Consider the following 72,089-nt stretch of genomic DNA (forward strand, 5'->3'; position numbering starts at 1 on the left):
ACGCCATCCAGACATCTCGCCAAGTGATTTGTAATGGATGTGCAAGCCATGCTTGGGCTTTCACGTAGGTATCTATCAAGCTCAACCATTTGACGATATGTCACAGTTTCACTGATTTATTGAAATTTAGTGTTTAGTCTTTTGGATTATGTATGCAGTTGAAGTCTGTTGCTGGAATTATTTACTGATACTGCAATGCTATCCCATATTTTAAAAAATACTGCTCTTTTGTGTTCTTGACTGATCCTTGATTGTGTGTCGTCACTGATCATTCTGCTGTTATGAACTACTTTCAGTCTGTTGCGTGTTTTGAAATTATCTTATGGATCAATTCACCTTCATGAAAGAAAGTTTGTTTCTGCAGAAAACTGAAGTATGTGCAGAGATGCTCCTGCCACAATCTCTTCACTTATCACCAGTTCCCTATATGTTTATCCGATTATGAATTTTATGATTCAGAGTCCTGTGTATTATAAAACCAATGAAATGTGCCATGGGTACAATACAAGAGGGAATGCCAACCTCCCTTGTGACATCAGAAAAAGTGGAAAGTATTTCAATGTTAATGTACTTAATTCACTGTCAAATAACATGAAAGATCTGTGCAGTAACGGTACATCATTTGAAAATAAAATAAGGATGTACTCAATTGACACAACAGTTTGTTCATTAGACGACTTACTTAATGGACACAATAAACTGTTTTTGCATACCGTAAAATGGGATAATTTGAAACGATTTCTGATCTCAGTCTTTCGTAGTTCCTATATTGCTTTTATTAGAAGGAAATTTCTTGCACTTCACTTTCATGTGACAATTGTACTGTACTGAACAGGGGACCTAGAAACGATGGAGAGGGTTCATCCCAGCGTGGCCCTTGGTGGTTCACAAACCCACAACAGGCCACAGCAGTCCACCCACCCCACCACTGCCTCACACTGAACTCAGGGTTATTGTGCAGTTCGGCCCACAGTGGACCCCGGGAACTTCTCATACGAGATGAGTGTAGCCCCATATGTTTGCAGGTAGAGTAATTATGGTGTACACATATGTGGAGACTGTTTGCACTGCAATCGCTGACATAGTGTAACTGAGGCGGAATAAGAGGAACCAGCCCACATCATAGAAGGCAGGTGGAAAACAGTAGTAAAAAACATCCACAGGCTCGCTAGCACATCAGATCGTGAAACTAACCCACCTGACAGATTCGTGCCAGGAACCGGCACACCTTCCAGCTCAGGGATCAACGCAATAGATCTCGCGGCTAGACAGGTGGGCCAGGTGACATTTAGCTGATAGGGTTGAAATTCTTCCAAAAAATTTTTGGAACCACTTTACACCAAAAAAGTTCATTTTTGTGCCTGTTTCAAGTATCATCATGATAGGGTGTCACTTGAAACAGAAAGTATTTTGCTGTCAAATGTCATGGTAACAGTATTCTGGGATACATACAACACAGGGGTTGTTTTTAAAATGTCAGTGAAATAGCATTGTAGGTTTTGCTATCTCGTAATACTAAAATAATAATAAACAATATGTAGCGGAAATATTTTATGTGAATTAAAATGAAATCACATTGAGTACTTATACAATAAGTTTATTTCAAATGACAAAATAATAACATGTGTGATGTACCTCTAAAAGTATTAACAAACTAAAGTAGTTCCATTACTTAAAATGTTAAAATTAACTGAGATGACAGAGATAAATGAAAATTTATAGTACAGAGAAATGAAATCATATTTTTCAGTACATAGGTATTGTCATCTTGAAAACTAAATTATTTAGTTACATTAAGAAGACCACTTTTTCCTAAAAGTTCACTGTAGTTCAACTGGGAAGCAGTGTCGTCCCCTTCTTACAAACAATATCGTCAACATTCGCACACTTATATCATATTCAGATCGATTAAAACTATGTTATATGCATTTGTAGACTTCCTCATAAATTTAAGTGTTATGCATTCCCATGAATGTTTAAAACTTATGCAATGAAGTTTGTAATTCCTTGTTTCTTTGTTCCTTCACCATTTTTTCAAATTGCCCCACATTGGACATGTTCTTAAAAATATATTGTATAAAATGAAGATGCATTGATAATAAAATATTATTGCAATTATCTATTCCATCATGAATGGAAGCATATTTTACCTTTGTTTCACTCACTTGCATATCAAACTATAGCCATATGAATTAGCCTTTTGAAAGAAGTTCCCACAGCGTTATTTTTCATAGATGCACATTCATTGTACTTCATAATTTTTTAAACCAACTTACCTATGACAAATTAACGATCTACCACGCACCATCTCCCTATAAACAAAATACCAGTCTTGCCGATCTCGAAAAAACTAAAATCCTGACCAACCGTTTCAACTTCCCCCACTATTTTGAATTACCCCATTTTACAGCATATTTTAACTGCTTATTACTGTAAATATTGTTGAATAACATCTGATTATCCTTTTACTATGACTATTTTGACGTATTTATTGTATCTGTTTTGTTTTAGTTTCATGTTTTTACTTTCTCTGCAGTTGTTTTTTTATGAATTAGCTGTACTTTCTGTGACAGTCATTGTTACGAGTATGCAATGTATATTTATGTATTTTTTGATTCACTCTATATCCTATCGTCTCATACGTATGTAATTATTAATAGAATATGAGTATAAAGGAAAATGTAAACGTCACCATTCGATGGTGACGGTGCCTTCAGGCCCCGTTGCTATCATCTGTGGCTCGATGCTTTTCATTAGCCCATATATGACATCTAGAAGTAGCATTCACCCTTTGGGGGCATCAGATTTCTCATCGTTACCATTTGAGTATGCTCGTAAGCTAAAATCTGCACCATTACAGTAACGCCCTCACCATTTACGTTAGTTGGTGCTACCTTTAAAACTATGCGAGTAAAATTCCGATGATGAGTGTGTATACACTATCTAGCGGTAATGAGGTCATGAATGTGAGGTTCTCAATGTCTGTGAAACTTCTACTTTAATCATCAACATGTTTCCTTTTTTGCAATGTCTGCTGTGGTTGTTTGCAATCGAAAGACTCTGTAGTTGAAGTTTTGTAGACATCGAATGTGACACAATCTCAAGACTACAGAATCGATATTTCTCGATTCGTCGAGTCAACATGTTTACTTGTTTAGTGTTTGTTGCTGTCCCCACGTGTGATGGTTGGTCTGTTCACTGTTTACAGTTCGGTGTAGGTTAGCCGAGTGTTGTCATGGATGCGGAGGACTTGTTCCGTAAACTTTCAAATGGAGCGAAGTTTGATCTAAAGAAATTTCAATACGATGCACAGAAACTTCAGGTGAGGAACTACCCAGTTGTCAATTTTGTAATATGAAGCATGCCACTGATTTTTAATTTAGTTGTATTTTTCCAAAGACTGGTTTTTGGAATAGTCCCATTAGATCTATGATGTGGTCTAAATCCAAAGTAGTGATCAAATTTTTCGTTGTAGTGTTCGTCAAGTAATGCATTTCCATTGGTAAGATGTATAGGGGCAATTATGGTTGTATATATTTTCTTTTTCGAAATAATTATTCAATTTCCAACAGTCAAAATCTCATTAGTAAAAAAATCATTACACTATGAACAAAATACCAACCTGATTGTGGTCGATATTAAAAATCATTACACGAACCCACCTGTGGAAACAACCTTCGGTACGTTATTTGTTTCTAATATTAACAGTAGTCGTCAACAGAATTTCTTTCCGTATTTTTTGCAAACGAACCTGCCTTGATCAAATAGTGTCGCCCTGTTTAACATACCATCATTCAAAAAAAAAAAAAAAAAAAAAAAAAAAAAAATAAATAAATAAATAAAATAAAGCCTCTTTTTCATTCTACCACCTACGGATATGTATTCCTTTACTTGATGAAAATCTCTACTCTGAGATTAATTATATTAAGAATGTCGGCCATTAATAGGTACAAACCAACCATTTTCGAAAATAGAACCAATAATAGACTCGTCGCTCTTGGCTCTTCTGGTAGTAACGAACGTAAGAAGGGAAAAGCAAAACATATTCAATTTTAGGGCCTCTATCTTGGAGGTGTCCTCCGGAAGAAGTACGATTGCAAAATACATGTTCTACTAATAACAAGTTGAAAAATAATCTTATTTGTAATTTGAGACCAGTACATTCACCCTTAAAAAACTCAAATGTCTGTAAAATCAGCTGTGACGCATTTCCAGCCTGTTACATAGCATACACAGGACACATGCAATATTGTTACATTTGAAGAACATCTTGTAGCAAAAGAAGGTAAAAATATATATAACTCATTCTTTGCTGACCACTTATTAATTACAGTTCATAAGCCTAAAGAAGTTCCCAATATCCTACACACACACACACACACACACACACACACACACACACACACACACACAAAGGCAGGCTTCAGACTTGATGCCCTTGAAGAATTAGAAATTTTCAAACACCTTTCTCTTAATGATGGTTTCATTCTGAATGAAGAGTTGCAGCAATGTAATAAAAAATTCTTTAATAGTATAAAGCCTTTACTTATGATTGTGTATATCTGCCTCCTCATTTTCTTCAGAGTACATCCTAAACTAACATCTTCCTCTCTGCTTGTCTATACAGTGAGATACGATTTTCGAGATGATCACTTATATGCTACTTAAGTTATTTTTGTCAATGTAAGCAGCTGATTTCTTAGATTGTTAGTAGATGGAATGATTTGTTTCATGTCCATGTTGGGGTAACTTTGGCTTGTGTGCAGCACAGTCTGATGCCACCTCCAGTGACTCTTTGGTCTTACAGCCCCTAGCGGCATACAGTGTGCCACATTATGTAGCTATAATTTTTGCTGATAAGTATTGTTCTTACATCAATTCCAATACCTTTAATTTTTGTATGGTTTTAAATATGAGTTGAAGAATTATTTTATATGACAGGAGCATTTTGCTCATAAATCATATTCTGCTTTGCCTACATGTGAATACAGTCACCTCATAAATATGTTCAATATAATAACAATATATTCTTTGTTTTCCCTCTATATTAACGGGTTTGAAATCTTTTATAGGTATTTCTTTTTTTTTTTTTTTTTTTTCCCCCTGATGAAGGCACCCACAGTTGGTGTCAAATCTCGTCAAATCAAATCTTCTGAGATTATTACACAAATCACAGCTATAAACAGTAAACTAATTTGAGGATAATAAAAGAAAATGTTGTGGGTAGTCCTTGCAACAATCAGCTGATATGTTCCAGTTAATGTCATTGATTTACATTAATTAATTTGAACGTTTATGTTGACATATGACAGGAAACTAATGTCTGATATTTGTGCCTTGTGCAGTGCGAGGTCTGACACTAATTTTTGCACTTGACATTCTCATATTGTTGAACCCTTCTATTTTCAAGTGTTACCGGTAGCTGTTTGTATTGCTTGTTCTAACTATGCCACATCATATTGCTCATGTGGTTATTGGAACCATCAAAATGTACTGATATTAGTTATGAAGTGATTGAACTTTTCATTAGAGCTGCTTTGTGTAGTGTTATAAAAGAGCAAAAACAAAAAAAGAATTAGATTGAGCAAGCAATGTGGGGAAATTGTTACAAAGAATGGGTGTTACAAGATGTTAGAAAGTCAAACTGTTCAGCCTCCTGTGAAGAAGAAACTGGCACCTGGTTTCAACCTCCCTCCCAGACAATTGTCCACATTAAACAGAATCTGAACCAACCATGGGAATTGTGCAGCCTCCCACTTCAAGTGGAACATAACTTCAATGCGTGACTGTGATGCTACACAACAGACGATCCAGCACATCATCACTGAATGTAGAACAAGAAAGTATAATGACAGTGCTAGTGACTTTGCTCTTTCAACTCCTCAAACCATAGACCAAATTTGTAATCTAGATATACAAGTGTACATTTCAATCATGATAGATGTTGTATCTCTAGCCATATGCTTAATAAATAAATAAATGATTAGTGTTCTTGTGTGTTACATATCAGTTGTAGTATGTTATGTGTATATGTGTGAAAAATGTAACATTCTTTATCTTTAAGAAATAATGAATTTTTTGTATGGAAAAAGCTAAATCCGTTTTTGTATTGATGGTCTGACAGCCAAGGTTGGGTGTTCTGGATTTGGTGAAAATTTCAGTCAGATAGATGTTACTGTTATCTATGCAAGATATGTAGTACAAATATAGAGGGGCGGGTTACTCTGTTTTAGGATGCCAGGTGGGGTAACTAGAACATAAGGTTGCTAATGTAAAGTGTTTTTTTTGTGTAAATGATTGACCCATTTTAACTGCAATAGGCTGTCAATTTTGTTCTTTTAATGCACCATGCATATAAATTACATCACTGGTCAGTTTCGGCCTTAGGCCATTAGCAAATGTTTGATAATGATGATGTGCGTGTCACATGTTTGTTTTGTGTAGGCAGGCATCATCCCACCCATACACACATTTAGTGTCACAGATATGGTCTTACAACAATATCATAATTTGATAATGGTCTAAGGCTGAAACTGGCCAGTAATGTAATATAGGTGCAGCCGGCAGGGGTGGCTGAGCGGTTCTAGTCACTACAGTCTGGAACTACATGACTGCTATGGTCGCAGGTTCGAATCCTGCTTTGGGCATGGATGTTGTGATGTCCCTAGGTTAGTTAGGTTTAAGTAGTTCTAAGTTCTAGGGGACTGATGACCACAGCAGAGCCATTTGAATATATGTGCATGATGCATTCAAGGAATAAAATTGACAGCATATGGTGGTTAAAATGGTCCCATCACTTTGATGTTACATTGAGGCCTTGGACATGTACATGAAGAAAAATTTCTTTTTAACTGTTTGTGGTTTGCTTATCAGATATGGTAAGAACATTACTGAATTGGAACAGCCTAAGTATTAACAATATGTTTTATTGAAATGTCTAGGTTGCTTTGTTTATAAGTTTTACAAGAATCCAAAATATGTTACATTTCTGTTATAATTATTCTGGTTTTCTCACAGGTTAAACTTGTGCGCTACTTACTGAAGTAGTGACTAGCCAATTTTTAACTATATATGACGGATTACTTACATTGAATTTTCAGGTTATAAAACCAAAGCGTGTTGTTGGCCCCTTCCCTATACAGATTAACTCACAAAATGACGTTCAGCACAAGAAACTAGACTATGAAGAGCTCACGCAACCACAAGAGAGTTTATCAACTGAGCTGAAATTGATTGGTTCTATAACAGCTGATAGCAACAAGAAAAAGCATCTGAGTAACAAGGACATAAGAAATAAAGAAGCCGCTCTTAATCAGGAGAAGGTATGTATGGTTTTCATTATTTAAAAAAAAAGTCAGATTTTAGAATAAGTAGTGAATAGACAGAGCACTAAGGTCTTATTGTAAGAGATAATCTAAGGCATCCTAAATCTAGGTGCTGCGGAGTTACTGTAAGATTTTCATCTTTATTTCTTGTCCAAATGGCTATTTGTTTAACAGTGTACTTGTTACACATAGAACAAATGTAAATAATCATTAACTAAACAATAAATAAATCAACACATACTAAAATTATACTGCAACAAACCATTCTAAGTCAAACATTAAAGTACTAATTTCGGCTCAAATGTAGATTAGGGCAGTCATAGCAGTCTTCTCTAATATTCATAGGTTGCCACCACATCAGTTTCACGTAACCAGTTGGATTACACTTTGACGTAAACAGCGAGAGACAAGAAAAGAATCTTACGTATTTCTTTTGCCATAATTGAAACCATTCTCTTCTTTGCAGTTTTTTGCTGTTTGTGGTTTTGATCATGTATTTTTTCTGATTATGGCTAAAAATTTTATGAAATGGTGACATGTTGCAGTGCTGCACCTCTGTGATGAGAAACTGTTGTGCTGGAAATTATGAAAGAGAAAATTTTACCATGCACAGCAATGATATCAGGTTGTTTTCATATATAGAAGTGCCTGAAAGACAGGGGCTTTAGCCATCTCACTGTAGGCCACAAATTAATAAAATGTACTAGTGATGTCAGATTGCTCTTTAGGTTAGCATGATGTCTAGGTTAGGTTCATATGTGACGTTTTGACATACAGTAAATTCATCGTATTCATTCTCACAAATATTTTGTTTGCTATTTTCTGAAATATATTATGAATTGTGAGTTTGTGGTGACATTGGGTCCTAGTAATACAGCTTACATTGCTGCAAGAAAAATGAGCAGCAGATACATTAATAATATTTGTAGCCACAAATACACTACTGGCCATTAAAATTGCTACACCATGAAAATGACATGCTACAGACATGAAATTTAACCTCCAAGAAGAAGATGCTGTGATGTGAAAATGATTAGCTTTTCAGAGCATTCCCACAAGGTTGGCGCCAGTGGCAACACATACAATGTGCTGACTTGAGGAAAGTTTCCAACCGATTTCTCATGCACAAACAGCAGTTCACTGGCGTTGCCTGGTGAAACATTGTTGTGATCCCTCCTGCAAGGAGGAGAAATCCGTACCATCACGTTTCCGACTTTCATAAAGGTCAGATTGTAGCCTATCACGGTTGCGGTTTATCGTATCGCAACATTGCTGCTCGTGTTGGTAGAGATCCAATGACGGTTAGCAGAATATGTAATCGGTGGGCACAGGAGGGTAATATGGAATGCCGTGCTGGATCCAAATGGCCTTGTATCACTAACAGTCGAGATGACAGACATCTTATCCGCATGGTTGTAACGGATCGTGCAGGCACGTCTCGATCCCTGAGTCAGCAGATGGGGACATTTGCAAGACGACAACCATCTGCATGAACAGTTCGACGATGTTTGCAGCAGCATGGACTATCAGCTCGGAGACCATGGCTGCAGTTACCCTTGACGCTGCATCACAGACAGGGGCGCCTGCCATGGTGTACACAATGACAAACCTGGGTGCACAAATGGCAAAACAACATTTTTTCTGGATGAATCCAGGTTCTGTTTACGGCATCATGATGGTCGCATCCGTGTTTGGCGACATCGTGGTGAACGCACATTGGAAGTGTGTATTCGTCATCGCCATACTGGCGTATCACCTGGCGTGATGGTATGGTGTGCCATTGGTTATACGACTCTGTCACCTCTTGTTTGCAGTGATGGCACAACAGTGGATGTTACATTTCAGATGTGTTACGACCCGTGGCTCTACTCTACCTGCGAAACCCACATTTCAGCAGGATAATGCACGACTGCATGTTGCAAGTCCTGTATGGGCCTTTCTGGGTACAGAAAATGTTTGACTGCTGCCCTGGCCAGCACATTCTCCAGATCTCTCACCAATTGAAAATGCCTGGTCAATGGTGGCCAAGCAACTGGCTCATCACAATATGCCAGTCACTACTCTTGATGAAATATGGAATCGTGTTGAAGCTGCATGGGCAGCAGTACCTGTACACGCCATCCAAGCGCTGTTTGACTGAACGCCCAGGCGTATCAAGGTCGTTATTACGGCCAGAGGTTGTTGTTCTGGGTACGGATTTCTCAGGATCTATGCACCCAAATTGCGTGAAAATGTAATCACATGTCAGTTCTAGTGTAATATATTTGTCCAATGAATACCCGTTTATCATCTGCATTTGTTTTTGGTGCAGCAATTTTAATGGCCAGTAGTGTATTTCACCCTTTTTTTCCCTAAATATGTCATGAATTACAAGGTTGTCATTAGCTTGGAAACGAGCAACAATTAAATTTATTAATTTGGTTAACACAAATATATTTGATTCTTTCTACCAAATGTAATATGATTTCCAAGGTTGTGGTATTTTTACATAAAAATACAATATTTGTTCATCTCTTGCTTCCAAACGTGTCATCTGTCTGCTGCTTCCTCATTAGCTGTGTAGGATGAGTAGCTGACACACCCGTTTTTATTCCAGTGATAAAGCTGTCAGCATTGCTATATGAAATGTGTTAAGTATGACTCCAGCCTTAATCTCGACTTTACCATAATTTCATTTATTTTAACTGAGTTTGCAAAATTGGCCTAGGTTTTGGATATCATACTGTGTAAATCACAATTATTTTTGAAACTTCCTGGCAGATTAAATCTATGTGCCAGACCGAGACTCGAACTTTGGACCTTTGCCTTTCACGGGCAAGTGCTCTACCAACTGAGCTAACTGCGAAAATAGTGGAACATATACCTTAATAACACATGCTCAATAAAGATTACAAATAATTTACTTAATTGTTGTACTTTTAGTTTGTAAATGCATTAGCATTAATTAATATTATTAATTATACATTGATGCAGCGGTTACTATTTAACTGTTTTATTTGAGTGTCTGGTAATAAGAAACTTTCTGCTCATCTCCAGCAAGAAAAATATTGTGGTGATCCAGTTACAGTCTTCTTCTTCTCCTTCTCCCCTTTATGACTTAGGCAGTCTTGCCCATTCCACTAATGACAATCTTATTAGAGTCTAAGATTACATGTTGCAATCTTCTATAAATTTACATAAATTCATCATCTCAAGAATTGGCAGATTATTGATGTAACAGCACATTGTTTTCCAATGTAATCAGTGAGGCCTTTCGAATCTCTTCATCTGACAGTTCATATGTTCTTCCAGTTACAGCTGTGGAATGTGATTTACAGAGCATTAAGTTTTTTGGAACTGTTAGTGTATCTGATCTTTGGTACAATAAAGAACTCATCCACAAGGATTCATAAATAGTGGGTTTTCATTTCCTCGTAGCACATAAGCCAAATACCATCCGTTGTGATAACCGCAAGTGATAAATTCAGTAAGTCACACCACCTGCACCTGAGCCCACTTCAATTTCATAAATTTTCCTTGGAGGAATAAATGCATGATGACACTCTGTGACTCCTGTGGTGTCATAAAATCATTCTGCCAAGCTAATTTCTTATGTTGCATGTTCATCATGTGTCACATAGAAGAAAAGTGATTGATGCGACATTTGTTTTACCCCATTCATACATTTAGTAAATAGTTAATAGTTGATTATTCACAGGATTTTGCAGTTTAGCTTTGACTGTGAACACTGTGACACACTCCCTTCTCATGTGAAGTATCATAAAAATCCCATTATGTCTCATTTTCAAAATCATCAATATGATGACCGTAAGGTGGAGAAGTTTTTCACATTATTATATTATGCTGTTGAGCCATCACTGAAGTACACACAAACATAATAATGCAGTTCAGTGAGATTTAGTGCCAGACTCCTCACACTGCAGAGAAACTTGTTGCATTCTGTATAAAACACATAACATTTGCTCCATACGTGGATGACTCATGAGCACATAGTTTTGTGAGTTATACATGCATGCAGCAATATGCTTCTCTTTTCCACTCCAGTATTTCACTCATTTTATCTCAACAGTTCATCTCGACTGGAGTGACTTGATGTGTCAATAGAAATGAATACTTGCATTTTATTATTATATATTTATTATTGTATATTGGTAATACACTCCTGGAAATTGAAATAAGAACACCATGAATTCATTGTCCCAGGAAGGGGAAACTTTATTGACACATTCCTGGGGTCAGATACATCACATGATCACACTGACAGAACCACAGGCACATAGACACAGGCAACAGAGCATGCACAATGTCGGCACTAGTACAGTGTATATCCACCTTTCGCAGCAATGCAGGCTGCTATTCTCCCATGGAGACGATCGTAGAGATGCCGGATGTAGTCCTGTGGAACGGCTTGCCATGCCATTTCCACCTGGCGCCTCAGTTGGATCAGCGGTCGTGCTGGACGTGCAGACCGCGTGAGACGACGCTTCATCCAGTCCCAAACATGCTCAATGGGGGACAGATCCGGAGAGCTTGCTGGCCAGGGTAGTTGACTTACACCTTCTAGAGCACGTTGGGTGGCACGGGATACATGTGGGCGTGCATTGTCCTGTTGGAACAGCAAGTTCCCTTGCCGGTCTAGGAATGGTAGAACGATGGGTTCGATGACTGTTTGGATGTACCGTGCACTATTCAGTGTCCCCTCGACGAACACCAGAGGTGTACGGCCAGTGTAGGAGATCGCTCCCCACACCATGATGCCGGGTGTTGCCCCTGTGTGCCTAGGTCGTATGCAATCCTGATTGTGGTGCTCACCTGCACGGCGCCAAACACGCATACGACCATCATTGGCACCAAGGCAGAAGCGACTCCCATCGCTGAAGACGACACGTCTCCATTCGTCCCTCCAGTCACGCCTGTCGCGACACCATTGGAGGCGGGCTGCACGATGTTGGGGCGTGAGCGGAAGACGGCCTAACGGTGTGCGGGACCGTAGCCCAGCTTCATGGAGACGGTTGCGAATGGTCCTCGCCGACACCCCAGAAGCAACAGTGTCCCTAATTTGCTGGGAAGTGGCGGTGCGGTCCCCTACGGCACTGTGTAGGATCCTATGGTCTTGGCGTGCATCCGTGCGTCGCTGCGGTCCGGTCCCAGGTCGACGGGCACATGCACCTTCCGCCGACCACTAGCGACAACATCGATGTACTGTGGAGACCTCACGCCCCACGTGTTGAGCAATTCGGCGGTACGTCCACCCGGCCTCCTGCATGCCCACTATACGCCCTCGCTCAAAGTCCGTCAACTGCACATACGGTTCACGTCCACGCTGTCGCGGCATGCTACCAGTGTTAAAGATTGCGATGGAGCTCCGTATGCCATGGCAAACTGGCTGACACTGACGGCGGCGGTGCACAAATGCTGCGCAGCTAGCACCATTCGACGGCCAACACCGCGGTTCCTGGTGTGTCCGCTGTGCCGTGCGTGTGATCATTGCTTGTACAGCCCTCTCGCAGTGTCCGGAGCAAGTATGGTGGGTCTGACACACCGGTGTCAATGTGTTCTTTTTTCCATTTCCAGGAGTGTATGTTTTTCTACTGTGCTACAAACACACTACTGCATTAAAAGTTAAAAAAAGTAGCATCCATTACACGGGTGTGTTTAAGTAGTACATAGTAATTTCGGTTTAATTTTATTTTTATGAACCATTCTGCAAACCATGTGCAGTTGTTGCACATTTGGCAGTACATATTGCGGTATGATATTCTCTATGTCCACTTTGGAGTACCATCAAGAAAACTGAGACACATCTTAACAAATGGTATATGACTGTCATGTATTTTCCCCAAAGAAAAAACATTCTGTTATGAAATTGTAAGACTTTAAAAAAAATTTGGTTTGGGAGACTTTAGTATTTTCACAAATATAGTCATGTAACATGTATTTTTAAAGCTTATAAGAAACTGAATAAAACAACACATATATTAGGGCTGTAAGTCAAATAGTTTTGGAAATATTGCCACTTCAAGGTTTCATAATGCGACAAAAATTGCACAGTTTTTGAAACTTTAAAAATAGCTCAAAAAATTTAATTTTGGGCCTTACCTGTTTTGATAGGTGGAATAAAAGGATAACAAATTAATAAATCTAAATTATCAAGATTCAAATTTATTTTTTATTGGTTGATGTCGTACTCAATGATCCATTAATGAAAGGAGTCTGCTTAGTCATTTTAACTGTAGAAACCTTGTAAAATGTATACATATTACCAATGTAAGTTCCCCACTGTGCCTTGGGGTCTGAATGTGATAGAAAACCTCAGAAACTACTGCAGGCATTTTGGTATGATTTTTACTACTAGGTGGACTTACGCATGAGGCACATTTGTATATATAAATTACTAAAGCCGTACCAGACAAGTCATCTGGTTATAGATACCCATGCAAAGCTGGGGTGGATCACAAGTTTATTTATTTATTATTGATTGAGGTTTTCCTGTATACAAAGGTTTTATCTTCAACATAAAAAAACCTGGAAATTATGCCCTAATATCTTAATTTATCTTCTCAGTATGTCCCTGCAGGTGCTTCGATCTTGTTTATCTTCTTCCTCTGTGCCATGTGGTCATAGGGTGCCCCTTTCTCTTCTTTTCCTCTGATTTCCATTCCAGGATCATTTACAGAATTCTGGCTTCCTTCTTCTTACATGCCCGTGCCATTGTAACTTCCTTCTATCCATCACATCATGTATTCTCTCTCTTACTTCCATTCTCTTTATTATTTCATCGTTTCTTACTGTCTCTCTTCTAGAAATTCTTACTGATCTTTTCCAGAATTTTATTTCTACTGCTTGCAGTTTTTTTTTTAGGTGTTTCTGATTTCAAGTCCAAGTCTCCACACCATACCTAACTACACTCGCCAGTAACAATTTATATATGGATTTTTTTATTATTTTTTTTATTTTTATTTTATTTTATTTATTAATTTTTTGTTTGGATTATTAGATTTCTGCTCCAGAAGATTGAGTTGAGCATCCCAATGACCTTCCTTCTTTTATTAATTTCTGTCTCCACTTTTTCCGTGCAACTCTAAACTAGATCCCAAATAACAGGGAGTATTGACCTTCTTAATTTTCTTTCTCTCTATGTATAAATCATCTGGATCATTAGTGAGGTATTCTGTTTTCTGGTCATTAATATTCAATTGGGTACACTTATAATTTGCACCCTCCCTGTCTTGTGCTATAACACTTGATCGTCGGCAAATTGTAGATGATGTAAATAAACTCCACCTTTAATTTCTAGCTCCATCTCATTGCATTTATGAGACCATGTCTTAAGATTGATATCTATATATTTTTTGAATAATGTTGGTGACATGGGGCAACCTTGTAACAGACCCTCGCTTGTTCTTAATTTCTGTGAAAGTGTACTACCAGCTTTCGCTTGGCATATGTTATCTGTATACATTTCTTGTATTATTTTAATTAAAGGACCCTTTATATTTGCTGAAAGTAAAGCTCTCCAAAGTAGTTTTCTCATAACAGTATCATATGCTTTTTCTACGTCAATGAAAATTAATCCTATGTTTTTCTGATTTTTCCCTATTTTTCTCTAAGATCTGTTGTAATTTGAAAATATGGTCTATGCATGATCTACCATCTGTGAAGTCACATTGTTCTCCCTGGGTGTTATGAGTTTTAAAATTTATTTCCAGCTTATTTTTAATTATTTTCCCAAAAGTTGTCATTAATGTGTTTATAGCACAAATTCCTCAGTAGTTCGAGCAGCTTTTGAGATCTCCTTTTGTAAATATTGTATTAATATAGTCCAGCTTCATGTGCTTGGTTATAGAATCACTGTGTAACATTTTATTGAATAACTGTGTTATTAGTTTCACAGTTTGTTACCCCATATTATAAGAGCTCCAGATTTATATTGCCTGGTCCAGGTGATTTACCATTCTTCCTTGCCCTTAATACCGTACTCGCCTTGCTTTCTAAAATTTGGATCTCCTCCCCTTCCTGCTTTTTTCTTCCCCTGTTCCTTCCTCCAGATACTCTTCTCTATCCTCATTTAATAATTTATGGACATATTCTTCCCATTCTTTTGGTGTTATCAGTTGAAGATTGCTTTTGGTTTCTGTCTCTTGTCAAAGTTCTTTTAATACTGACCACACTTGTGTCGTTCTCACAAATCCTAGTTTTGGCACATGACCTTCCCCATGCTTCATTCTTTGCTATTCTTATTTTTTTAATCACTTCATTCTTCTTTTCGTTTTAGATTTTTCTACTTCTTATTTATCATTCAGCCACTGGTTGAATGTGTTCCTCTTTTCTTTAACTACCACTTTTATTTCCTCCGACCACCATTCTGGTGTACGGTTGTGGTTGTTTCTTCGTATGCTCAGCACCTCTGTAGCTATACTTATAACACTGGATTTTATGTAATCCTACATTTCCTCTGTACTTCCTTCAAATTATTCTTCCAATGCCTTTCTTTTCCCACTCATTCTGGCAGCAAAGAATGTTCGTATACTTTCATCTTGTAGGCTGTCAGTATTGAAGGATAGAGTTTGAGCTTTCTCAGGACAATTCATTTTAATGTTGCTAGAATCATTCTTTGCATTCTTCCATGGCAAAAAACTCTTCATTTTTACTAAATAATGGTCTGATCCACACTGGGCTCCTCTATAAGATCTAACATCTGCTGTCTTGAAACTACTTGTCAGTTTAGTGATAATATAATCTATTATAAAACCAAGTTCTCTATTATTCTGTTGCTAAGTATATTTATGAATATCCTTGTGTTTAATAAATGTTAGTAATTTTCAGATCAAGCTGTTCACAAATTTTAGTCAGTTGCTCTCCATTGTCATTATTCTCTCTCTCTCTCTCTCTCTCTCTCTCTCTCTCTCTCTCTCTCTCTCTCTCTCTCTCTCTCTCTCCTTGTTTTCCCACTTTGAACATGATTCTCTAATCCTACTCTTCCATTCATATCCCCCATGATAACTAGTTCCTTCTTCCTTGGGATTTTTTCTGTAGTCTAACGATTGTCCAGAAAATATGTTTCTCCTGGTCTCTTGCATCATTCCTGGGTGCATATACAACTTCTCTGGCAAATAGAGACATTTCTACCATAATAGTACGTTCATTAATAAATTTCCAATTTGTGATTCTCTTTTTTTCCTGCTTTGTTTATCATAATGGAGACTCATGATTTGGCTCTTACAGCTTTCGACACCCCACTCCAAATATGTACACAATTACCAAGTTGTTCTTCTTTGCCTTTCCTTGTGGTCTGAGAGTACGACAATATCCACTTTGAAACTGTTGAGTTCTGTTGGTAATATATTCAGTTTTGTGGAGATACCTTGCACATACCAGCATCCTAGTGGCACTTTCCTTTTTTCTTTGCCACTTTGTCATCCAATATTCCTGTTCTTTCAAATCATATTATTAGGTTTTTAGCATTTTAATTTTTCTGTGTGAGTGCGGAGTTGGCCCACTCTACAACCCCCAACCTTGGGGAACAGGTAATTTATTCTCGGGGGTTTTCTTCCTTTTGCCTTTGATGAGCCAGTATCACACTACAAGGCAGCAGCCGCTAGTTTTGGTCCACCCTGGGTATTTTATTTCCACGATACCCACCATATCTGGTGACCATTCCCCTGTCAACCACCTGGGGAGTTGACTGATGGGAGACTAGCACCTCCACATGTGAAGTTTATTTATATGTACCATAATATTTTTAATCTACCAACTGTCGTAAACACAATGTCAGATTTGGACCGTACTTTTGGCCTCGGTAGAGCACTGCATGAGGAATATAATTTCAGCATCTTATTTGGTCCACATTTTTTATGTAATTAGATCATAATCAGATCACAATAGTTGTCAAATTATAACTCTGTGTAAGCTCCAGTCAGGGCATTTCCTATTAAAGTGTCGCTTATCGAAGGCTGTTGTTTTCTTTCTAAAAGGAAATGTACCATGTAGATGTAAAGTTTGTTTTGCTGCCAAATCACATAAATATTTTAATTGTCTTTAAGTTCAATCACACCAACACTGAACCATGTTTGCATGGTTCAGAAATTGTGGTTGTTAACGATGTGCAAATATATCTTTTTTTGTTTATCTTTTTGCCCCCGAACAAATAATGGCATCATTCTAAAATCTTGTCTCCATGGACTCACTAACTCACTGAATGAAAGCCCAATATTTGCTCAAAATGAACTAGTTTATTTTGAAACTGGGGATCCTGTTCATGTTATTCTATGGAGCCTTGTGCAGATTTGCAAGTTTGGTCTTGTAGCACTTTAATAGCACACACACATCCATTTTTTTCATTATTAAGACAGAATTAAGGCATGAGATGGATTTTTTATGGCTGTAGATGTGTTACATAATTCCCAATCATCAGTCCCACACAATATTACTTTAAAGAATGTCATGTCTGTGGGTAACAATAGCCACTGAAGTAAACGTTATTGGCATATAATAAGAGCACTTATGGTGTAGTATAAAATACGGATGCCATATGAATTCTGTGTGATTTAAGCTGCATTACATTCTTTTTTTTATCTGCTAAGTAGACAATCAGTGTGGTGTGGTGTTTTATGTATTCATTTTGCAAGATCACTTTCTTTCTCAGTCGAATGGTGTGAACTGCAGATATTGCATTGGAATTGTCCAAATAGTCAGTGAATTATCAAGTGTCTTTGACATTTGAGAGAAATATGAAGCGATTATGTTGTTTTGTATAAAAAAAGTTGTTGTTGTAAGTATATTAATAAAGCACTAAAGTGCTTTGTGTTAGAAAATTTTTAATGTACTGCATGCAATGTTATGTGATCTTTAAATTCTTTTGCAGATAAATAGGTTCCGAAATCAACAGAAAATATCAGTAAAAGGACATGATGTACCTCCACCAATTGAAAATTTTGAACAGTTGGTAACAGAATATGGAGTTGGACAAGATATTGTTGATAATATTAAAAATCTGGGCTACTCTGTCCCCACACCAATCCAGATGCAAGCAATACCTGTAATGCTGAAGGTCAGTGAATTTCTTGTCTTTACAAAATCTATTTTCCTTGTACTTATTTTGTCATTTTATGTTATAATTCTTCAGTTGACATTTATAACATTTTTAGAACCAGCAGATTTTGGCTTGTGCACCAACAGGATCTGGAAAAACTGCTGCTTTCCTTGTACCTCTCATCCATCACCTTAAAGGGCCAAGGCGGAAAGGTTTTCGTGCAGTTGTAGTCAGTCCAACGAGGGAACTAGCTAAACAGACTTACAGGTGTGTGTGTATATATATATATATTAAAAACAAAGATTCCAAGACTTACCAAGCGGGAAAGCGCCGGCAGACAGGTACATGAACAAAACACACAAACACACACTGTGGAAGTTTCTTTCTATATATATATATATATATATATATATATATATATATATATATATATATATGTGTGTGTGTGTGTGTGTGTGTGTGTGTGTGTGTGTGTGTGTGTGTGTACATATATATTTATTTATTTATTTTTTCTCTCTCTTTAGGTTTGCAGATCATAGTTGTGTTGGTGTGTTGTTGAGGAAGGGAAGGAGAGGTGAACCCATTGCATAAAATCCCCCCCCCCCCCCCCCCCCCCCCCCCTGCCCTCCATCCCCACATGACCATGAGCTATCTATCACGAAATGTGCACCATGCTATTCCTCAGTTATATTCCTCGCTCACATCACTGAATGTTTTAAAATGTAAATCAACAAATACTTAAACACTGTTGTGTATAACATGTCCAGCTGTATGCTGATGAATCAAAATATTCAAGTCACTGTGATACCCTTACTCTACAAGACACTGCAGAGATGTTTGAAATTTAACTTGGGCATTGAGCAAAGTATGATGATAAGAAAATCTATGTCACATCCTCTCCTCTCACTGTGCAAATAACAGTGATGAATATTTCTCCACCACCGGGGTTTGAACTGACTAAATGGTTTGAGGACCAGTGCATAGGTACATGTTAGCGATCTTGTGTATGGATGTAAGTCCCTCAGAATGCGAAATAGTTTAATTGGTTTTTATAAACAGCACATTTTTCAGTTTTTAAGTGAGTACTTACCGACTTCTTTCTTACAAAAGGTCTTGCATTTTTATGAGTGTTTCATTAGAGGTTAAATTTGTTAAATTTTATGAGTTAGTGTGGATGTTACTTATGTCCCAGTTAGGGATTTAATCCATAGGAGGTGAAAAATAGTACTTTGTGAAATTAGTAGCATGGCTAGTTAATTACCTCACTGTTAGGAATGCCTTGTAGCATTCTTATGTTGGCAATCTGCTAGTAGTAGTAGTAGTAGTAGTAGTAGTAATAGTAGTAATAGTATGGTATTCTGCCCTACGGCAGGTCTTATCATGTGTTAAGCCTCTTCCACTTTTGTCTGTCCATAGCCTATCTTTTCATTTCTGAATATTTGCCTCCTTTGATATTGTCCGGCATTTGATATCTTCTTTTTCCTCTTCCCCTTTCTCCCTCCACCATTCCTTATATTCCTTCCTTCAATAAACAGACCCTCCTCAATGTCCAGTCCAGTTCCGTTTTCTCTTTCTGATGACTTCCAGCATGTTTCTTTCTTCTCCAACTCTTCTGAATACTTCATCATTCCTTACTCAGTCTTCCCATTTCACTTTTTCCATTCTTCTCCATATCCACATCTCTAATGCCTCCAATCTTCTTTCATCTTCCTTCCTCAATGTCCAGGTCTCCACACCATATAGAGCAACGCTCCAGATGTAACATTTGGCAAGTCTTTTCCTCAGATCTTTGTGTAGTGGTCCACAAAGTAATTTCTGTTTCCTCTTAAACCCTTCTTTTGCCATTGCAATTCTTTTCCTAATTTCTGTTGAGCAATACATATCATCCATTATTACATTTCCCAAGTTATTGAAGTTATTTGCTTGCTCTATTTCCACTCCCCCTATTTTCATACGGCATTTTCTCCCCTTTCCTCCAATTGCCATGCTTTTCGTTTTCTTCTTGTTAATCTTCATTCCATATTCTTCTAATTTTGTGTTTAGACCATCTAATATTTGTTCCATATTTCTTGCACTCTCTGCCATCACAAACATGTTGTCTGCAAATCTTATACACTTCACTCTCCGACCCCCTATACAAACTCCTCTCTTTCCATCAAAACTTTCACTAATAATTTCCTCCAGATATATATTGAACAGTGTTGGTGATAAACAACAACCTTATCTTACACCTCTTCACAGTTCAATTTCTTCACTCATCACACCTCCTATTTTTACTCTTGTTCTTTGTTTCAAATATAGAGCAATCTGCTATATTAACTGATAATTTATTGCACACTTTCCTTGACAACAGGAGAGGTAATCTCATCTTATTTGAATAACGTTGAAGATAATTTTCATGATATATGCATATAAAATACACAGACAGAAAAAATGCAGCTCCCTGAAGGATAAGGTCATTGTATTGAAAATTGATGTGACAGGTAGTTCATCATTGTAGGAGTATACGATAACAGATTCAGATCAAATGATACACAAGTATCACAATAAAGGATGCCGAAACCATCATTTCAGTATACAACGTACCCCTCTCTGTTGGCAAAATAGATCTGTATCTTGAATACATATGATCGTGAATGTATTGAATGGCATCCTGTGAAAGATTGTCCAAAGCATCTTGCGCCTTTTGTTGTAATTTGACATTGGTCCTTACAGGCTTTGGAGAACAAGTAAGTTTCCCCTTCATCATGTCCCACAAGTGTTCAGTTGGTAAAAGACCTGCTGGCGAGGGCAGTTGTAAACCACAAAGAGCTTGTCGTGTTGCAACAGCCATGTGCGGATATACCTGGTGCCGATGAAAAGGAAAGTCACATTCCCGTTGGGGAAATGGCAGCAGTACCCTGTGAATTGTAGTGGACTCTGGTTACTTTGCCCTCCAGAAAGACCAGATGTGACTGTGGGTTGTAACTGATGGCCCCAACACCATAATGCCTTAGATGAGACCTGTGTGTTGTGAACGAATACACTTTGGAATAGGCAACTCACAAGGCCTACATATGTATGTCCATCACTCCCATACAGTCAGAAGCTGCTCTCATTGCTGAAGACAACAGAGTGCAATTCTACTCTCCAGTCAGCTATTTCATGACACCAGAGTAGCCACGCTTGTTGGTGTCACAATGTGAGTGGTAGCCTGGCCAGAGGTCCCCATTTGTCCCCGATGACACAGCAGATGCAGCATGTGCCCTGATGTCATCTATGGATGATGTTTGGTCAGCTACCTCTGCTTACATAATGCATCATTCTTGTCTGCACCAGGTGGACATTCAGAACCTTATCTACAGGTGTGTGAATGTTCCAGAGACCACTGTTGAAAGTAGTGACAAACCGATACATTCTGTCCAATACGTGCAGAGTGTATCGATACATCCACATGGCTTTCTGCAGGCCCACAATGCTACCCCAAGCTGAAGCTGTTCAACAGGAGTAGTTACTTAGCGGCTAGACTCAGCATAGTTACTGCCTGTAGAGTCAAAACAGAGGGTGCACAGAGAGGTGTCCGGAGCACCACCTGATTGCTGTTCACCATGACAAATAAATCGCTATCACTACAGCCCCTCAGTATGTGTAGTGTTATACCCTGGTGCCACTGAACGCAATCCTCATGGTGTAAGCTTTTTGTTCTGGTATGTACTGACTTGTAAATTGTGTAACTTATGAAAATATTAGAATTATGTGTCCTGTACAAATGGTTGGTTTTTGAATTCAATTAACAAGCTGCAGTGTCGTGTGTGTGTGTGTGTGTGTGTGTGTGTGTGTGTGTGTGTGTGAACTTAGTGTCTATTGCAGTGTTCCTTACACATACCTTACACTACTGTTATCTCTAAAATATTTAACAAGTTACAAATACCCATGGCATACTTGCAGCTATTTATAAGAAATCAGGATTGCTTCTGGAGCTATCCTATAGAAGAAAAAATCTTGGCAATAATTGACTTCACACCATACATTCTGTGCCATACGTGTAGTCAGCAATACAAGTTCATTAGAAATGGCCATTTTGAGCTCTGTAATTGTTTTTAGCAAAGTAGGCACATAAACAACTACTTTCACACACATCTAGAAATTCAGTTTGGATTTATTAAAAGATTATAATTGGAAAAAGTGAGTTGGAATCACTATTTGGGAGCTGAAGTCTGACTACAGTCGTAAGGGTCGAAGGACCCTGAAGGGAGGCAGTCATTGTGTTCCCTATGTTATTTATTGTGTACAGGGCAATTCAGGTTGAACACAGTGATTACAAACAGCTACAACTATTTAACACTTGCAAGACATCATAAGTAGTGCAGAAAAAGTAACAGACAGTTTTATTTTACTACCTTCGGTCATGTATACATATATGTGTACATGTTTTTTGTTGTCATTGAAATGAGAATGAAAGAGCAACTCAAACAGTTTTCCTTACAAGTGTTCAGTGTGAGCATGATATGTCACTCATTGAGTCAATAGGCAAGTTTTTCCCAAACCTTGATCAATGTGTCTGGAGTAATTGCTGCAACACTGCTGTTTCTAAAGCCAGGTAGACCAGCTGGTAGTGGAGGCACATTAACTTGGCCCTTTTTGAACTGTCAAAGGTAAGAACTGCATGATGTTAGATCATGTGTGAATGTAGAGATCATGCAGAAAAATTCTGTCATGCAGCCCTTTTCGCTCAATTCAGCAGTTGGATACAATGCTGTTTAAACTAGTCACATATTGAGCTATGCCAATGACCATCTTACTACTAAATATTCCATGGTTCAGCTTCTGCCAGTTGAGGAAAGACCTGTAGCTCTAGGGTAGCAAGATAAGAAACACCAGTTACAGTTCCTCACTGAAAAAGAAAGGCCCACAAATTTTCTGCTGTCATATGGATTGCACAAATAAACTTTCAATTTAGGGAAGTCTCATTACAGCTGCGCCATCTCGTGGGAATTTCCTGCCCCCCCCCCCCCCCCCCCCCTCCCCCGCCCCACAAATGTGCACATTACGTGTGTTCACATTTCCACTAGTTGAAATATCATACTGAAGATGACACAATCCAGAAAATCTGCATCGTCATGCAACAACAATTTGTTTGCAAAGTTCACACACAAACTGTAGTTTGTTGGCTGTAGAGCTTGTAACAACTGCAAACAATAAGGACGTTGTTGTAAGCATCTCCTTAAAAGTCTCCACGCGGATGTCACTGGAATTGGTAATTCATGACTAGCCCTCTGAACTGATTTCTTGGGAGTTCATATGAAACACTCCCACTCATTCAAAATGTTCTTCAAACACTCTTGGTTGTTCCACACTCTTCCTTCTGCACACAGTTGTACTAGCGAAACTTAATTGCTCTTTCATTTGATGTATTATTTATAGTTGTAAGTTGTATGTAATAATTGGTACAAAGCCCTAAAAACCTATGTATTCGTTTTGAAACACCCTGCACATACATTTTTTACGTTTATGACGACTGCCAGGATTTGAGCAACTTACCTATGTATTAAAACTGATAAAGTAAATCATTGACGCAGTATGAGGAGTGTACAGTATATCTTGCATTGACAATTTGCTTTCTCTTACACAGAGAATGTTTGAAACTGTCTGAAGGGAGAAACCTAAGGATCCACATTATCAGCAAAGCCAGTCTAGCTGTGAAGAAGTTCGGTCCAGAATCTTCTAAGCGGTTTGGTAAGTTTTTAGTCAATTATTGTCTGATGGCACCAATGTTCTCTCATAATCATATCAGGATTCTTATTTATGGTTGTCACCACTTCTCGTTTCTCATTTTCCATCTCTTTCTATTCAGCCAGTCTACTTCCTTGAGGCCTTTCACAGCCCCTCTATTGTAGAAACTTCATCCCATTTTCTAGGTGAATGCCTTCTTTTTCATGCAATCCATTTCAAAATTCATTTTGGCCATCTCTCATCATTCATCCTTTCTAGATGAAGGGGCCACAATAGCTGTTTTGTTTCCATTAGAGTGATTATCATTTTGCTGATGCCCATGGTCTCTGTTAGTGTATTATTCTGTTCACAATCCTTTCTTGAAATGCCACAACTTGCTGTCCAAATTCCATTTCCAGCACTAGTAACCTGTCTCTCTCGCTTTTTCTCTGCCTCATACTCAGCTCCCATGTCTCTTCCCCATTTATGGCAATAACTCCTATTATTGGATTTATAGATGATATGTTCCATCCATTTTGTCGAATTACTATCCCTTAGAACAGAACAAAACAGAGTTGAGGTATCTTACTGCTTTTCCCCTTGACATATTTTGTTACATATGTCGACTGTGCTTCTGCTGTGGGATGATAGGAGTACTCCCAAGGATCTGAAAATATCACCTCCTTTGATCTTACAGTCCAGTTTTCTATATTTTTTCCCCTCCTAGTGTTAATCATTTTTCTGAATGTTAATTTTCAGTCATTATTTGTCTTCATCCCTCTGCTTTTGTAGCATGTAGGTGCACCACTGTTATCTCCAGCTACAATAACCGGATCATTAGTTGAAAGAATGATGTTAAAGTGGTACCTTCTGAAGTATTCTCATTTCACCACACCTTTGTTCTCCAGATCTTTAGGGCTTCCTCTAATTAGATTTTTAATGAAACGGTGGAAACTCCAGATAAGAATAACAACAACATAGGAAAAGACGGATTGCTACTTACCATAAAGAAGATGCATTATGTTGCAAACAGGCACAATTAAAAGACTCTTACATAAAGCTTTCAGCCACAGCCTTCATCAGCAAAAGAGAAACATACACCATTCATACACACAGGCAAGCACACTTCATGCACACGACTGCTAACCCCGGCATCTCGGGCCAGAATGCAACTATTAAGTGCAAGCAGCAGTCTCGAAGGGGTGGGGAAGGTGATGGGATAGTAGTGTGCGTGTGGGGAGTGGGGAGAGACACTAACGCTGTGTGGCAGAGTGTGCAGGAACTATAAAGCCAACAAGTGCAGCAGCAGGAGGTTGTGGGGCAGGGATGTGAGGTAAAAAGAAGAACAGTGGGGAAAGATGGGCGGGTGCGTTGGCAGATGGTGGCAAATAAACAGAGTGGCAGACGAGAATAGGGAGGAGGTGATAGGCCATAGGCCAGAGCGAGCGGAAACTGTTAGGCAGAGGGTGTGGGAACAGTGTGTTGCCTTAGGTTGAGGCCAGCATAATTACAGGAGTGGAGAATGTGTTGTAAGGATAACTCCCACCTGCACACAGAAAAGCTGGTTGTGGAGGGGAGGATGCAAATGGCTCAGTTAGTGAAGCAGTCATTGAAGTCAAGTATGTTATGTTTTGCTGCATGTTGTGCAACGGGGTGGTCTACTTTGCTCTTACTCATAATTTGGTGGTGGCCATTTATCTATTTGAACAGCTGGTTGGTAGTCATACCAATACAAAAAGTTGTGCAATGATTGCAGCAGATCTGGTAATTGACATGTGGATGTTGGGTGAGCGACAGAACACTGCTTTAAGAGGGGTGGGAAGTATCTTGGGTAGAATGTCCCTTGTGTCCAGGCATGATGATAGGTAATCAAAGCACTGGTGAAGGATGTGGTTCAGTTTTTCCAGTCCAAGGCTGTACTCTGTGATTAAGATTTTTAATAAAGTTGGTGACACAAAGCATCCTGTCACAGTCCTTTGAAGAGTGGGAATGACTTGGAAATGAAGTTTCCTGCTTTAACCGTACTAGTACAGTTGGTATAGAATTCCTGTATAGCTTTAACATCTCTTGATGATCTGCAACTTGTTTTGTAGAATAATGTCATAGGCTCTTCTTTTTCAGATCCATAAGGACTAAAAGAGGCACTGTGACCTTATCTGTCTGTTTCTCTGTGTGTTCCTATAAAGTAAATATCTGATGTAAGTGTCAACATCCCAGAAAGTGACAGTGAATGACACTGAGAGTTATCTGAATGTGAAATGCTTTCTGGCGACAACTTGTAGGTGGACTTCACTATCTCCACTTGTGCTTTCTCATGAAGATGCTACTTAGTTGCATGTGGCAACTCAAATACTTGACCCATTTGTCAGATGTGTTAAAAGGATGGATTAACAGATTTCAGTGCTTCTTACCAAACTCTCTGATTACCTGATCTATGCCACTTGAACTGTGGCAACTCTGGTGAGGAGCTGCACATAAAACATTGTTAATTTCAATTCATGGTCTAGACCCTGTAGAATAGTGAGCCAAGAGCAATGCAACTGGTCAGGCTGCTTATGCTGATGATGAAATTCTAATGTATATAGTATATAGTGGCCCTTCTGATGATGGTGTTATGAAAGCAGCTCACAAATTTCTTTGAAGAAGTAGTTACTGAATAAGACAACCAAAGTAGATTTCCCTAAAGAAAGAATTTGTTTGTTGCTACCCAAGAGTGGAACAAAGAGCATTACAAGCTGTCATCAAATATATTTGTTGCAAGTGGTACAGACATCTTTATCGCTCTTCTTTTGCAAATCTAATGGTAGGAGTGGCAGGATCCACAATAAGTTCATTGCCATGTCCTGAGTTTATGGCAGGCAAACCAGTTGCTGTTGTTGAATGTTATTCTTGTTGGCGTCAGCAATATGAAGTGCAAGTTGTTGTGCAAGCTATTGTGATATCACTGACCCTGTGGTCAGCTTGAATTCTGGATCCAGGTTTGCTGTTACTTTTCTGCTTATTATTTTTGTTTCTTTGCTTATCATGGTCACAGTCGCAAGGATTTGCAACTGTACTTGTAATGGTTGAATGCAAGTAGTTAACAGTTATAAAACTTCACCATAGAGCTGAGATCTGTTCAGAGTGCATAAGAAGTGTTTTGTATCTGCTGCTGCTGCTGCTCATCCCTGTGGTCAGGAGCCAAACTGAGATTGGCAGCCAGGTGGATCTTCCACTATGTATTTTATAAAAAAGGCACTGTACTTAGCTGGAATTGGGAGTTCATATTTATATATATCAAAAAAAGTTTTGCATCACTTCGGTTCTGAGTGTTCCGGAGCTTGTACAGAAAATTGGAATAGAGATCAACATAAACATCATTTCTGCCCTTTTTATTGCTCATGAAAACCACACATTGTGTGCTGTACCACCATTCAGCGAGACCTTCTGAGGTGGTGGTCCAGATTGCTGTACACACCGGTACCAGTAGCACATCCTCATGCATTGATGCATGCCTGTATTCATCATGGCATACTATCCACAAGTTCGTCAAGGGACTGTTGGCCCAGATTGTCCCACTGCTCAATGGCAATTCACCATAGATCCCTCAGAGTGGCTGGTGGGTCACATCATCCATAAACAGCTCTCTTCAATCTATCCCAGGCATGTTCGATAGGGTTCATGTCTGGAGAACATGCTGGCCACTCTAGTCAAGTGATGTCGTTATCTTAAAGAAAGTCAGTCACAAGAAGTGCGCGATGGGGATGTGAATTGTCATCCATGAAGACGAATGCCTCACTAATATGCTGCCGATATGGTTGTACTATCAGTCGGAGGATGGCATTCACCTATCATACAGCCATTACGACACCTTCCATGACCACCAGCAGCGTACATCAACCCCACATAATGCCACCCCAAAACAGCAAGGAACCTCCACCTTGCTGCACTCACTGGACAGTGTGTCTACATTCAGCCTGACCAAGTTGCCTACAAACACATCTCCGACAATTGTCTGGTTGAAGGCGTATGCAACACTCATCGGTGAAGAGAATATGTTGCCAATCCTGAGCGGTCCATTTGTCATGTTGTTGGGCCCATCTGCACAGCGCTGCATGGGGTCTTGGTTGCAAAGATGGACCTCATCATGAACATCGGGAGTGAAGTTGCGTATCATGTAGCTTATTGCACACAATGTGAGTTGTTACACAACGTCCTGTGGCTGCACAAAAAGCATTATTCAACATGGTGGTGTAGCTGTCAGGGTTCCTCCAAGCCATAATCCATAGGTAGCGATCATCCACTGCAGTAGTAGTCCTTGGGCGGCCTGAGCAAGGCATGTCATGGACAGTTCCTGTCTCTCTGTATCTCCTCCACGTCCGAACAATATTACTTTGGTTCACACCAAACCACCGGGACACTTCCCTGTTCTGAGAGCCCTTCCTGGCACAAAGTAACAATGCGGACGCGATCGAACCACGGTATTGACTGTCTGAGCATGGTTGAACTACAGACAACACGAGCCATGAACCTTCTTCCTGGTGTAATGAGTGGAACTGATCGGCTGTTGGACCCCTCCGTCAAGTAGGTGCTGCTCATGCATGGTTGTTTACCTCTTTGGATGGGTTTAGTGACATCTGTGAACATTCAAAGGGACTGTGTCTGTGATACAATATCCAGAGTCAACTTCTATCTGCAGGAGTGGAACCGGGTTGATGCAAAACTTTTTTGTGTGTGTGTGTGTGTGTGTGTGTGTGTGTGTGTGTAATATTACTTGCCCCGTGGTTATGTATTGCATCCTTTAACACACAATACAAGAAGGATGAAACTGAGGATATCTTCTTGTCTTCTGATACATCACCCAATGAGGAAATGCTTTGCTATTTTAGATTTGTCTGGTTGGCCTAGGAATTTGTGTGTGACATCACAACAGTCTTAAATCACACAATATGTCTGGCCAATGTATGAGATGCCACATTCACACAGAGCCACATAAGTGCCTTATTTCCTGAGGCTAAGGCTGTCTTTGACAGAATCCAACAATTCCCTTAGGCTCACAGGCGAACAGAAGAAAAATGTTATGTTGTATCTGTTGAGGTCTCTTCTGACAATGCCCATGTTGTTGTTTCACATACTGATTGTAATTGAAAGCTGTTTCAATTATTTAACAGTCCTGCGTACTGTACGTTAAACAGTTACCTGAATGGCAAGATCCAGAGGGAAACCCAGACCCTTCTAAAGAAGATTTCACTTCCATTTAATATCATTAAGAATTTGCATGAGCAGGTTGCTGTTTCTCCAAGACTCTTTGGTGTGCTGAAAATTCACAATGATGAGATGCCCCTTTGCCCTATGGTAAGTAATACGGGATGTACACCTGTATCAGGCCTTGCCAAACAGCACTTCATGAGATGCTTCCCTAGTGCTCTGAGCACAGTGATGAATGTGGCTAAGGGATGAGAAGGAAGAGGAAAATGAAAGCTGTAGCCAATTGCCAACTGTGCAAAGTAGTAACAAGGCAGTTTGCTGACAATAATAGTTTTCTTAAATCAGATTTGTGTTCTGTTTTGGGAATACTGTGGTGATTACATACCTGTATAAGAAGGAAAAGAGTGGAAAAGCCCCATCTTTCAATGTCAAATGGAAATAGTCTTACCTTTTGCATCGTTTAAATGTCATACAGTGTGCATAGAACAGAAAGATTACCCATGTTTCTTCAATATCCACAGTCAGTCCAAATGGCCAGTTTGTGATGGATGTCAGGAAAAATGATACAGTACCATTCCCAGAAGTGTCAGTAGAAAGGAAAGTGAAAGGAATGCTGGGACATAGCATGTGTTGCAAGCCATCTCACACCAGTTTGCATTTGGAGGCTATAAGTTGGTTACAACTCTACACAATGTGGAGATTTATTGTGGACATTGCTTCACAGAGCACATTCGTGACCAATCCTGACAGCCTTCTCAATGTGATTCAACATCTGAGAACATGAGACAATGACTAATTCGACAAAAAATTAGTCCGGCCAGTCAAATAAAATGGAAGAAAGGACCACCAAGTGTTACATATTTCTCGCCTTGTGTTGGTGGTATTTCTGCAATAATTGGAAGAGTCTTCAACAGAATAACATTAAATGTATCTTTCATCACCCCGTGACACCAAGAAATTTTTTGGTTCTCTCTTAGACGATCTCAACCTCCCTCAGGAAACAGATACGTAGAGGATGTGTGTGTGGGGGGGCGGGGGGGGGGGGGGGCATGCACCAATGTCTGTGTTTTTGTGTGAAATGTCTTACATTGACTTGACATGCTGTATGCCTTAATATTGATATGATGGACACCGTCATCATATATGCCTGGGCCATCCAGATAAAGCTGTGGAATATTGCCTAATCACATGACACTGCTTGTCACAGGAGACTGCTTTGTATACAAGAAGATAATATCCTGTTTAATCCTTATAGGACTGTGTGATAGTACATGATGCAGTCGTCCATCTAGAAGCGACACAGTCATGAAAAAAGCCTCCATAAAAAGACAGTGCAGGCGTTTGCAGCAGTAACCAGGCAGTAACTGCCTAACGATGCGAAGCAGTAGCCTCAAAGACATTTTGTGGTATTATGTCTTCTTCATAGAGGTTACCCAAGCCATAAACTTATTAAAGGAGTGTGTAATTTTTTCACCCGGGCTGCAATTTACTTAAACTTTTCCATTATTTCACAACTAGTGTAAGCTTTTTAAAGGCATCATCCTATGATCAGCAGTAATGCAGTGTACTTATCTACACATTTGATCACTGTGTAATGGCTGCAAGAAGCAGCAACTCTTTGTGAAATGAAGAAAATGTTTAAATAAATAAAAGCTCGAGTGAAAAAATGCCGCACCCTTTGATTCTGCGAATTTTATGTAACTTGATTACAGACCCTCGAGCTGTGTATTGAACAGATCTGCTGGGAAATCATGAAGAGTTTTCTACAAACTGCTTCAACTGGGGAAGGAAGGAGATAGGAATTAGAAAAGAGAGGAACTTTGACTCAAGAGAATCAATTGCTGTAGGGAGATGGTTTGTTGCTCAGTTCTGTAATTCCAGCCTTGCCTCCCCCACATTTCTCACATGTGTTTGAATTATTGCCAGTTGTGGATTATTTCAGTACTGTTGGTTTCTCCAATAGTCTGTAACAACTTTATTTTTATGTGTGTATATTATGTGCTAAGACATGGTAATTTTCCTTAAAGTTGTCAGATTTATGCTCATTTTCACTCTTTTCCTTTTGGACTAAATTTTATGTAAATCATCTTTCACATACACCATTCTGTGTTCCAGATATACTTATCACTACACCAAATCGGCTAGTCTATTTGCTGCAGCAAGATCCTCCTGTTATCTCACTTGCTAAGTAAGTTTACAATATTATGAGAAAGAAAGTTTGATTTTTGCTAAGTAAGTTGCAATTTCTTGTGTTAGGTTGTAAATTTTTTATTGTCAGATGAGTTTTATTTTGCTTAGGTAATAGCCACTTACGAGAAACATTCTTTTGCAACAGACGGCGTCATGTTCTTAGTTTTAAAACAACATTCATTCTGTATCATATAAGGTATGGAAGCATAACAGCAATGGAAATTCCTGGATGGAATAACAGGTAAAATAAAGGAAAGCCAGCTTCTCATCTATAGCTGACTGACGTGTGGTACATAGGAATACACAATGGGAAACAGTTTTTACACTAGTTTTTTGCCATTTCTCTTCTAGAAGTACACACATTCACACAGCCAACCACACAGAGACCCAAACACACAAACCTGCGGCTGTGATGAGACTGGCTGTACATTATCGACAGCAGGTGTCTGTGCAGATAGAAGTGGGAAGGGGGTAGGGAAGGATGCGACAGGCAAGGAGGGGGGAGCGAGTTAGTCATCCGTCAAAATTCCTGCCTCACACTAAGTGGCTGCACAATAAGATGAAAGGAAATCAGAGATTAGAGAATATAAGAGGTAGAGAGAGGGGAGGAGAGGAGGGAAGGTGGAGATGAGAAGGGAGACAGGGAGGGGAGAGAGAAAGGGAGAGTGATGGAAAAAAGGGAAGAAAGAGAAATGGAGAGTTAGAGCTGATAGAGAATGCTTGCATGGGGATGGGTGGGGGGAATGTGATGAGAGAAGACTGCACTTGATATGGATGGGAGAGGAGTGGTATGGACAGAAGACAGAAGGGAGTAGTAAGATGACACAGTGGGAAACAGCTTAACAGAGGTATAGGCCAGTGTGGTTGCGAGAGTGCGTAATGTGCTAGAGAGAGAATTCTCACCTGCATAGTTCAAATTCTCACCTGCATAGTTCAGAGAAATTAGCGCTAGAAAGGAATATATAAATGGCTCATGTAGTTCAGCAGCTGTTGAATTTATTTGTAGTACAGAGTGCAGCATTTCGGGCAACTGGATGATAAAGTTTGCAGTTTGCCACAGTTTGGCAGTGGTAGTAGTAAGTCAGTTACTTGTGACTCCTATATAAAATGCTGCACAGTAATTGCAGCTTAGCTGACATACAGTATGGCTGCTTTCACATATGGCCCTCTCTTTTATAGGGTAGGGAAATGCGTGTGACTGGATGTATTGGGAGGTAGTGGGTGAGTTTATGGGAAGGTCTTTCACTTGCGTTGACCACAAGGGAATGCCCCATGGGTGCACAATTGGGAGCAGGATTGGAATAGGTTTGGAAAAGGATATCCTGTAAGTTGGGTGGGTGATGGAATACAGCTTTGGGTGCTGTGGGTAAGATTTTAGGTAGGATGCCCACCCATCTCAAGACACGACGAGAGGTAGTCAAAGTCCTGGTGAAGAATGTGGCCAGGGTGATACTGGGTGATGAGAAGAGTGGGAATGTGAAAGATTGGGTAAGTCAGCAAGGCACGCTGATCTAACCCCCCTCCCCCCCCCCCCCCCCTGTCAACATCTCATAGCTCCCTAATTGTGCCTTCTGACTTATTTTGTCTTCCACATCCCCAAAAACTTCCTCCACCCTCCATGAAACACACTGTTTCTAAACATCCACCCTGTAACATCATTGTCAACCTTTGTTTCAAAACTCTGGCCTCCTAAGTGGTCTCATCTTTAGCCATAAGAAGTAAGTTCACCCATGCCAGACTGCTATAGGATCATCTTTCTTTTACTCATTCTCTACGGGGGAAACATTTTGCTACACACTGCACTGACAACAATCAACCAAACCACAACATAGAACCATGTTTAAAACAGTTCCAATTTCTTTCCAGACCTGATCCTCCTCCTATTTCACCCAGTTGTCCTTGTCAGGAATTCCTCAATTGTAACCTGGCCTCACATTCCTGTCCTAAATTCCTCTCCAATGAGTCTAACATCACTCTAAGAAACACACAACTATCTGTAACCTGACAACCAATCCGATCCTTATTGTCCTTCTGGCAGGCCACACACACCACGACAGTGGTCATGAATCCGTAGTGAGTAAGTCGCTGAAGGTACCTGCCAACTTTCTGGCTTCTGTGCATACAAACCTTGCAACCATGATCCCATCTCAGAAGTACAACATGATCACCAGCCACTCTTGTGGCCTTAGGTCCAACGCAAAGCCTGACATCTGAATCCATCTCCCTCTTGTCACCAGCAACCCCCTGCACTCCTACTGTTTACCCACTCTCTAAACTCCACAAACCCAATGCAATTGTGGTATTTTGTCTTCCAAACTATTGTCCATAACCTCCTAACCTGTATTTGAGACACCACTCACTTCCTTCACCAATTACCACCATTCTTCAGTTACTTTCCCATTATCACCAGACACCTTGTTGGTCAGTGTGGATGCAACATCCATATAAATCATTTCCCATGCACATGTCCTTTCCCAATGTCCTCCAACATCTGATTCCTAATTCTCCTATCTATCCACATCCTAACCCACAATTATTTCACTTTCAAAGACCATATCTGTAAATTTATCTGTGGTACTGCCAGTGTTAGTTGCATGGCACCATACTGTGCTAACTTAGTTTTAGCTCTTCTGAACTATACAGGTGGGAATTCTCTCTACATCATATCCTGCACTGTCACAGTCTCCCTAGCCTAAATCTCTGCTAACGAATTACCTACTACCCCACCTTACCTGTTCCCCCCTCTCTCTTTTGATCACACCACCCTTCCCCGTCCAGCTTATGTACTGCCTTCTCTCACCACTGTTCCTCCCCCCCCCCCCCCCCCATGCAGGCATTCTCTCTCTCCCTCTCACCCTCATGTCCTCCTCTCTTCCTCTCCCTCTCCCCCTACCTCCTCTCTCCTTCCCTCCTCTCTCCCTCCTTTTCCCACACCTATGCCTTTCTCTCTTCCCTCTCTATCTCCCTTCTCATCTCCATCTTCCTCACCATTCCTCCCCTCCCTTCCTCCCCTCCATTCTCCCCTCTCCTTGTCTCTACCTCTTATATGCTCTACCCTCTGAATTCCTTTCTCTTTGTTCTGCAGCCACTAGTTCACCCCCCTCCCCACCTTCAACCTTCATCTGTATAGGCGACTGCTACCGATAATCAATAGTGTTTCTCCACGGTCATGGGTCTCTGCATTTGGGTGTCTTTGTGGTTGTGTGTACTTCTACTAGAGAAAGAGCAAGAACTCAAAAGCTAGTGTAAATACTATTTTCTGTTGTGTGTTTCTGTGCTCCCCAAACCAGTCAGCTATAGGTAAGTTATGGGAACAATTTTTATTGCAATACTACATTGGTTTCCTCCACATTTTAGAAGTATTGTACTGAATCTAACAAAACATTTCTTTTATGAATTTATTAGATATATTTTATGTAACATATTTGAAGGTTAACTGGAGTAGCTTATAACTTTATCATGATTCATTGAACTGAAACATGTTTTACACTAAACATATATTTGTTATCAGTGTTAAATGGTTGGTCATTGATGAATCAGACAAGCTGTTTGAGGCCAGTGAAGATGGCTTCCGCGACCAGCTAGCTGTTATCTACCGAGCCTGTGATTCAGAAAATGTTCGGCGTGCACTTTTCTCTGCAACACACACCCCAGATGTTGCTCGTTGGGCCCACAAGAATCTGAAAGGACTTGTTTCTGTCACCATTGGGCACAGGTAAAGTTGCATCTGAAGATGCATCACACTTTTTTTTATGCAAAGAATCCATTTCTTAACAATGACTGTCTTCCATTGAAATGTAAACTACAAGAGTTAATATAGGTTATGTTATTTTCTCTCTCTTTGTCTCCAGAAACACGGCTGCAGATATTGTCGAGCAGCAGTTGTTGTTTGTGGGCACTGAGGCGGGGAAACTTGTTGCCTTCAGAGATATAGTAAGAAAGGTATGAAATAAATAAATACAGATTTACTACTACACAAAGTTGTTGTTCTTTATGTAATTGAGGTGCATGTTTTTTTTTTTTTTAAGTTTTATTGTTTGAAGAATTGTTTTATCCAGGTCAGTGTCAGTGACGTGTAATGCATAGTTTGGATATACATGGCTCATTCTTATTTTAGGAGCTCAGGATGTGTTCTTTGTCTTCATTATGCTTGTTTTGCTCAAATGTTGATTCTTGCTATAAATTCTATATATCCTGCTTGTGGACAAGAATTAGTTGTTGTTATCGTCACCGTCGTCTTCAGCCCTAAGATGGGATTAGTGCAGCTCTCCATGCTACTCAAAATGTGTCCTACCAACTGATCCCTTCTTCTAGTCAGGTTGTGCCACGAATTTCTCACAGCTCTATTCAGTACCTCGTCATTAATTACCTGATCTACCCATCTAATCTTCTTCATTATTCTTTAGCGCCACATTTCAAATGCTTCTATTCTTATCTTGTCTCAACTGTTTATCATCTGTGTTTCACTTCCATACATGGCTACACTCATACAAATACTTGCAGAAAAGACTTCCTGATCCTTAAGTGTATACTCAATGTTAACAAATTTCTCTTCTTCAGGAAGACTTTCCTTGCCAATGCCAGTCTACATTTTATATCTTCTTTGCTTTGACATCAGTTATTTTGCTGCCCAAATAGCAAAACTCAACTACTTTAAGTGTCTCCTTTCCTAATTTAATCCCTTCAGCGTTACCTTATGTAATTCTACCACCTTCCATTATCCTTGTTTTGCTGTTTATGTTCATCTTATACCTCCTTTTCAAGGCACTATCCACCCTATTTAACTGCTCTTCCAAGTCCTTTGGTGTGTCTGACAGAATTACAATGTCATCAGAAAACCTCGAAGTCCTTTATTTATCCTCCCTGGACCTTAATTTCTACTCCAAATTTTTCTTTCTTTTCCTTTACTGGTTGTCCAATGTACAGATTGAATAACGGGTGCAGTAGACTATCACTTCCATCTGGTTTCTGTACAAATTGTAAATAGCCTTTCACTCCCTGTATTTTACCCCTGCCACCTTTAGAATTTGAAAGAGAGTATTCCAGTCAACATGATGATTATGTTAATAAACAATTGCAATGAAGAAAAGTGCTGGTTGAAAATAAACCATGACTGAAAGGACATGCCACTACTTCCCTTCAAAATAAAGTAATAAGTGGCAGAAGGTACATTTAGGTACTGTTGACTGGTTGCGCAGGCTTTTGTACTGTCATTCTTCTTCTCCAGAGCCAGAATATTGCTCTCTCTCCCTCCCTATCATTTTCTTTGAATTCCGATATTCTGGCAAGCTAAGATAGCAGTAATCTCTACTTTTTATGTAGCTATACAATGAACTGTTATTGTAGTCTGTTTTTGGCTTCTCCAGGAGGAAAGACATGAGAGGGGGATGACACCCCTAGCTGCACAATATAGATATTTTGAAGAAATGGAATGGAATCTTAACTGTAGGTGAACTTTAGAAATAGTACTTGAGAACTTCCAGATGAATGATGAATCAGATTCAATTGTGTGCATATCACCTGCACAATTTTGAAGTAAATAGGATGCTTTAAAAAATCATGACATGTTACACAACTTCGAAATGTCTTGCAACGGCCTCTGTCATATCTGTTACATTGAGGCAACACTGCTGAGAAACGAGAAACAAGTAGAGTAACATAAATTACCTTGCGAAAAAGTGTACTGTCAAACTGCTTGGGACATCAGCTTTGACACACTAGAGAAGCAGAGTACCAAGAGTGCTGTTCCTGTGTGGTATCATCCTACATGGACCACATCAATGTATATATTGAAATAATCAGCAACCAGTTGCCCAACAGAAGTTTTATTTCCTTAACTGGGTTGAGGAACTTAGTGCCCTTCTTCAAAAAGTTATAAGTATCACATTATTTGTGGCTGTCGACAATAATATTCGTGCAACATATTGCTATGGTCATGTGGTTCATAGTGTGTGCACAAAAATGGTATAAAGAAGCCATACAACAAGTGCAGACATCATGCCAAAACGGGAGCTTCCATCTACACATTTCCAGTTCTGGCATGATGTCTGCAGTTGTTGTATGGCTTCTCTATATCATTTTTGTACAGGCCCTATGAACCACTCGACCACAGCAATTTGCTGCATGCATATTATTTTTGACCCTCGCAAATAATGAAATAGTTATAACCTTCTGAAGAAGGGAAGTAAGTGCCTCAACCCGGTTAAGGAAATAAATTGTCTTTGATCACTTTGTTACTAATTATTTCGATCTATACATTAATGTATACATTAATGTGACCATGAATTGAACTATCTCATTACCAGATTCCTCAAGCCAGTCCAGTACCACGTACACTGTCTCCTCTGTGTCACACCACTTATTCAGGGTATATACACCCCAGCACAGCCGGGACACCTGGGAAAAATTTGGAAATTTTTTTTCATCCGTAAAAAACTGGGATTGTTTTAATTTTTGTAATTTTACTGATAAGAACTTAACGCAACATTTACAACAAAACACAGTGCACACATAAGCATCTACCAACAGCAACATGTGTCGAAGGCCTTAGGACAAAGACTATGCTGTTGTAACCGTGACCATTCCAGTCACAGGGTTGCCGAGAATGAAAGCGCGGCGGGACCAAACGGGAGCAGCCTGCGAACAAACAAAACGAGTGTGGAAGGACCGACACGAACAACAACACGCAAATAGCAACGGTGTCACAAGCAAAACCTCACAAATCCCTAATGTCCACTCATTCACGGAAACCAACTAAACATGCTGTCTGTAGGCAAGAAGTCGATAGACTAATGTGAATATCAGACTGCCTGCTGAGCGAAGTGCAGGGTCTTAAATACCTGACAGAATACATTGCTATTGGCCACTGAGACCCTGTGCTCCACCGTGGTGCCCTCTCATTATATGCGGGCCAGGAGTGCACTCGCAGCCATGGCTTACGGTGTGATGACTGGAGAGACCTCTGTTGGTAATCGAGGTCCATGCTGTCTAGCACAGATTTGAAACCTGCAGCGCTCGGTACCAGACATGCAATACTTCATAATGACAAACTGCTTTCGACCAATGTGACATCACAACTGCTTACTTCTCCAACAGGTTGTGGCAAAATATTGCAAATGGTGGTTAGGGAAGCTTTATTTTCAAACTAAATGTGCTTTTACTCAAGAATCAGCTATGTTACATTACTGCTTAATCACAGCCTTGGAAGAAAAAAAAAAAGACAGTAATAAATTTTTGACCACCAGTGTTATAAGTGAAAGCTTAGCTTTTCATATAGCTATACGTTGTGTGTGTGTGTGTGTGTGTGTGTGTGTGTGTGTGTGTAACTTTTTCTATTTGTGTGTTTGGCAGGTATTACATTATCAGATTTTCTTTGACAAAGAAATTTGATGAAATATTTATCTTATTTCTTTTATATAGATCTTTGACGTAATGCAGAAGGGGTTATTACACTGTCATCAAATATTTCATTATAGTTCCTTCACTGTGCCTGCACCAGCATTTCAGGTGCTCATGGATTTTGCGGACATGTTTGTATTTATAAATGCTACATTAAATGGCCATCAGCTCCAACGGTTATATTTTTCCTTGCAGGTAACAGAAGACTAATGCTTTTTTTTATTCAAATCTAAGACGAAGTGCTAGATTTGATGAAAGAAAATTTGACCAAGGCCTAACTTTGACAAAGTTCCATGCTACACCTTCATGGATTTTTTTATGATGATTGTTCTGCATTCTACCAGAAATGCTGGTTCTCTGAACTTTCTTGATGGTTTTTCACAAAAAGAATGTCTTCTTCCCTTCAGGAATCTCAAACACTTAAGCATTACTCAAGAACAGGTCAAACAAGTATTTTGTATGCGGTCTTCTTTGTAGATGAGTTATGCTTTCCCAAAATTCTCCCAATGACCTGTAGTCAAGAATTCGCTTTACCTACAATCAAGATCACATGCTCGTTCAATTTCCTGTCGCTTTGCAACATTATATGTAGGTACTTGACATGACTTTGCAAAGCATAATGCAGCCAATACTTTATTTTAACATTAGAGGATTGTTTTTCATACTCATCTGGATTAATTTAAAGTTTTACACACTTAGAGCAAATTTCCATTCATCACTCCAAATAAAAATTCTGTCCAAGTCATCCTGTGCTTCTTCAATCACTTAAAGATAAACATTGTCTTGACCACAGCACCATCAGCAAACAGTCACAGATTGCTATTTGGCCTCTCTGTCAGACTGTTTATGTATGTAGAGAGCAAGAGTGGCGCTATCTGAAGTCACAAGAGTAGTCCTGGCAATACCTTTGTGTCTCCTGTGTTGAGCACTCAAAGCAATCATCATTAATTTGCTACTCAGCCTGTTTGCATATTCAGGTGTAAGATAGAACATTTTACAGTGTGGCTTATGTGTCACAATGTGTGTATCAGAATATTGCATCCTCTTCTGCTGACTCCCCCACAAGGTACATAGCTATATTATTGGTGGTTTTAAGGAGATGACTAAATTAATTTCTGATCTTACTGACTACTATGTGCAGCTTAATGATTCTTCTTTTCTGATGGTCCATGTAAAAAATTCAGCTGCCCATGAGACATGAAAGTAACAGCTTTTCCTGTATTTAGTGATGTAAAATGTTGTCTATAATCAGGATGTATACAACCCGGGAGATCCTGGGAAAACACGAGACATTTTTTCATCCGGGAGAAAACCAGGAAAAACCTGGGAATTTTTTAGAATTCTGGGTATTTTTCATTGTTTTAGCTAAATTTTTGTAATTTTGACTGCTAAGAACCGATACTCTAACAAAGAATATTATTGTATCCCGCTACTGCAGAATAATACTGCAGCAGTAAAACATGAATGAAAGATAAAACAAAAATAAAACTTAAATTGCAAATGAAAGGTGCTACATAAAAAACAGTGCTCATACAAGTGTCAGCCAACAGAAAAATGCATCAGAAGACTTTAGGAAGACTATGCAATGCTCCATAACAAGAAATTGCCTCCGATGAGTGTGACGTCATAACTCTTTAATCAGATTCATTTGAGCAGTTACAAGCGGCCTCTTGCGTTTGCGCAGTTGAGTCACGTGTGAGTAGTACCTTCTCCCACTTCTGTGGCTACAAAAATGTAGCTGTCGGCTGTGTAAGCAGCAGCAGCAAACAGCCACATGCTACCCGGAGAAGTGGTGACATCACACAAATTATAGAAGGATATGACGATTCCAAATGTATACAAAAATTTTGTACTACTACTTTTCGATCTCATGCTTCAGAAACTGGAACATATGAATGAAATGTGAAACTTTTTCCTAACATAAAGCTTTTTGCTTATAGTAGACCAAATAATTTTTTTTTGTGAATTATATTCTGGCGTGTTATAAAAATGACCATTATTGCCAAAACAGTCTCGTTTATTTGGTGTGTGTTACAGTTGCTGAAATATTAGAAAGGCCTATTATGTTTTATCTAGCAGACTGTGACGAAACAGATGTAGTCAAATCGAGAAACCACACCAGTCTTGGCTACTATTTTTATTAAGAGCTTTTCTGGTCTTAGACAATGAGATTTTGGTTTTTCATGTAGCAAAATGTTTGGCAAACTTTGATGAGGTAATAGATTCTTTCGCAGAAAGGAAAGCATGCCATGTAAAGCTGTAGCCAGGTTAGAGAGAAGAAAACTCTAGGACCTAAGGATTGAAGAAATGTTTACTGTCTTGCTTGTCTCTTGTCTTTACTGATTTTATGTATCCTATATTTAATTTTATGTCACACACAACAGCAAGTTATTAGTTAATAGGCAATAAAGAGTGCAAATTTTCTGAAGAGTTCTTGTTCTCCTGGTTACAAATAATCCTATCCAGTATTAACTGCGAGATTTTCTTTAAGAGGGGCAGGATGTCAAGCCGGCTGACTGGGAGCAGGAGAGGCACCACAAGACGTTTCAATTTCTACTGTCCTCAATATAGTTTTATGGCATCCATTACAAAATATACATGTTTGAATTCCACAGAGTGAAATACAGTGATGTGCGATAGAAGAATGGTGTGTGAAGAGTGTGGCACTTGGCATGCTTAAGACCAAATAACATGTCTTACAGTTCCTTGGAGATATATGTTTTATGTATCAGACTCTTCAGAAAGATGTGTACTACAAATACAAAATGAACATATTTTTGTAAAGTAGTTTCCTTTTAAATTTTTGACATCGTATATCAAACGGTCGTGTGAGGAGGGGCGTTAGGGGAGGGGGTTCCACTATTTAGTATTGCCCCAGTTCAGAAAGATCATAGATCAGGGGCTGATGTGCAGAGAAGTCTGTGTTATAGTGGGGGAGGGGGGTTGTAGTCTCCACGTGACCCGTGTTTACATTTAGTGATTTTGCTGTTTCCTCTTTATTTACTGCTCTCATGTCAAATGAAAGCAAAAAGATCTTTTTGGCTGAGAGCTATCAAACGAATTAAAACACATTCACATAATTACGGGAGGCTAAAATATGTTATTAGTTTCAGATTTTACTTTATTTCCAACTATCTGACTGTCAAGCATTAATTGCATTGCAGAACAATGAAGATATATTTGTCAGTTTGCTACAGACATTTGCTTTTTATTAATCTTTCCCTCCAAGGCAGTCAATTTAATTGAAATGAAGCATTCAATTCCACACTATTGGCTAGTTTCAACAGTCCACTGCATTTCAAGCCCATGTTTTCATATTCTAGCACGTATGGCATTGCCATAATAAAGAACTAAACATGAGGTAATGCAGTAGTAGTACATCAAGAAAATTAACATCCCGAAAACCACACTGAGAAGCTTAATATCAGGTTGAGGCCTACTTCATTGGAAATCTGGACATATGAATGTGCACTTTAAGGCGAATTATGCGTTTTAATATGGTTCACAAAATTCCGACACTCGTGGTTCAAATGGCTTTAAGCACTATGGGACTTAACATCTGAGGTCATCAGTCCCCTAGACTTAGAACTACTTAAACCTAACTATCCTAAGGACATCACACACAGCCATGCTCGAGGCAGGATTCGAACCTGCAACCATAGCAACAGAGCGGTTCCGGACTGAAGCGCCCTGAACCACCCGGCCACAGAAGCCGGCCCGACACTCTGATGTCTTGTTTCTTTTATGGCATAATGTAAGAACTTTTAATGTGTTACACGTACAATCATACGGGCTTCCTATGTCATCGTAGCTGCACAAGCGCGGTGACGCCTCTTATCTGATGCTCTCTGCCAACTGCTGGAACAAATCTATTTCTAACAGGTCGTGGGAAATATTGTGAATTTTGGTTTGAAAAGCATTATTTTCAAAATAAGTGTCCTTTTCGACAAGATGAACTATGTGCGAGAATTTATGATGAATTTCTTAAACCGTAGAATGTTTGACTCTCATTTAAAAATCATCTCTTTGATGACGAGCTATTTAAAAGAATTTTGAGTCCAGAATATCAGAGATTTATGTTAGTATTAAACAAATTTTACTGCCACATTTCTGTGATGTATCTTAAACTGTAACACGCGCAAAAAAGATGAACATTATATGTGAAAGCTTTGGACATTTTGGATTTTAGCACAAACTTTTAATTTTCTGGGAATACTGGCATTTTCATGCAATTAGTACCTAATTAAAAATTAAAAAAATATGAGTCAGTATTTGTTTATTAACATTTCTATTTCTAAATAAATATAAATTTAAATAAAAGTAAAAGAAAGATGTTCCTACTAATGAGATTTGAACCATTGACTTTCTGATCGCAAGACTGCTCTGCTAGGCACTTAGTAATTGAAAACTACAGTAATAAGTACAAATGTTTTATATTTAACAGTGCCCAGAACTGTTTTAATCTTCAAAGGTGATACTGTTTTTAGACTTGTGTGACACTAGTTTGGGAAATTCATGTCTGAGCAATGACTGACAAATTTTGTTAGTATGAAGAAAGTCGAAATGGCCAGTCTGTAAAGTCCCCTCATCAGTTCCATTTGCAGAAGTGCAATGTGGATGATAAGCAATACAGATGAGAACAGAATTTAAATTTTTGACATTTGGTGGTACAAAAGAATCCTGGCTAATATCGACTAACTGATGAAAAGGTGCTGAATTGAATTGGGAAGAAAAAGATGTATGGCACAACTCCACTATAAGGAAAGATCACTTCATAGCAGGCATAGTGATATATGGATAAGTAGTCAATTTCATAATGAAGGGAAGTATGAGAGATGGAAATTGTAGTGGGGACTAAAGTTTGACTACAAGATTACATGGATGTAGGTTGCAGTAGATGCGCAGAGATGACGAGGTCCGCACAGGATAAACTGACCTGAGATCTGCTTCAAACCCGTCTTTTGGATCGAAGACCACAGCAACAAAAGTTTCATAATGATTTTGTCAGCCACAAACTTTCTATTAGAGTTTTGTAAGCTCATCTTAGTTTCATGGCACTGAAATAATTGCATGTGAGACATTTGTTATCATGTAAGTAGAAATGAATAACATCCTCTGTTTATGGAAAATAACTTACTCGATTTAAAATGTTTTTTGTTTAAGGGACTTACTCCACCCGTGCTGGTTTTTGTCCAAACAAAAGAAAGAGCCAAAGAATTGTTTAATGAATTGCTTTATGATGGGATCAATGTTGATGTTATACATGCAGACAGAACGCAGCTGCAGGTGAGTAGACAAGTTGTTTTAGATAGAGAGAATACCATTTATTGTATGTTACTAAATATGATTACTTTAGAATGAAATTCACCATATTGTAGAAAAAGGCTGATGGAATTCAAATGATAGTGTCAGAGTTGTTCGTCAGTTCTGTGCATTGTTGAACAGTAATCAAACAAAAAACAGTGTTGGCCTATTCTGTAGTGTAAGATGTTGCAGAGCTTAAAGTGCTAGAAGCTTGTTGGGAAGGGATGGCCAGTTTACTTTTGCCTTGTTTTTCCAAAATAATTTCAGGTGAATCCCAGTAGGTTTCCTTCAACAAGATCAGTATCAGTTTCTTCCCAGGCTCTCACCAAATCCAAATGATTGTTGTAGAAGTTGATTAGATAGATTTTTTCATGTTCCACTGATCGTTTGTGCGATTTGTCATAATGATGTGATACGAGTCATTTTGTATTCATGTTACACAAACAGAAATCCTTATGTGAAATAAAAGGAGTTGTCAAGGGAAAGTTCAAGAGTATTGTGTTTCCTGTTTAAATTCTCTTCAGTATAGGCACTTAAAAATTTTCAGTGTTTCACCTTAGGTATTATTTCCTCACCTTTGAAGTCTGACTTTTCTACTGTGTCTTTGTAAATTCTTGTGTACATGATTTTGGGATTTGCTCACAAAAGGCATGTTTTGGCTTTCTTAACTCCATCTGTACTTTCTGCTTCAAGCCTGTGTATTCATTTTCCACTTTCCAGACAGCTAATTGTGACAAGAGATAGTGTTCTTCTCATGTAGAGTAATCTTGGAATTGACAACCATTGCTTTTTTTATTGTACATGTCTAGTTGTGTAGGATCAAATTGAGCAAGTCTCCAAGCTCATGGAATGTGTCAGTAGATGAGATTACTACATAAAAATAATAACAGATAAAATAAAATCTTTATGAACCCAAAAAACGACAAGCCATAAGTTTATGTAAATCAACAATATAACACAGGAATCAGCTTATTTTTTCAAAAAACTCCTCGACAGAATAGTAGGAGTGACCCATGAGGAAACTCTTCAGTTTGGATTTGAAAGTGCATGGATTATTGCTAAGATTTTTGAATTCTTGTGTAGCTTATTGAAAATGGATGCAGCAGTATACTGCACACCTTGCTGTAGCCTGTATTCCCATTTCACATCTATCTTAGGACCTAAAGGAAGTATCACCACTGGATTGCAAAATATCTCAGTAAATTATTGACCTCAATTGTTTTCTCATTGCATGGCCTATTGGCAAGCAGTACATTGTCCGACAGTCGAAGGAATTTTTGTGCTATACGTTCAAGATAACCAGACAGAAATACCTGTTGGTGGTAGATATGAGATAAGTGTCTAGTGTATACAGTATGCAGTTCTTGAACTGCTTAGTTAGATCTCTCTTGGTTTCTCTGCTTAATTATTATTGTCACAGTCTAACAGTCTGTTTTATTTATTATTAAGAGTGTAATCAGATGCACACAATTTGAATTAGCAATCTGGTTTGTATCTCTTCCACAGGAACAATTACAAAAAACTGATTGACCTATATTATTTTCTATTCTTCCATGAAAAGTATGGCATCTTATATACATGGAATTATTGTACAGTGAACCTGAAAGATTTAGTTACTTCTTCAGAACATGAAACATCATAAAGTCTCTTATCAAAGTTTATCGTCACACTTTTTCTATAACGATAACCAGTTTTGTTCCATTACAGAACATCTTGACACCAACAGTAGTCCGACAGTAGTTGGTGTCAAGATGCTCTGTAATGGAACAAAACTGGTTATCGTTATAGAAAAAGTGTGACGATAAACTTTGATAAGAGACTTTATGATGTTTCATGTTCTGAAGAAGTAACTAAATCTTTCAGGTTCACCGTACATTAATTCCATGTATATAAGATGACATACTCATGGAAGAACAGAAAATAATATAGGTCAGTCAGTTGAATTATCATATTTTTTGTAATTGTTCCTGTGGAAGAGATACAAACCAGATTGATAATTCAAATTGTGTGCATCTGATTACACTCTTAATAATAAATAAAAGAGACTGTTAGACTGTGACAATAATAATTAAGCAGAGAAACCAAGAGAGATCTAACTAAGCAGTAGTTACTGGAAGAGTTGTTAGACTACTCACTGTTATTTATGTATCTTTTACAATAAAAATTGAAGCATAGCATGTGAGAAGTTCAGCGTTACTGATTAGTAGTCAAAAAGTTCAGTACTTTATTATACTGCTACTGCCAATTGTCTCTTGGCCACAGAATTAAAACATTTTACACTGTAAACACGGGTTGTCAGTGTTTAGTGTAAAGTTGTTTGTAAATACTTGTGTAGAAATGTATTTAGAAAAGAGCACTGTTGGATGTTATCTCTTACATCACTGGGTACCAAAGACAAGGTTATGTAGATGGCCTGTCCACCCAAGAAATGTTAATGGACAGAAAAATTGAAAATTTCATCATTTGTACTCACGGTCATACATATGTTCAGATGAGTATCGACAATATTTCCAGAAGTCAATTCCAACATTTGACATTATCGTACAACACGTGGAACATAAACAATGTCTGCTTAGACTCTCTTCATCTAAGCTAAAATCTGAGTGTGTATTTCAGAAGCTTCTTATGCCTACTCTCCCACACTTCCTGATTGGCTACTGTTGTGTCCAAGTATAGGCTCTGTAGTCTCATTAGATGTTGGTCATGCAATTCAGCACTCATATAATGGCATGTGTACCTGGATAGAACAACTGGATCCAGAAAAAAAAAATTAATGAGAAATGAAAAGATGGTAAAAGTTATTAATGTGTGGGGATTCAGGTTGAGACTGACAACTGGGGTTAGGCACGTGCAGTGAAGTGCATTAGTCTTCTGTCAGGGGTCATGGATATAAAATAACATGAAGACTGTTGGAAAATAGTTCCATGCACAGCTGCTCTGCTGTTGTCACACTTGTTTCCACATAAAAGTAGTGTATCCATCTTTTCTGTATTTATGTACTAATATATGTCATACTACTGGATGTGTGTATGTTTTGCTGCATGCAACTACCCAGTGGTGATGAGAATTGTGGCTTACAGAAAAAAATGTAGAACATATGCAGTCTATGTGTCCTCTTTTCACAGTAGGATGGTACATTGCATATATTATTTGGACATGAAATACAGTCTGGAGAAATCTTGTTGCCACTGTTCTCAGACTTCAGTTCATCACGATGCATAGACTGTACACAGCTGGGCAGGGATTTACAATTGGAAAAGCTCAGTTTCCTGTCTCTCAAAAGACACCACAGGTTCTCATTTTTTAATTAGTAAATAAAAGCATTTATCCCAATAAGTGAACAATGTTTGACATTCACTGCTGTGAGTCTACTGTTGCTATATTGAGTGCTCCCTTTTGAGATCCCTTTTTCACATCTGTATTTAGGTAGATAATATTTTTTTCTTACAGAGGGACAATGTTGTACAAAGCTTCCGAAGAGGGGATATTTGGGTCCTTATCTGCACAGAACTAATGGGACGAGGTATTGATTTCAAAGGAGTAAACTTAGTCATCAATTATGACTTTCCTCCTAGTGTCATCTCCTACATACATCGGATAGGTAAGTTTTTATTTGCTTTTTTAAAAATGAAGTTATGCCTTTTTTATTGCTTCTATGAATACTATTGTCTACTTTTTGGTTTCAGGTAGAACTGGGAGAGCTGGAAATCCAGGGAAAGCAATCACATTTTTCACAGAAAGCGATACAGTGAATCTCCGAAGGTAACTTCCAACATACATTTCTTTAACTAGTTTGCACATTCATTAGCATCAGCCAAATAGGACAACATTCATTGCTGAATGAACTCTTCAATTTTCTTCCACTTCTGCTCCATCAAGTACCATGATGTTCCACCAGTCCTCTTAATATAATCAAGTCATCTCATTTAGGCTCTTCCAATGCTTCCTTTGTGTCTGTGAGATCTGCAATAAATCATGTTATTGCTCCAAATGTCGGCTTCTTTCCTGGCTCTGTTGGAAGACCATTGCCATTTCAACATAGTAATTCTATTGAGTAATCAGCTATTTCTACTTGTGAAGGACTCATTCCTGATGTTTTTTCCTGAGGCTGATGCCTGATTCTGTTTCTCTATTGTTCTTTGTGCACTTCATAAATTATGAACATTCTCTGTTGTCAGAAGCAATGTTTGCAGGCTCTAAGATGCAGGGAGTTAATTTGTCTGGAAAACCTGGAATTCTCATACAATTACATTTCATCTGGAAAAGTCGGGCAAATTTCAGGGAATTCTGTTTTTAACCTATCAATGTAATTTAATTTTATTGAGCTTTATAAATCACAAATTTTAAAGTGCATAGTATTTCAAAGTGTGTCAATTCTATGAATATTATTATGCCCATTGCCTAGTATGTCTCAGTCATGAGGAAAGAAAAGTTGTTATTGCGAGACATTGCCTCACCCTCCCCCATTAATTTATCAGCAGCTTTTCATGGCATATTCCTCGTCCCCATACCTGGAACTCTCAGTATTTTTTTTTCTTTTTTTTTTTTTTTTTTTTTTTTTTTTTTCTAAGTTTGAGTAGTTGCCATGAATATGTTGCTGGTAGAATACTGGTATTTTACACTTTTGATTTTTTGTTCTTCGGAACTTCCTTTTTGACCAGAATGCATAGAAGATTTCTGAATGATGCATAACTCAATTCATGGAATTTCTGCTGTTTGGTTGGTTTGTCATCGCAGAATTTTATGGTCAAAGCAGATATATTTGGAGGTGACTACAGTAAGTTTGTCATCACTTTTAACCAGTCGAAAGTTTGTATTCATAACTTTTTTTATCATGTTCCTCTTCAAATAAACTTCTAAAGATGCAATTTTCTGGCACTTTTGAGTCATACTTCACTCATAAGCACAATGTTGTCAACGAATTGTAGGTGTTTCTAGAACTGCTCATTGATTGGGTCTCTCTGTGATCCCATCCTCACCTTTGAATACATCTTCTGCAGCTAGGATAAACAACATAGAAGACTCTGTATCACCATAGTGGATTTCTTTGACTATTGGGATCATGTGCTATATGAGATGTTCATCTGGTCCAACCTATTGTTGCTTGTTCATAAATATGATTCAAGAGGCTTACAGGTTACTGATAAACAATGGCATTTTTTATTTCCGTGGTCATTACTTTACATATTCCTGCAGTATTTCTGTGGTGGTGATCTTTCTTCAGGTGGGATATCAATAGTCAAAGAATACAGCGAGTGGTAGAAATTATGGCACAAGCAGTATCTTGCTTATATGGATAATCTGCCCTTTCTTGTTCTCAGTCTCACAGAATTTCGTAATTTTTATGTTATGATTTTCTTTCGTTGACTGCACCAATTTAATATATATTCTCCCATCATCATCATCATCATCATCATCATTTAACAGTTCAAGTTTCCCGGGTACTGGTAATGAGCCACTTCCACTTCGTCCTGTCCAAATACATGTGTTCACAGAGAACATCATCCACTGCCCATCCTCTGGTCACCAGACCACCCTTAATCAAGTCCTTCCATCGGGTTTGAGGTCTTCATTGAGGTCTTTCCACATCCACCTCTCTCTCCTAATTTATTTTGGCTGTTCTGGTTGGTTCCATCACAGTCCCATATCATCGAAGTCTAGATGTGCCAGTTCGATCTAATAGCGATGTCTTTATTCCAGCCTCTATCCTCACCTCCTCATTCCTTAACTTGTCCATCTTGGTCTTCTGGATGGTGGATCTAAGAAATTTCATCTCTGATGCTTGCAGCCTTGATGATTCTCTTTTTTTGGGGGTACATGTTTCAATACCATAGGTCAGTATTGGTATGAAATAGCTATTAAACATATCAGTTTGGCCAGTTTTGGAATCAAGTCATCCCATTAAAGTGATATTACTTGTTGGGTGAATTCAGATCCTTTTGCACTCTGTTGGTGATTTCATTTGTGACTAAATTATCACTGGAGATTACACTTCCAAGGTAAGGAAAACTGTCCACACCCTCTAGTTGGTGGTCTCCTAGTTTTACACTTGCTGATTGTCCATCTCTGTTGACTGTCCTCACCACTGTCTTGGTCTTGCTCATGTTGAGATCATGTTTCTGGAACTGAGATTTCCATTCATCGAGTCTGATCTGTACTTTGTCTTCAATTTTACCCCATATTATGATGTCATCAGCAAAGACAAATATTCTCACATCCTTTCTTGTACTGTTGCTCGTAGTCTGATCTCAGCAGCCAGAGACTGTAGTCGTGTGTGTGTGTGTGTGTGTGTGTGTGTGTGTGTGGTTTTTTTTTTTTTTTTTTTTTTTTGTAATTCTGATTCTGATGAAGGCCGTTTTGGCTGAAGGCTTACTTGTTTGACAGTCTTTTTGTGATTTGCTTTGCTTATCTGTTACTTGGCATCTGTTCTTTATGGAATGATTTGTGATGCATCTGTAGTTCACTTTGGCTGTGGAGTGAAATCTCACTCTTTGCTAATCTTGAGCACTGTCACTTGAAGTTGAAAATTGTCTAAAGTAGTCTACGCTCATGACCTCTGTCAAACCTGCTTGGTAAAGACACATCTTCACGTACTACTCTTTTTAAAAAGTTAGGATTAAGTGTAATTCTTGGTTTGCCCATCTGGACTCACCGAACCTACTTCCATAAAATTTGTTTCTTGCACAGAGTATTAATACAAAACAGATTCTCTGCTGTAGGGTAATCTACCATTTGTTTGCCGTGTTCATTTATGTTGCCTAATTCATATTGGCAACATCCTTAGATTATCCTGCGTATTTTCCGTTCCGCCGTGATATGTCCCATGAGTACCAGCAGTTGTGTTTTCTTCTGATGTTTTTGTTTTGTTAATGTTTCCACACAACTGTCCGATTTCATCTTCTGAGTTACTGCTGGCATTATATACAGGGATGACTATGATAGAAAACTTGCTGTTCAGTGTGGGTATAATATATATGACTTAGAAATATACAAACCTTCTTTTGCACCAGATTTTTTATGTTCTTATTTTGCAAGACAGCAACATCATGTCAGTTCATTTCAACTATAATGTCTGCTTGTGTCTGTGTATGTGCGGATGGATGGATGGATGGATGGATGGATGGATGGATGGATGTGTGTGTGTGTGTGTGTGTGTGTGTGTGTGTGTGTGTGTGTGTGTGTGTGTGTGCGTGGGTGCGTGTGTGCGTATACCTGTCCTTTTCCCCCCCTAAGGTAAGTCTTTCCGCTCCCGGGATTGGAATGACTCCTTACCCTCTCCCTTAAAACCCACATCCTTTCGTCTTTCCCTCTCCTTCCCTCTTTCCTGAAGAAGCAACCGTTGGTTGCGAAAGCTTGAATTTTGTGTGTATGTTTCTGTGTCTATCGACCTGCCAGCACTTTTGTTTGGTAAGTCACATCATCTTTGTTTTTAGATATATGACTTGGAAATATACAGAGCTTCTTTTGCACCAGATTTTTTATGTTCTTGTTTAGCAAGAGAGCAACATCATGTCTGAATACATCTTCATTGTTTTCTAGGAGGAGACTATCTGATGAAAGGATTTCAGCATGTTTTCCACTTACAAGGGACCTCACAGGTTGCTCTACCCTCTCAGATTTTATGCATTTGTGTAGGATTTGAAGCTCAGTGTCATCACATCCATTTCCTAAAGCAGTACAGTGTACTTATCAGAAACACTAAAAAATTGATTTTGAATATTTCTGAGCAGTGTCAAGTATAAAATGTTTCTAGCATTTAAACACAGCCACTTGTAGCTGAGTGTGAAGCATTCGTGTCCCGTAATCATGAAGTCCCTAGTTCTAACCATGCTTGTACTAGTTACTCTTTTAGATACATTTATTTTGCTTCTTATTTGTATTACAAATTGAAATTTATGAAACAGATATTGGATCATAAATCTTAATACAAATAACTGCTTCTTATTTTAACAACAAAAAAGATAATCAATCATATCTAAAGGCTGTAAATTGAACAAAATACTTAGGAATTACAATTACGAACAACTTAAATTGGAAAGAACACATACAAAATGTTGTGTGACTGGTGAACCAGACTGTGTTTTATTGGCAGAACACTTGGAGGATACAACAGATCTACTAAGGAAATTGCCTACGCTATACTTGTCCGTCCTCTTTTGGAGTACTGCTTTGTGGCATGGGAGCCTTGTCAGATAGGATTAATAGAGTACATTGAGAAAGTTCAAAGACGGGCAGCACATTTTGTATTATGGAGAAATAGGGGAGACTGTCGTGGACATGATACAAGTTTAAAACAAAGGCTTTTCTCGTGGCGAAATCTTCTCACAAAGTTTCAGTCACCAACTTGCTCATCCAGCAGCAAAAATATTTTGTTGATGCTGACCTATGCACGGAGAAATGATCATTATAATAAAATAAGGGAAATCAGAACTCGCATGGAAAGAAACAGGTGGTCATTTTTCCTACATGCCGTTCAGGAGCAGAATAATAGAGCATTATTGTGAAGATGGTTCTGTGAACCCTCTGTCAGGCACTTAAGTGTGATTTGCAGAGTATCCATGATAATTCTGGGCCAACTGACTGCCATGTCACCCTCTGCCAGTAGCATCATTGGATGTGGTTTTGGAGGAGCATGTGGTCAGCACACCACTGCCCCAGTCATTGTCAAGTTTCTAGACCTGAAACCTCTACTACTCATTCAGGAAGCTCTTCAGTTTGCCTCACGAGGCTGAGTGCACCCCGTTCCAGTCCTCCCACCAACGAAAAATCACATGCAGAACCAGGAATCATACTCAGGTCTTCCACTTGGCAGTCAATTTCACTGACCACTCAGCTGCAGGGGCAGACATTTTTAACTATTAATTGCATGACAGTGGAAGTATTCACAACAAATTAAAATTTGTTACAAACATGGGAAATTTGAAATAGGAAAATTAATACTTTTTACTGCTAAAAACTGAACAGTATTATCCTCAGTCAGATACTTCATAGAAAACATGGCATTTTACCATATGTTCTTGAGACACAGATTCTGAATGAATGCTTATCTATCAAAAACACAAATATTTTAATTTTATATTGACATGGTGAAATTGAAATACACCATTTGTGACTTTAGCGCATGATTTCTGTATTTGAAACGATGTGTTTTATAACCAGTGAAGACTCATTCTATAAAAACAGTGATGTTCCAGATTTTTTTTAAATATGTCTAAAAATAAATGCAGGTGTTCTTTTGTCCTGGGAAATGTGTTTTAGAACCACTGTATGTGCATGCTCTCCTCATCCACAATTCTATTATCAGAACCTGATGAACAGTGTGTGACTCAATTTCTGTTGTTTCCGAGTCATTCTTGCTGTTCACTGGCAATTTAAACATGTCAAATCTCTTCACTTGTGAAATTTTTATCAGCTCTGGGTACTGATAAATCTTACAATAATAGGTTTGAGATTCTCAGTTACCTAAAAATTTCTTAATCGTCTCAAGACATGAACACTTCATTAAACATATCTCTCTCTCTCTCTCTCTCTCTCTCTCTCTCTCTCTCTCTCTCTCTCTCTCTCTCTCTCTCTCCATCTCTCCATCTCTTCATATGCTTCTCGAATTTCTGCATTTTCTCACTTGTGGTATGCCCAAGTTGTCAGTAAAACTTAGAAGTGCTCAATTGCATGATGTTAATGTCACTTGTTTTCTGAGCTGAAAAACTGCTTCAAGAACAAATTACTATGGATCACTTCATTGCAGTAGCAAGCTGAAATTCACACTGAAAGCATTTGCAATGTTGACCTATCATTGCGGCTGAAGACATACCACAACATATAGAGTGCTATACTAACGGTTTCTTTGCCAACAGCCTTGCCGCAGCAGTAACACCAGTTCCCATCAGATCACTGAAGTTAAGCGTTGTCGGGCTGGCTAGCATTTGGGTTTTACGAGCGCTGTTGGCAAGTAGGGTGCACTCGGCCCTTGTGAGACAAACTGAGGAGCTACTTGATTGAGTAGTGGCAGCTTCGGTCTCATGAACTTACATACGACTCGGAGAGTATTGTGCTGACCACATGCCCCTCCATATCCGCATCCAGTGATGCCTGTGGGCTGAGAATGACATGGTGGCCGGTTGGTACTGTTGGGTAAACATGGCCTGTAATCGGCAGGATTTACTAACAGTTTCTTTATTTGAAGACATTGTACACATTACATTTCTTGAACATGTATAACCATCCTTTTATCCTGGTAAATTACATTTTAGTCAGTTTAGATAAACTGACCAATATTGTGACAGCATTTGCCACAGAGACTGATATACCTTGACAGCTTCATGACATGTCGCAACAGGGACTGATATACTTTAACAGCTTCACAACATGTTAAATTTGTTGGGTAAACTTGGCATAAATACCTCTGGAATATCAGTATCAACAATAAAAGAAACCTAAAAACCGATTGAAAATACTGCCAAAATTTAATGTACTTTGTAGTGTCAGACTTAATTAAAGACAAAGATTAGTGATTCCAGAATACTGACTCTCTCTGTGTGTTTGATGTTTCCTTCCTTCATTTGCAGCATTGCTCAAATGGTCAAAGATTCAGGGTGCGAGGTACCAGAATACCTACTTAAACTTAAGAAATCCAGTAAAAGGGATCGGCGTAAACTTGAAAAGAAGGCCCCGCAACGAGAACGGATATCTACTGTTCCACTTTGTGATATTGAGAAGCAGAAAAAGTTGCAGTAAGTGTAGAGTTAAACATTTTATATATTGAATGGTGACTATAATTTAGTGGTATTTGAATGTTAAAGATGATTCTTTACCTTCAGCTTTTACACTAATACTTTCTTAATGTTTCAGACAGAAGATTCGGGCCATAAAAAGAAAGAAAAAGGAAGGCAACAAAGATAGACCACAAGCATCTAAGCAGAAAAAGCAAAAACTTTAATGTTTATAAATTTGTAAATAGACAGCACGAAGTTATTTGTTACAATGTTGGTAATATCTGTTAACAAATACAGTTTTGTGTTTGCTGTAAGAGCTTTTCTTTGCACCTTGGATACTGAAAGGCAGATGATATTTTAAATAATAAATATCTGTACACAGCAGACAAGTTCAGCTATCATTTTAGCGAATGTACGTATTGAAGCTCAGTTTCATCATCTGGGCTTCAGTTTTATGTTCAGATAACTGTATTGTGGATGAAACACTGAGATTTAGGAATATGCACTGTATTTGTTGATCACATGATGAATTGTATACTACATTTCACTATACCTGTGTTCCACATTTTATTTCAAATAATTTCAAATAACAAGGTAGTACAATGTAACTACCATGAAAATAGTTTGCGGTTGAGAAATTTCTGAATACTCAGTGCTTTGACAATGTAATAAGATTTGGAAGGTCCATTAATGGAAGTGTGATCAGAAACGTGTATTTACTGAAAGAAAAGCAGAGTTTAAACACAGTTGGTAGTTTTTTTATTTAAAATTTCACATAATGACTACTTTGAATTAATATATACTTATGATTAACTAAAATAGTTCTCTGTGTGTGTGTGTGTGTGTGTGTGTGTGTGTGTGTGTGTGTGTGTGTGAGAGAGAGAGAGAGAGAGAGAGAGAGAGAGAGAGAGAGAGAGAGAGAATTTGGGGGAGGGGGGGGGGGAGGTTTGTCAGGCAGGTAACTCCAGTCTTTTCAGAGAAGTCATTGCATGTTGGGTTGGGTTCTCTATTCATTGAATTCTTTTTAGTGCATAATATTGACCCAACATGTCAGCTTCACGAATTTAGGCGGCAAGTGACTATTAGACATAGCTAACACCTCACTTTCATTGTAAATATTTCATTGATATATCACAAACAAATTAAGGAGCCTAATGTTGGTAATTATTTTTAAATTATTTTTTTAAATTCTAATCTTTAATATGAGGGTATTTCGAAAAGTTCACAGATCCCATTGCAAATCTCCCTGAGAGGATGGCACACAGATCACAGCATTGGGCTCCACTCCTCAGATGCTACAGTTACAATTTTTATCTGCCTGTAGGCTAGGACTCCATCTCTGATACTATTGCTTGCCTCCCAATGGCTCAGACTGTACATGGGGGTGCCAATTAATACACTCACAATGTAGTTCAGGAATTCTTTAAGCTTGGTTTGGAAGTACTGTACACCAAAAATGATTCATGAGTTGTATCGTTTCTACAGCACTGTAGAATAGTAAATAGCTTACATTGTTTGTTTAACAACAACAGACTGTTACTTTAGTATTTTCTGAGATATCGAATAGTAGTGGTCGTCAGAATTACCTTTAGGAAGTGAAGTACAACAAATTATATCCAAAAGACCCATGAGTTTTTCAACTATTAGCAAACTTCATGTATTTAATGACATTTTTATGCAATCTATTCCATGTTTCAATCCGTAATGAGTTCCTTAACTCTGAATATGGTTTCCTTGTGACTATACAGATACGGGTAAAGGAAAGAACTTGTCACATTTTCAATATAGTCAGCAAGGTATTGCTCATATGGAAGGAATTTCATTGTCCAGGGTTCAAAATATGAGCAACAAATTGAAAAATGAGTCTTGAAATGCAGTAGAAAGGTAAACATGGTCGAAAATGCATTACATTCCCTAGAACAGACACAGAAATAAGATGAATGGTAGTGGAAAACCACAGAAAACCGATGCAGGTGATTAAGAATGTGTTGGAGGATGATGAAGTGCCTGTATCTACCATAACTTTGCAGCAAAGGTTCAATAAAATGATGCTCCAATGACATCATCCTACCAAGAAACAGAAACTTACCCCAGTTATGAAACAATGACTAGAATGGACCAAAAAGTACAAAACTGGACTCTAGATGGCTAGAAAGAGGTAAATGAGCTATATCATCATTGTACTTCTCCTTTTATGATAATGACTTGCAAATGAGTCATATGATTGCCTCTCAGTTCTGACAAAACCAGTATCCAAATTGCACAACAGAAAACAGAATTTGTGAGACACAGGAGCGATAAAAAATTCCAAAGAGATTGCATAGTTCAATGAGTCAAGCATCCTACGTCAGTAACGGCTTTGTTTGTAATGAGTAGCAAAGGAAATGTACACTTTTATGTTGTGGAAGGGACAATACATCAAGATCAGTCCTGGGAACTTGCCTTCTTTTTCAGGTGAAAGAATGGTTTCCTGACAACAACTACATCTCTATGCTCGATTCAGCACTATGCCACAAGGCAAAATATGTGACTAAATATTTCAGTGAGACTGTAATTCGTACTTTGGTCTGGTTAGGGAAATCCCCAGACATGAATCCCATTGAAAATGTCTGGCAAGGACTGAAGACTGTAATTGCAATGGGAGAAATATGCACGAATCACATCAGGCGGCTGGAGAAACTTGTGGCAGAATAAAGCTGCATAACAAAACTGCTATTTTCATTAAGTGAATATCATAATTTGGCACCCCACTATATCTTACAACCAAAAGGTGCCATGTTTTCAGCTGGATAAAGAACTATCACACACAATACTTCCCTGCAACATCACAGCTTGTCACACTAGTAACAGCACATGATCATCTCTTGAAATGAGTAGCTTACTGCATAATGAATGGTCCCAACACTTTTCTGCAAAGGTAGATCCATAGCGCCGCATCTATTTTTTACTGGAACATGGGCTGGCTCATGTTCAAGTAGCCCTAGTTCTATCAACTGGACATTCATAGCAATGGATAAGCATCCTGGCAGCACTCTAGTCCTGTGTAATGCTATCACTGCATAACAGGCACTGGGGGATGACAAATGTGAAAATCATAGATCCATGGCTATCATAGATTATACACACATCGATCACATAGTTTGATCCTGTACTTAGTGGCAGCAGACCTGCCACCATCCGCATCTATATGTTTACTCCAAAAGCCACCTGATAGTGCATGGCAGATGGTACATCCTGTACTACCTTCCCCTCTCCCCCGCCACTGTTCCTCTGTTTCATTCATGAATGGTGCGTGGAAAGGATGATTGTCAGTAATCGTGTATATGAGTTCTAATTTCTCTGATTTTCTTGTTGTGGACATTTTGTGAGATATACAAGTAGTGTATTACTCGAATCTTCTTGGAATTTCAACACTAAACCTCTTTGTGATGCATAACAGCTTCTACCACTGGAATTTATTGAGCAACTCTGTAATGTGCTAGTGGCAGGTAAATGATGATAAAACACGCCACTCTGTTGGACCTCCTCTGTGTCTTTTATGAATGAAATGTTGTAAGGAGTGCAGACTGATGAATTACATTCGATAGCTGGTCACATACATTTCATAAGCCGTTTCGTTTGATGGGGAATTGCATTTCCTTAACATTCTGCCAATGAATCTCAGCCTGACATATGCTTTTCCCGCTGTTTACATTAGTTACTGCTTCCAATGATTTGTCACCAACACTGTGGTAGACCATACGGATCTCTTCACCAATTGATGCACAATAATTCACATTTATTTAGTTCCAGTGTCAACTACCAGTCCTTGCACAAATTGTCTACAGGTCTTCCTGCATTTCACGTCAGCTTTGTGGCATTGCAAACGTCCTGTTGACAAGAGCATTGTCTGTGATTAGCCTCAAGGGACCTTCAGTGTTATCCACTAGGTCATTAAAACCAACTTTAAACAGTAACATCTTTGTAACATTCCCTTGTGGTTGTCCCAAAATTCTTTTATATTTGTCGATTTTGCTGTGTTAAGAAAGACATTCTAAATTGTATATGAAAAGAAGTTCTGAATAGGTTCACAGATTTGCCCCACTACTCGTAAAGGTCACATTTTGTTTGTTAAACATAAATAAAGAATTGAATTGAAAGTGTGTCAGAAGTCAACAGACGTGGAATCAACTGGGCGCCTTTGCCTACAGCTCTCTGAATCTCGTGGCAAAAAGGCTGAGTGAGTGTTGCAAGACCTCTGTTTGCAGAATTCATATTTATTTTCACAGAGATTTTTGCTCTCCAGAGAGGTCATAATGCGTGAGCAGAAAACATTTTACATAAGGAGGAAGAATTTGCGAACCACCTATTGCTAACTAGGGGCAAAGTGCAGGAAGCAATCCCTCAGACAATGAAAATCAGAACACGTCATTATTAAATAGGACTGGAAATGTGTTCCAAGGAAGTATGCACAGTAAGAAGATGGGCATAAATGATCTTTGACATTGTAGGTTTCAATGATTGAAAGCAAACAGAATAAACACCAGACCAGTGGTAATGTTCTCTTTGTACTAGTGGTTTGGCTCCACAATCAAGAGGGCAGTCTGTCGCCCATCACCAGAATAAGTTAGCATAAGCAGTGAAATGGATGCTCCTTAGTACTAATTTGTGGTCCTGCCATCGTCACGGACAACATTACTGTCCTCTGGAGTGTGGAACTAAAATACTAGTACAGACAGAACATTCTCATTGGTGCTTTCACTCATTGCATTCACACCTACACTGTCAAAGATCTTATCTCCACCCTGCAAATGGGCGTATCTCCCTTTGGGTGCATTTCTGACCATATGTCCATATGACCTTTATGCTCCTTATCCTCTCAGGGATCGTTTCCTGCTATTTGTCGCCATTTAGAAAACTCGTCCTTTTTCCAGGTACATTTTTATACTTCCTGTGGCTAATAGCCTTCAATGGTAAATCAAAATTCTATATATATGGTGTTTAAAAATGTACAATATTTTGAGAGATGGTAATACTCACCAAAACAAGAAAGTCTAGTAAACATGGGCTCTAAAATGCATACCTTAAGAGCTATGGGCACTTGTTCATCTTTCATACTATGAAAGAGATCCCTTCTACTGCACACTCTTTGCTTTCCATATTTTGAGAGGAGCTAGTGTGGACCAAAACAAGTAAAAAGTGTCCTGTAAACATGGGCTAGAGCTATAAACACTTGTTCCTCTTCGATACTGTGAAACACCTCTATTCTATCAAACAAGTGTTCATAGCTCTTAAGGTATGCATTTTGGAGGCCATGAACATTTTTTACTTCTTTTGGTCCACACTACCTCCTCTCAGTGTCTGAACGCAGAGTGCGCAGTAGAAGAAATCTCTCATAGTATCGAAGATTAACAACTGCCCATAGCTCTTAATATATCCATTTTAGAAACCATGTTTACTAGACTTTCGTTCTTGCTTTGATGAGTGATACCCACCTCTCAAAATATTGGACTCTTTGTTTTAGAACCCTGTATGTGGCAGAAGCAGCAGCAGAAATGGTAGCACAAAAATTTGCCACAGAAGAACTACAGTGCACTGCGGTCACAGCCATTGGTCTCAAGTTTGTACGAGTTCCTTTCCCAGAATTCCACGATTGCAGTGCCAGCGATGACCAGCCACCGGACCACAGTGGCAATCCTGATGACTGAATGGAGTCAATTGACTTGCAATTGCCAGAAACAGGCAAGGGAAATCCACAGGAGATGACCATGAAGTGAAGATGCCAGCAGTGGGGTAGCTTAAGAGGTGCTAGTGGTATTGGGAGTCAGACCTTGACCAATGCAGCCACTGGTGCAATGGGGTCATGAAACCATTGGAGCAGTTGTCACTGGAAGAAAGGTGTGAAAGTCACAGAAAAGGGAAGGTGGAGATGGGTTCAAGTGACTGGAACACCGTGGACACTAACAGGATAGGCCAGAAGACCCTAAACTCCACGGAAAATAGTTTGTGTGTGGCTGAATATGCATTGTGCCCAGTGTGTGGACAATGGGACCGTGTAGCAGAAAAAACGTGTGAGGAGTACAAGAAGAAAACTGCTATGGTTTCCCAGGAGACAGGAACAATGGCCTGGAAAACATGCGGATAGTGGACAGTGGGTGGTGCAGTGGAAATGCTGCAGGCTCCAAAGATGTGCTTAAGGAACAGTAGGAAGGATTTCTTAAACGCACCAGAGGACGGGACGGGAATGACAGCCTGGAATGTGCAGCACGTGAAGAAATACAGGGCGTACTTGAGATGCTTAGCGCATGAGACTTAACAGAAGTGCCTGTACTACTGGAGCAGACTACCCGCTGGTCACAGGTGTTGTGCCATAGGTAGGAGTGACTGGTGAATGCCGGACGTAAGACTGTTTGCTGCTGTTGTAAAATTAGCTACCGTTGGTGACAATGCTTTTAGTGTTTGTGATTTTAAGTGTTTACTAACCTCACCAACTTAGCTGTGCATGATACGACTTGTTCAAGAACAAAGTAGCTCTCTCTAAAATAAACAATATGGCAACTAGAATATCGGTGGCCATTATATAATCCGTGGATCAGATACTAAAGAGAAATAATATTCTGTGAAGCAAGTACCAATGTGAAATAAATAAAGAAACAGAATCACATACATATTTTGCGAAGATACCAGTGTGGTGGCTTAACAAAGGAACAATATTCTCTCAACAGTACTTCACAATGATTATGACAGTGAAGGCCAACTCACACTGTCCGTCACATCACTGCACCAACACGGTGTATTCACATTAAATGCCACGTCATGGCAGTTCACGTTGAGTGATCTCAACTTGCGTTGCTGTCATCAACTCTTCGTTTCGCGGGAATTGGGAACTTTGCAAGATGATTTTCAACTGTGTTTATGAGCGGTAACCTATAATCGTGTATGAGGGAGCCCACATTTGTAAGAAAATGACATTTATTGGACTCAAATGTTTTCCAGCTTGCAAGGATAGCATGTATATTAGAGAAGAGAAACAGAAGTGGAAAACAACACAAAGAGAGTGTGTGGGTTCGAGTAATTCTCATTACATGGTACAAGGAGCTTTAGGAAGTGGAATCTGATTTTATATTTTGGAAAGTGAAAGCATTAGTTTTTTATTTGTTATGTCAAATTGCATCCAGAATTATTAGTTACGAGCTGCCATCACATTCCATTAAAATTTGGTTTAAAGTTAACATTAGTTGTTACTCCAGTGCAAATGTTTATGTATTAGTCATATCCCCAATACCGTTCCCTTCAAGATGTATAGGTTTTCTTTACATGTTGCATTTGACGTTTAATAGTTGAAGTGCCTAAATCGTGCTGGGGTTAGCAAATGAAACCGCGTAAATACTAACTGCTGACGCTTACAAAACTGTTTCACCCACAGTTCAGAGAGCTGCTTAACAATAAGTAGGTCTGCCACAAATACATATTGAAACAACCAACTTGCAGTGTCTGAAGGTTTCAGTGCATTTCTTTCCGGCCCAGATCTAGGGAGGTGCAACTAGGGTATCTGTCCCCGATGGCAATATCATGGTGAGCCAAATTCATATTAGTGAAGAAAAGAGCCTTGTTTTACAAAGCACCTACCACTGAGCTCACGTTAGTCTATCGATTAGTCATTTGATTTCGAAACACATCGCAGATTGTTGTTGACCATGTTAGGTACCATAAGTTGATTTTTGAATGCATACATATTGTTCGTGATGTCTCTGCCAGTGGAGTCCCGTCGCACCTAGAAATAAAAAACTTTCCCGCAGACAAAAGGGAACGAGGCTACACGAGCTGAGCCGAATAAACCTGAATGGGTGAATGCCAATTGCTGTTTGTTTATAAGTTTGATTGCGTGTACGATTAATTAGCGTTGTTATAAATATGGCAAAATCCATAGATTCAAACTACCAGAGTGGAAATAAATGACTAACAGGAATAACAGGTAAGAAAGATTACATATTATCTTCTTGGTGTAGTGAAATTTGACAAAAACTTTTTCGAGAATGCTACACTACTAAGGTCCACTTGTACAGTCCCCAGCTAGCAGCCTCATAACTTCTGTTCTCGGATTAGAACAGAGAACGCCTAACCACTGAATAAACGAGGGAGAACTGAACCGGTGATTCTAGCGGGTCAGTGAAGTAAACCAGGCAACAACTTTTTTCATAAGTAAAATAAGAACACCCTGGAATTGATTGGAGTACAGAATGCTTTTGTTTCGAAATACTGACACCAGGGATTGAAGAAAAGTGTACTGTCTTGCTTGTCTCTTGTCTTTACTGGTTTTTTGTTTCATATATTTAACTTGATGTCACACAAAAGACAAAGTTGTTAGTTAACATTTAATAAAGACAATAAATTTTCTGAACATTTCTTATTCTCCCAGTTAAAAATAATCCCACCCAGCATTATTTCTTAGCTTTTTTAAGGTGGTTAGGACGTCAAACTGGCTGACTGGGACCAGGAGAGACACCACAGCACATTTTAATTTTCACTTTCCTGAATATAAGTTGGTAGCTTCATTTACAAAATATACATATTTGAATACCACAGAGCGAAGTACAGTGGGAAGAGACATGACAATGCACTTTGACACTGTTAAGACCAAATAAATGTCCTACATTTCCTTAAACATCTATGTTTTATATACCAAACTCTTCAGAAAAACGAGAGTTGAAAAATCGATTCTTTTTAAAATTTTGATGCCTCCTAAATCACGTGAGGCAGGAGGGGGGGGGGGGGGGTTACCACTATTAAGTTTTTCCCCAGTTCGAAAATATCATAGATCTGTTAATGATTTATTTATGTAACACTAAAAATTCCTGACAACACACAAATAAATTCCACCTATTAATCAATCTGCTTCTACCCACATACTTTCTTTGCTTCAAGTTGCAGCCATGTTGCAATCATTTCATTGTATAATATTAAATAAGGTACTGGTATATATAAAAATCCACTTCATATGTATTGTAGACGGCACGTAATTTAGTGTGCTCATGTCATGCAATTTAGACTGCCATCTCTTGCTTCAATTAATTTGTGTCATTTATTATAAGTTTTAATGAAAGAAATAACAAAATGAAACAATTTATGACAAATAACAAACAACTGATATAAAGGACAAAAAACACGATGAAACGAAATGAGGTCTGACCATGGTCATGTATTGAGAGAAAATGAGCTTCTGGGTCTTGTGATCAGCAATGGACAGATGTCAGCTGTCAAAATTTCCTCCAGGAAGCCTTGATAGTGCTGTGACAGGATGGGACATCAAGTGTGGATGCCACCATTTGAAATGCATTTCAGGATGTTTTGGAAGGTCAGGACATGATGTAGTGTGATGGCTGGTGTGAATTGGCCTTCACTTCTCTCCCCCAACGGTGCTTCCTATATTCTAACCTCATTGCTCTAAATAGCCACCTAGACCAGTCATGGGCATGATGATCTGCGGGCCTTATTCATGTACTGTATATAATTCAGGCAGTTTGCAAGCAAAAATCTGAAGTTTTAGTATTTTCCAAAACAAGTCCTGTAATGTTGTTCACTTTGTCCTGCATAAAACACTGTATAAAATTTATCTCTGTATGAGCCTTATAATAATTTTGTTCTCAATTTTATTACATTACTTGACTATCTGTGAAGATAGCAAATCTTGGACACGCATCTTTTTATATAACGATATCTCTGAAACTATGCCACATAGGATTCTGGGGTTTTCACCTGTAGATATAAGGCACACGCCACTCAATGTTGGCTACGTTACTGTTAATACGCTGAAATTGCAGAAGCTACAACTGGTCTTGTGTTGGGTCATATGGCATCCTTTCCTCGCTTCTTTGGAGACTCCATATAAAATTACATAATTTTTTGTTTCTGTATTATAATTTGCATGTTATGACAAGACAATGGCGCTTTGAAGATTTACCATGAATGTCACTCTTGATACGATTTGTTACAATTAAATCTCAGTTAATGACACATCTGTTGCAAAAAGCCTTTAGGAGATTCTAAAATAAATGATACTATTACCATGTGATTGAACTGGTCTTGATAAAAGAAGTGTGGTTATCGAGCCTAAGAAAAATGTTTGTGTCTTGCTACATTCTAATTATTTTTTTCATCTTGGCATTTGTAAGAGATTCTGGTTCTTTGTTATACACGTAATGAAGTATGTTCTGCAATATCCGATGTTAAATAGAAGAACTTGCTCTCTCAGGATCGAGCTTCTTCGATTTCGTGACTTCAACCGGATTAAAAAAACGAAAGATCAGACTCCTGCAAGTGAAATTATCAGCAATGATACCTGTATTCTTGATTGCCACAAATCTTTGACAATTTTTCCGATTATATAGATATTTCCAAAGGTATAGTTAGGCAGGAACCTAAGAAGAAAGCTTAAATTACTGTGAGTGAAACAAGCAGCAATCATATTTCTAGTCTTGGTTGTCAGGAAAACTCTTCTGTTTATTCGAAATACGTCGTGATTTCTGAGGATGTGATCAGACAGGAACAAAAGAACGCAGCTTAAATTGCTGCGAGTGAAACGATCAGCGATGACATTTAGGCTCTTGTTTGTCACAAATATTAAGCCGCAATCTTGGACCGCTAACAAGGCTTTCATAAGTTTTACGGTGAAAACGATGGCACCACACAGCGAGGGACATCACATGACCCACCCGCCGACCAAAAGCGGAACGCCGATTGTATCTTCTGAATTTTAGTCACTCGTAACAATATATCGGCTGGTGGCTTTGTGTCCTGTGAAAATATATGAATTTCGTGTGGATTCCTGTCTTTGGAAGTACTTTGTGCAATTTGGAAAAAAAAAAAAATGAAGGAGCTTTAATGTGCCAGTCTCCTTAATAAAAATAAATTTGGCGGTAACCAGTGTTCTAGAAACTTAAAATCATGTGGTTCTTGTGATGAACAATTCACTAGCAGCACAGAAGCAGATGCCAGAATGTGACATCTGATAAAAAGAAAAATACGCCTCTGACCAGTAAAAATGAACCTATTAAGTGTGTATCTGAATCACACCTGTATAAGAACAGACAGATAAGGCAATTGGAATGCACTGGACATGTCCAAAAGAGGGTGGCACACATCTCAGAAAATTGGGGTGAAGTCTGCACTCCACGAAACTGTTAGACGGAACGCCACTGAGGGATCGACTGCCTAATAAAACAATAAATGACCTTCAGCAGTGTTATGGAATGGGTATCAGGAATAATACACACATCAAAAAAAGTTTTGCATCAGCCCGTTTCCCAGAACTCCCAAAGATAGATATTGACTGGGGATATTGTATCATAGACACAGTCCCTTTGACTTTTCAGAGATCTCATTAAACCCAATCAAAGGTGTAAACAACAAGCATGAGCAGCGCCTATTAGGCAGAGAGGGTCCGACAGCCGATCAGTTCCAGTCATTCCACCAGGGAACAGGTACACGGCTCGTGTTGTTTGTAGTTCTACCATGCCTAAACGGTCAATACAGCGGTTCGATCGCGTCCGCGTTGTTACTTTGTGCCAGGAAAGGCTCTCAACAAGGTAAGTGTCCAGACGTCTCGGAGTGAACCAAAGCTATGTTGTTCGGCCATGGAGGAGATACAGAGAGACAGGAACTGTCGATGACATTGCTCGCTCAGGCCATTCAAGGGCTACTACTGCAGTGGATGGCCGCTACCTGCAGATTATGCCTAGGAGGAACCCTGACAGCAACGCCACCATGTTGAATAATGCTTTTCTTGCAGCCACAGGACGTCGTGTTACAACTCAAACTGTGCGCAATAGGCTGCATGATGTGCAACTTCTCTCCCAACGTCGACGGCGATGTCCATCTCTGCAACCACAATACCATGTACCGCAGTACAGATGGGTCCAATAACATGCCGAATGGACATCTCGGGATTGGCATCACGTTCTCTTTACCAATGAGTGTCGCATTTGCCTACAACCAGGCAATCGTCAGTGACGTGTTCGGAGACTCGCCAGTCAGGCAGAATGCCTTAGACACACTGTCCAGCGAGTGCAGCAAGGTGGTGGTTCCCTGCTGTTTTGGGGAGGCAATATGTGGAGCCAACGTACGCCGCTGGGAGTCATGGAAGGCGCCATAATGGCTGTACAATACGTGAATGCCATCCTCTGACCGTAAGTGCAACCATATAGGCAGCATATTGGCGAGGCATTCGCGCTCCCATCGTCCACATATTGTGAATGATTTCATTTAGGATAACGACATCGCTCGACTAGAGCGGCCAGCATATTCTCCAGACATGAATCTTATCGAACATGCTTGGGAGAGATTGAAAAGGGCTGTTTATGGACGACGTGACCCACCAACCACTCTGAGGGATCTACACCGAATCACCGTTGAGGAGTGCACAATCTGGACTAACAGTGCCTTGATGAACTTGTGGATGGTATGACACGATGAGAACAATGCAAGAGGACGTGCTACTGGGTATTACAGGTTCCAGTGTGTACAGCATTCTGGCCCACCACCTCTGAAGGTCTCGGTGTATGGTGGTACAACATGCAATGTGTGGTTTTCATGAGCAATAAAAAGGGCGGAAATGATGTTTATGTTGATCTCTAATCCAATTTTCTGTACAAGTTCCGGAACCGAGGTGGTGCAAAGCTTTTTTTGATGTGTGTGTAAATGATTTAGAACGTATGAATACAATGGTTTGAGGCAGATACTGTGAATCTTCCTTGGAAAAAACGGCAGGGAACATACACAAATGAACAGCACATCACAAATGAAAGAATACATTCATTTGAATGCATTTCAGATCGCTTCTTACACGGCATCGTAACCATAAGAAAACAATGGGTGCTTAGAAGTACACAGAAAAGATAGCCGACAATGATGACAGCCCTCCTAATTCTTGACCTCCGTTAACTTCTGAAGAGCCTTCGTTGCCTTTCTCAGACAGTCAGTGACAGTCTTCTCATTTGCGATATATTCCGATCTTCCATCTCCTCATTTACGAAGAAATCTTTAGATCTATGGTTTTTTTCGAATATTGACGATATTCAGCAAGTTTCTTCACACCTTGATTATTGATGGCAATCGTCATAGGATGGGACAGAAAACAATCTTGATTAATCTCACTGAGAAAGCTATTCGTCCACCTCACTTCTCTTATAGAATCACTCAGTATAACAAACTTTGCTTCATTTGTACTTGGTGCAACAGTTCATTGTTTTCTGCATCATTATACTACATCTCGATTTTCCTACTTGTCTTGCGGTAAACGAGCGCATCATTTATTGTACCTTGCAAATAATGTTATGTGTTCTTGACGGCACACCCACCAATGCTCGTGACTCATATTGTTGCTCAACTGATTTATATAAGTTGCTGGATATGCTACATCTGGCCTTCTATCCATTGCCAAGTATAGAAGAGTCCTAATTACAGTCCTGTATTTTGATGTGTCCCGTTTGCTGAACCTCTTTTCATTTGTCACATTTTTTAACTTTTCATTCATGACGAGAGGTGTTTAGTAGGTTTTGCAGTTTTCTATTTGGAATTCTTTTAAGATTTCTTTTGTATGTGGTGTTTGGTTTAAAATCAGTGTTCCACTTTTCTTCGTAGCTCGAATTGACTGTACATGTCGTGCTGCTCCAAAATCTCTTACTTCAGAATCAATGCTTAATATATCTTTCACTTTCGTTATTTCACTTTTATCACCATACAATATTATGCCAGCACATATGCAGTTACTATGAGTTCATGCTCTAGACCATATTAAACATATTGGTCAGCTAGTGACTGGATCATCCCTCTTTTGCGTAGGAACTTGTCAAGTGTTAGATTCCATCTTCTGCCATACTGATGCAACCTGCAGAGACACATTTCCACTCTGCAGATCCATTCGTCATTGTTCAGTTCCTCTTGATGTGGTATGCCACTGAAATTTCTACGTAGTGAAACTAATGGGTAGTTCCACATAGACATCTTTTTTTGTCAGGCATCAAATAGGCCACGACATTTATATAATGAATTTCCGAATCTCGTTAAATTGTTATCCTGTGAGTAGTTGCATAGTTTTCGCTTTTACATCTAGACTGTAACATTTGTGAAAACCAGTTCTTGGTCTTTGCTAATTATCTAAAGCTGCCATTCATATTCTGTGTCTGACAATTCTGCCATTATCGTAATATATTCTCCTGAAAACCCACTTTATTCATATTGTCTTTATGTTGTTTCTATATGGTACAAATGTCAAGGTTCAGTTACGCATTACGCTTTCCAGTTCTTCTGACATTGCTTCTTGCCAGTTGCTTTTATTGTCAGATGACAAAGCCACTTATGCACTTTGTGGATATTTTTCTATTGGTGTATTCTCCTTTCCAACAGCACATGCCTTGTTCTTTTCATTATTGTAGTCTGTCGGCCATTTCGGTGGTTTGACTTGTCGCCTAGGATGTGTTTTGTAGTTCCCGTTTATTTTTGATTCTCGTAGTCCACAGTTCTCAGCACTCCCATACTTTCCTTCAGTGACGTTTCACACATCATTGTGTTCAGAAGCTATACACACGTCCAAATCTTCACTCTGTTCAACGTCAGATGCTTCTGTTATTTCCTTCATCCTCTGCAACAGTTGTGGTCTTCAGGTCAATCACTTTTGTATCACCTTTGTTCTGTTTTGTAAGAAATATAGTTTCATCACATGGAGGATCTGTGGCAATCGCTATACTTCTTGATTCTATATGCCACCGACTGTAGGCTTTCATTGTGTCTGATTTCCAACCACTATATAAAGTTGTCCTTATGGTTCAAATTTGCCATGTCAGGTTTTGATTTTTGCCCATGTGGCATGCGAATAATTGCAGATGATCAGTGTTTGGTTCTTGTCCATGCCATTGTTTGTAGGGATTTTCTGCATCATCTGCTGTTATCAGACATCTACCTCACAAGTAATTTGCGATTGCTATTTCTTCACCCCAGTAATTTTGTAACTTGCTACTCTCCAAAAACATGCATCATACAGTATTTGTAAGGGTATATTTTTAAACGTTTTACACGGAACACGAAAATAGCGCTAGCAAGACCTGATTTTAGCAGTTGTTTGGATTAGTCTGAGAAATGGACAACGGAGGATAAATAAATTTACTTTGCGAATAAATAGCTCACTTCTTTGGAAAGCATTGCTAGTACTGAAGATTTCACCATACGCCCACAATACTACGAGGAGTAGGGCGATGACGTACAGAGACATATAAACGACATGCAGGTGACACAAACGTAAGGGCTGTGATGCTTTTGAGTGCAAACTAACGTTAGCGTCTGAAACACGATGAAACTGCAAAAGTTTAAACAATAAGGATCTTAGTTGGACAGTATGAAGATAAAAAACAATTCTTCTAATAAAGTAAAATGTGTGTGGTCACGTTAACTAGAAAATATCTTTTTGAACGTGACGTGTGTGAACAGCGATTGCGAATGCAAGTGCATGTAAACAGCAAGGAAATGACCATAATATTCTGTTTCTGACCGGTGTAGTGTAGTTTTGTGATTGCGATTTTGTTCCCATGTGAGAGGACTGTCAAGCCGTTTTACAAATATGTTAAAGTGTACTTCCAGCTTACTTGTTAGATTCGAACCAGCGATTTATGGGCCTCGTCTTACAGAATTCGACGGTCTGAGGTACCAAATAATTCACGTGGGCTCCCGTAAAACGACGGTATTCGCTAGGACTTTAATTTCGTTGAATGACACTATTCTCCGTTGTAACAGTGGGAGAGCGTATCTCGGAGGTAAGTTAATGTTAACTTCACAGTGCAACACATTTTTAATAAGGTTAGTGAACTTGTGCTTCGACGTGGTGACAATTTGCAGGTACAGTGCAACCGCATTTTAGGCATCTTCTCATTCTCTGGAACATTCAAAAACATCTTTTCACGAGTTTTTATATATGTTTTTGTAAAGTATGGTAGTGCACACGATTTGTAACCCATTTTCCGAAACGTAAGTTCCAAAAGAGGATTACTGTGAGTTAGCATTATGATGGTAGGAGCAGCGAATTAGGAAGTGAGGTCACAAGCATTACACGACTCGAATGAAGCGTTTTAGCAGGCTATCAAATTGTTTTAATTGCATTTCTGTTTTTATAAAATAATACTGAAATTCAAGAGGGAAGAAAGCATGTTAGGAGCATAAAATGACATAATTAATAACTTAACATAGTTTCCAGAAAACAGTCAAATTCCCTATTTTGATCCAATGACGGCACATGCCGCCTCTCAGATAGTTAATGTATTGCTAATTGTGGCACTGTCATACACCAAAAGATAGCATATTCGCATAGCTACCAGAGAGTCATTTGTGTCCTTCCTTCAACAGGGAATGCTCACAGCCAGAAAAGGCTCAGTGTGGTGCAAATGTGTGAAGCAAGGAGACAACCTAGCCATCGAGATGCACTCGTGCTTGCTACGGCCAACTGAGCGAGTTTTAAAGGGGTCAAATTGTGGCCTTCCGAGTGGTGGGATGGTATTTTAAGAGAATTGCCAGTCAAGCTGGACGTAGTGCATCAGTTGTGCAACGATGCTGTTATCAGAGGTCATGTGCACATACTCAGATCCGTAGACGAAGTTCTGTATGCCCACGCAGCACACAAGTCCACCAGAATTGTTGTACTGTAAGGGCAGCAGTGGCACGTCGTACAGTTACCACAGCAATATAACAGGGCTTGTGAGTCCAGACGTGTATATACCAACTATTACGAACCAGTTAGTAGCAGTGGGAGTATGGGCATGCACTCCTCTTGCCTGTCTTGCACATAGTCACAGCATCGACGTGCACTGCTCGACTGGTGCTGTCAGAGTATCACTTGGAGGAGGAAATGGCGTGCTATGGTCTTCAGTGACGAAAGCAGATTCTGCTTGCATGCAGGGAAAGTCATTTACACTTACGATGTGAACCTAGTGAGTGCTATCTCATAGAGTGCATTCGTCCAAGACTCAGTGCCCTACCCCAGACCATATTATCTGAGTTGCATAAGTTACAACTCTCATTCACCATTATTGGTTCTGGAGGAATTGATAACCAGTGTTTGATATGTGCAGAATGTCGTTAGACGCATTCTTTTGCCATTCTTGCAACCAACAAAATAATGATCACACACATACATCCCATCAAATTCAACGCACTCTACAAGACGTGCAGCAACTTCCCTGGCCAGCACAATTTCCATGATTTATCTCCAACCCGAGAAAATTCTGGTTA

At 39.0% G+C, this 72,089-nt stretch overlaps 1 protein-coding gene across 1 annotated transcript; it reads left to right on the top strand.

Moving 5' to 3' along the window:
* Positions 1-2,782: 2,782 nt before the first annotated feature.
* LOC126285306 (probable ATP-dependent RNA helicase DDX52) lies at positions 2,783-55,585 on the top strand. The gene is made up of 13 exons (XM_049984602.1): positions 2,783-3,322; positions 7,101-7,322; positions 18,190-18,375; positions 18,473-18,624; positions 23,969-24,072; positions 31,351-31,423; positions 34,937-35,140; positions 35,277-35,367; positions 43,987-44,109; positions 47,578-47,728; positions 47,814-47,889; positions 54,693-54,857; positions 54,976-55,585. The coding sequence occupies exons 1-13, from the start codon at positions 3,236-3,238 to the stop codon at positions 55,061-55,063; spliced, it is 1,722 nt and encodes a 573-aa protein (XP_049840559.1). The 5' UTR covers positions 2,783-3,235; the 3' UTR covers positions 55,064-55,585.
* Positions 55,586-72,089: the final 16,504 nt, after the last annotated feature.

This window comes from Schistocerca gregaria, chromosome 8, assembly GCF_023897955.1.
Source record: "Schistocerca gregaria isolate iqSchGreg1 chromosome 8, iqSchGreg1.2, whole genome shotgun sequence".
NCBI classification, from domain to species: domain Eukaryota; kingdom Metazoa; phylum Arthropoda; class Insecta; order Orthoptera; family Acrididae; genus Schistocerca; species Schistocerca gregaria.

What these genes read in the sequence shown, in the direction of transcription:
- LOC126285306 (XM_049984602.1), top strand. Translation starts at nt 3,236, where the DNA reads ATGGATGCGGAGGACTTGTTCCGTAAACTTTCAAATGGAGCGAAGTTT. An exon ending in CCGCTCTTAATCAGGAGAAG is followed by an intron (nt 7,323 to 18,189) that starts GTATGTATGGTT and finishes ATTCTTTTGCAG; the next exon opens with ATAAATAGGTTCCGAAATCA. An exon ending in CTAGCTAAACAGACTTACAG is followed by an intron (nt 18,625 to 23,968) that starts GTGTGTGTGTAT and finishes TCTCTTACACAG; the next exon opens with AGAATGTTTGAAACTGTCTG.